This window comes from Gorilla gorilla, chromosome 1, assembly GCF_029281585.2.
Source record: "Gorilla gorilla gorilla isolate KB3781 chromosome 1, NHGRI_mGorGor1-v2.1_pri, whole genome shotgun sequence".
In the NCBI taxonomy this organism is placed as follows: Eukaryota; Metazoa; Chordata; class Mammalia; order Primates; family Hominidae; genus Gorilla; species Gorilla gorilla.
In genome coordinates this window covers 217,241,272-217,296,668 of record NC_073224.2, presented here as the reverse complement: position 1 = coordinate 217,296,668, position 55,397 = coordinate 217,241,272, and the positions used below count along the sequence as shown (strand labels likewise).

The window sequence follows — 55,397 nt, the reverse complement described above, 5'->3', positions numbered from 1 at the left end:
CCAGGGCCTGGAGAAGAGAGACACCACGCAGCATGGCTGTGCCGCTGTGATGAGTTCTGTGATGTGGACATTCAGGAGGCTGAGGCAGCTCTAAGGACACACCTGACCCAGATAGCAGAAGCAGGGAAGGCTGTGGAGACCTGAAGTTGGGGTCGTTTGAAGTGGAGTTCACAGGCAAAGGTCCAGGGCAAGCAGGAGAGGAGTGCGCCAGCTGGGGAAGCAGCTGAGGGGACCAGAGAGTCCTTGGTGGACAGGAGTGGGAAGTTCAGAGTGGTTCTTCCCTGGAGCTGGGGAGGTAGGAGTGGTGAGACCCTCAGCTGGAGAGAGAAGCAAGAACTGGGCCACTGTACTATCTTGGTGGGGAATGGCCCAGAAGGGATTCCTGAATGTTTCCTGAAGATTCACTCTAACGGGATTTGGTGGCTAAGTTCAGGCCTAAGAAACCTTCCCTGAGTCTCTACCATATGCCTCGAGCCTAGCGCTGTCTGAGCAAAAACGATTGCCCACAGAGGAAGCACCCTGTCCCCACAGGGCCTCCTCAGCCCTGAGTGCACCCCGGGCTCTGCGGTCCCACAGCTGCCAGGCCACCATCTCTGCCCAGGCTGCAGGGACCATAGGCTGCCCACACCCACCACTCGGCTCCAGCCAGCCATCCACAGGATGCTTCTATGACCAGGGCAGGACAAGTACTTTTCAGATAAGGAAACCGAGGCCCAAAGACAGGGAGGCCTTGGTCATACAGAAGTTAGCAGCAAGGCCAGGACCCAGAGCCCGGGCTTCCCATCCAGGGCTTTCAACACGACCATGTGGAACTCAGCTGAAGCCTGTGGGTCTGGTTTAGGGATTTTCACTGATGGCCAAGGCAACAGGATGTACCAGGGCAGCACGCCATGGCCCCGTGCCTGCTGTGTGCCAGGTGTGTGCTGCATCCTCGGGGGCTATGCCGAGGAACAAGAGGGAAGCAGATACTGAATAGCATCCGACCGACATCAAAACCTTTTTGTAAGGATGCAGGGAATGAGCAAGTGCTATGAAACTATAAAGTGTAACGTGGAAGTGGGGAGGCCACAAGGGACAGACTATGGAAGGAGGTCTGTCCATCCCTAAGCCAAGGGGCTGTGGCACCACCTCCTGGGCTTTCCCATCCTACCCTCTGTGCCGCTCGCTGAGCCTGTGTAGGCACGCGCACATGTGCACGGCCCGCATGTGCACATGTGATGAGCAGGAGCCGCTGACAAGCGCCCCAGGTGTATTTTGGGGGCCGTTAAAGCTCCGTGTTTAATGGCTGGAGCCACAGTGGTCACGGCTGTCACCGGGGATTTCACGGGCTCCTTTACATCTTTAGCTTCCTTCTTCCCAGACGACTTTATCATCCCCAGCGCCCCCAGCTCCTAGGCAGTGAAGGGGAGAGGAGGTGGGCCCAGAGCACTGAGCTCCCGCGTTTGAGTTCACAAGCTCTGGTAGGGGGTCAGGCCCACAGAACAAGCCCAGGTGCAGACTGAGGGCAGGGTGGGGCCTTGGGTAGGGTCCAAGGTCAGAAACCCTTCTCTGAAACCACTCCATAGAGCCAGCGAGGCCTCCATAGAGGCTGGGTGGGCCAAGAGGCTGCTTCCAAAGTGTGGATGGCGATCCAGGACCAGCAGGAGGTGACATCTGAAAGCCAGGAGGTCATGACTGGGGAAGGCCAGTAACTTCAGGGGCCAGCAGAGGGACTGGGAAGTGGAGCGGGGAGAACCAGAGAGGAGAGGGCTGTGAATCCTGGCTGCATTCCCTGGGAAGTGGCTCAGATCTGGGGCCTGGAGGAGCTGCTGGGAGAGCTGGTCTCAAGCTAAAATCTGAACAGAGCTGGCATCCCCAGAACCTGGAAACAGTCCCCAGGAAGCCAAGATATCCAGGGTGGGATGTGAGGGTGGGGTGCTGGCTAAGTCGGCATCCTTGAACTCAGCCACAGCAGCCACTTGCCTGCCTTTGAGTGCATCCCTCCCCAACTCCCTCCTTCATTAAGGGGTGATCATCAGGCACTCCCACTTTGGTGGGTGAGATGAACAGTCGCATTTTCCACACTGCAGTCAGTGCCAGGATGGAATTAGGCAGTGTGGGCAAAACGCCTGGCACAGCCCACTCCCCCTGAGAGTCTGATCGCAGTGAGCCGTTATGATGATGGGATGACCAAGGGGTGAGGGCCAGGGGGCCTGGGGGGGGCACCCATCCAGACTTCAGAGGTTCAGTTCAGGGAAGGCTTCAAGGAGGAGGTGATATCCAAGCTGAGATCTGCAGGAGATGTACAAGTTAGGCCCTGTTGGAAGTGGCGGGGTGAGGGGAGGGTGCCAGGCAGAAGGAGTAGCCCACACCAAGCCCAGAGCAGAGAAGAAAGGACAGGAGTCCAAGATGTTGCGAGGAACAAAGCAGAGGCCACTAAGGGCTTCGTTTCTCAGGCCACGTAGCCGGGGCTTCCTCCTAAGGCAGTGGGATCGCTGCAGGTGATGCCAAGGGAAGTATCTTGCTTTGGAAAGATGGCCCTGGCTGTGGTTGGAGGCGAAATTGGAGGTGGGGCACCTGGAGGCAGGAAGACCCCCCTCGCCCCCGCCACCCAGAGGCAGTGGCCAGGAGAGAGGGAGGTGATGGAGTTAACGAGGGGCCGGATTCAATAGATGGGCTGGAGCTAGAACAAGGCTGGTCCCTGGGCGATTTCTGGGGTTTATTGGGAGGAGGCATCAGAGAGGCTGGGCCCCTGCCCGTGAGGCCACAGAGGAGGCAGGCCGAGCCCAGGCGTGGGGCCAGACTGTCTCCACCTCAGCAGCAGTCCCTCCACAGCCTGAGGCGGGGGCCTGTCACCAGCAGCCTAGGAAACATCCCCATGGAGATACATCTGATGGACCTGCCACCACAGTGCCATCCCACCCGGCCAGCCCCCTTACCAGGTAATCTGCTTTCACCAGAAACGTCCTTCAGCCTCGCCCCAGCTCCCAGCTCAGCCAGGGAGGGCGGGACACGCTGGACTGAGAAGCTGCCTTTCTTCCCGGAAAAAATGACCTTGGGCCAGGACTGGCAATAGCTCGGCTGGGATCCAGACAGCCTGGGTCCCCAGCGGCCCTGGGTGCTGCAGTCGGGGTGGAAATGGGCTCTCACCCCCTCTTGCACTCGCATCCGAGGGAGTAACCCTGCATTTGGGACAAATCCAAATTAAACTAGACTCCCGAGAACTGCTCCTAGGTGATCCCTGAACCACACTGGTCTCCAGTGTCCAAGTGATCCTCTATCTCCCTCCCAACAAACCTGCCCCAGGGAGTTCTCTGGCCAAGGGGACATACGCGGGCTGGAGGGTCCACATCTTAGTTCGGTTGCTTCCTGGCTGGGTGACCTTGGACAGGTTGCTCCCCTGCTCTGAGACTCTGGGCAGCCTAATGATGTGATGCCCCAGCAGCCTTGGTGAGAGGTGAGTGGAGGAGGGGAATTGCAAAGCACCCAGCTCATGTTGGGCACCGCATAGATGACAGCCCCTTCCGGCTGCTGCTTTCCACCTGCCCTGCTGGGGATCAGCACACAGACTCCCCTATCCCTCCTTCCCCCGAGGCTGACAAGTGAACAGACCCACAGCCTGGCTCCTTCTCCATGATCTGCTTGCTCCATGGTGAGATGGCCCAAGGTAGCAGCCAGAGCCCTGGATGAAGAGCCAGGAGATTGGGTTCTGGTCCCAGATTTGCTGCTGGCTGTGCAACCTGGGAGAAGTCACCTTCCCTCTCTGGGCCCTGCAATCGCTCCCTTCGTCCTTCCATACACACCACGCCCACACCACTGTTCAGCTCTCCCTCCTTTGGAGCCTACAGTAGCTTGTTCATTGCCAGGAAATGGTCTACGTAAGTCTGTCTGAACCATCAGATTAGGAGTGTCCACAGGGCGGGTTATGTCACCAGTATGTAGCACCCAGCACAGGTCCTCCACACTGTCAGGCCTCAGAAAATGTGGGTGGATGGAATGGGATGGAGGTGGGACAGGGGTCTTCTTTGCCCATGTGACAGATGAGCACATGGGCCCAGGAGGCAGGGGAGGGGACTTCCAAATGCAGAACACTGGGCAGGCATTCCCTCCGTTCGTTTGCAGCACTGGGGACTGAGGCCCGGATGTCCAGCAACCAACATGGCCTAACACAGGGGCCAGAGCATCCCTTGTGTGGCACTGGCTGTGGTGACAACAATGGTGGCAGTGGCTGGGAAGGCGGCCGCCGTGGTGTGGGTGGGGGTGGCTCCAGTGCTGGCCATGACCCTGGCTCTGGCTCCTGAGATCAGACCTGCCCTGCAGTGGTGGAGCCATTGCCCCTCCCATCACGCCCTCTGCCTCGGCAGCTTGAATGAGAATCAGACACAGATCTTTAGTGCTGCTTAGCATCTCAATACATTCGGTATTGGGTATTACCAAGTCACTCTCCTTAAACCATTCCCCTGCTCGAGAGAGGTGCCCTCACCACCACCCACCCACTCACACCCACGCAATCCCCGCCCCCACACACAAGTCACTGTCACCCAGGCACTGGCTTGCTCTTTCTCTCTCTCATCTCTCTCATACACACACACACACACACACACACACACACGCTCTCTCCCCCTCCTTCTCGTTCTGTCTGTCTCTCTAGAAAACACTGGCGTGCACAGAGTTCCTCCCATATGTGAGAATGCCGATGCATTGTCACCCCAACAAGGCAGAGTGGTGATACAGTTGTTTTTGAATATCAGGGACATTAACGCTCCTCTCTCTCATACCCAGCCGAGGCTTTCTCCCTCCTGCTCCTTGGGGGCAGCTTTGGGGCTGGGCAGGGAGAGGCGGGCAAAGGTCCTGTGAAGCCCGAAGACCTACTCTGTGCCAGGCATCCTTTTAATCTTCACAACTCTAAAGGACAGGGGGTGGTGGCCCCATTTTACAGATCCGGACTGAGGCTCAGAGAGGTAGAGTGAGCTCCCAAAGCCACACAGCACACAGGAAGGGTCAGGCCTGGGGTTTTTATTAAACCAAGTCTGACTCCAGAGCTCCTTGCTGCCTCCCAACAGTCTAGAGACTTTCCTCAGCCGCTTCCTGGGAGCCCTGTCACCCTGGCTGTCCCCAGGGAGGGCCCCTGCACCGCCTCGTGTTCACACTTAGAAGTCAAGCCAGCTTTGACCCGTGGACTTGGCAGAACCTCCCTGCTCCACCCACTGAGATTTCGGCCTCTCCTCGGGGCCATGAGCTCTTTGACCTTCCCCATAGAAGTCTGAGGGGCCAGGGAAGGGTCAGCCAACCCACCTGGTAACCCCCAAATCAATAACCCAGCACCCACGTGGCGCCTGCTCGGTCCTCACTGCCGACCTGGCCCCTCGCCCAGGTCTTCTCCACGCTCGGAGTCCTCCCCCTGCCGCCTGGCCCCAGCTGTCTCATGACTATGTGCTTGGGCTTTGGGACCAAACAGATCTGAGTGTGAATCCTGACTTGGCCACTTAATAGCTGTGGCATCTTGGACACGTCACGTTCCCCCCTCCTGCCTGATCCCCATTTACATAGAGACAATGTTGATAATAATAGAACTCGCTTCAAAGGATTGTTATTAAGATTAATAAGAATAGTGACTATTCTGTCATTTTATCCTAGATGCAGAGAGCCCTTGGAGGCCCTCCCCCATGCGGAGCAGCACCCCAGAGAGGTAACGTGATTTGCCTTAAGTCACACAGGCAGGCAGTGGCAAAGACAATCCAGCCTCAGTTCCAGGGCTGGGCCAGGCCTCAAGGAGGAGCCAGGGCCTCCCTTGTGGAGGGCAACCTGCCGGCCGGGCACTGACGAGCTGGTGTCCAGAGAGAGCAGAAGGGGCCCCTGCTCCCCAGGAGGGTGGTGAGAATCAAGGAGCCAGCTGAGGAATCCAGGTAGGATTCCAGCCCCAGCCAAGAGTGCCGCTGAGACAGATGAGGCTCTGGGACAGAGCTGACTTGGGCCAGGGGGCAGGGCAGGGGGCAGGTGGCTTCCCTGAGGACCGGCTGCCTGAGCCAAGCTGAAAGAGAAATGAGGGGTGGTGGGGAGGAGAGGCTGAAGGAGGGAGCAGCAGAGACAAAGGCCGTGTGCAAGGAGGGGCACAGTACCTTCCAGAAAGCTTGGGGAGGGAGAGGCAGGGACTGGAGAGGTGGTAGGGGCCAGACCCCGCCCCTCTCTCCCTGCACTTGCAGGTGTGATAAAGATTTGGGTCTTTATCCAGAGAGAGCGATGCAAAGCTCTGGAAAAGCTCCAATCAGGTCAGAGGAGGGGAGGGCAGGGGCAGGGCTGTCCATGACCTTGTGCACTGAATGGCTTCCTGGCTGCAGTGTGGCTAGCGGCTGGAAGAGGCCAGAGGGTGTGCACAGAGGCCAGGGATGTGGCCACTGTAGCTGTCCCCGTGAGAGGTGAGGGAGGCTTAGAGCAGGCTGATGGCAGTGGAGATGGAGATCAGGCTGGAAGCATGGACACACTCCAGACATGTTCAGGTGGTATCAGCAACATGACTTGGGCTGTCCTGGCCACGTGGCTGGTGGAGAAGGAGGCACAGAGACAAAGCACAGTTTCCTGACTTGTGCAACTGGGCGGCCCACGGTGCTGGGAGAGGCCCAGGGCGTCATCTGGGGCAGGGGCAGGTGGTGTTTGAAGGGCTGTGGAGGTGACAATGGGCTGTGCAGGGACTGTGATGGAGGTGATCTAGGGCTGTGCAGGGACTGGGAGATGAGCAGAGTGGAGGGGAGACCGGGAGAGAAGGAAATGGGGAGGCCGTGAGAACAGCAGTTTGCTGGAAGGGGAGGAGAGAGGGAGAAGGCAGGCGAGTGAGGGAGGCTTTTGTTCTGGTTTGTTAGGACAGGACAGACTTGAATGTGAAGGATGGAGCAGCCCAGACCTCTGAGGCCCCTCCCCATCCAGTCATCTTTCCACGCCGCTCTGCTGCTTGCTTAGTGGTTCCAAACTGTGGATGTGATTGATTATGTGTAAACAGCAGGAAGCAATTAGTCTGTGCATGCCTGGCCATTAATAAGCCTCTTATGTATTTAGAACAACACCTCCCTTACCCTTCAACCCGAGAACAAATGTCTGGAGAACCACCAGGAACAAGCAGAAGAGACCTCTGGGCAGCCACACCATCGGCCCTAACCTCACGCTCTACTCATAAGGCAGTTGCTCGCTTATAGCCCATTGACTCTTACTCTACAAAAAATTCTAACAAGCATTCCTTTTTATTTTCAAAGTCCACAAGAGATAGAAACCACAATGCAGGAGGCAGTTAGAAACTGTCAGAGGCAGGAGACCTGCAGCAGACAGAAAAGGCAGCTGACAGCCTGAGGGAGAAGGAAGAGATAGAAACTCATTCAAGCCTGGGCGTTTCATGCCAGGGCAAATAAGTCCACCCAGCCCCGTGGCCCTGAAGGCACCTCTGTCTCATACTCCACAAGCAGGGGCTTGGACGAACTCTAGGTCTTTTTCCACATCAAGATTCAGTGATTCTTGGTTCATAGTCATGACTCTCAACCGCTAAGAATAGGCTAAATCACATTCAGTACTTGACGCTTAAAAAGGACTTTTTTGGGCTGGGCGTGGTGGCTCATGCCTGTAATCCCAGCACTTTGGGAGGCCAAGGCAGGTGGATCACTTGAAGTCAGGAGTTCGAGACCAGCCTGGCCAACATGGTGAAGCCCCATCTCTGCCAAAAATATAAAAAAGTAGCTGGGTATGGTGGCACGCACCTGTAATCCCAACTACTCAGCAGGCTGAGGCAGGAGAATTGTTTAAACCCGGGGGGGTGGAGGTTGCAGTGAGCCCAGATCGTGCCACTGCACTTCAGCCTGGGTGACAAGAGCAAAACTCTGTCTCAAAAAAAAAAAAAAAAAGGACTTTTTTGGAGATAACATTTTAAATTGTACGTTTTAAGTTTTGGTGCCTTACAGTTTCTGAAGCATTCCCTTATGTGGAAGGGGGTTTTGTAATTGCCTATTTAATTATCCTGTTAGACGGAAACGCTGTGAGAACAAGACCTGTGTCTGTGTGGCTCGCTGTCCTCTTCCAGCACCTGGCATGGTGCTACAGGGGGTGCCCGGTGCACATTTGTTGAATGAGTGAATTTAGTAATAAATTAATATTACATACCAGGCACCACTCAATCAACAACTGTATTCTTACATCTAATTTCACCTATTTCTTTCTTTCTTTCTTTCTTTCTTTTTTTTTTTTTTGAGATGGAGTCTCACTGTTATAACCCAGGCTGGAGTGCAATGGCACGATCTTGGCTCACTGCAACCTCTGTCTCCTGGGTTCAAGTGATTTTCCTGCCTCAGCCTCCCGAGTAGCTGGGATTACAGATGCCCATTCCCATGCCCGGCTAATTTTTGTATTTTTAGTAGAGATGGGGTTTCACCACGTTGGCCAGGCTGGTCTTGAACTCCTGACCCCAGGTGATCCTCCTGCCTCGGCCTCCCAAAGTGCTGGGATTACAGGTGTGAACCACCGTGCCCAGCCTTCTTTTTACTTTTTAATGTGATGCTAAACACATTTTAAATTACATATGTGGCACACACCACTGTCTTTCTATCAGACGGGACAGTCTTAGACCCTTCTGCTCTGACTCTAGACGCAAAGTACAAAGTTTAAACACATTCCCTGTGGTCTGCGTGGAACTCTCCCATGCAACATAAGCTACTTCCTCACTTGTTTCTGGCTGGGACACTTCAAGGGCAAAGTCAGATCTTATTACCAGGGAACCCCAGCAGCAGCCCGGTGGAGTGCCAGCGCCAAGCTCCATTCCACTTGCAACTCCGGAAAACAGCTGGAGAAGGAACCTTATAGGTGGAAAAGCAGAGGCCCTAAGCGGGAAAGCAACATGGGCCTCGTGTTAGGAGTAGGTCTCTTCCAAGATCTCCAATGACTCCACCTTCCAGCCAGAGGAGAGGGAGAGATTTAGATGCCAGTGTCCGGGAAGCCCTGGCCCCTTTGAGACCCCTCACAGAGTGAACCAAGCCTGCTCTGGGATGTGGGGTGGGAGTTTCGAGACAGCTTGGGTGGGCAACAGGAGATCCAGGCCGAGGGCAGGGTGGCTCAAGGATGGGTGAAGATTTAACCACTCACCACTGCTCCAACTTGACCCCTCACACTCCTACACATCTGTCTTCTGCCAGAACATCTTTTCTACCTGGGCCTAAAATGGCACCCGGCCTAGTTCGCCCGCAGAGCGCAGAGCCGCTGGGCTTCAGTCCCCTCCTCTAGCACGTAACCATGCCTTCCAATCTTAGATCTCGTTATAGGTTTCCAAACACGTTTGCATCTGTGAACTCACTTACACTTCACAGCAACCCTGTGAGTTGTTGGCATTATCCTCATTTTATAACTGGAGAAACTGAGGCTCAGAAAGGTGAAGTGAGGAGAGATACATCTGGGAGGGTCCGCATATAGGCGAGGCTTGTCTGATGTTCTTTGCAATTACTCTTCCCCCTTCCAGAAGGAAAAGACATGGGTCAGGGAGGAGTTGAAAGTGGGGAAGGACTGACTCAGAGGCTACCCTGCTCTGCCAAGCCCAGCTCTGCCCACTGCTGCCCCCACCTTGCCTGTTTTGTAGAACAAGGTCCCGATGTACTGATGGGAGAGGGAAAGCACTGTTCAGATTCACCTCTAGGGTTCAGGCCAAACCCACTTGGCAGGTACAGCTAGCACACCTGAACAGCTATCCAACTGTCCTGTAACTCTAGCCATGCTCACCTGGCATACTTGGCCTGCGGAGTGTGGCCCTTTTAGATAGCTTCTCATTCAGTCATTCAGCAAACGTTCCTGCAGCGTCTACAGTGCACCAGGAGGACCCAGCAGGACCCAGCCAGGACCCTGCCATGGACTCTGCTCTCAAGCAGTTCAGAATCCAGTTGGGGAGAGGAGACAAAAGAAGCCACAAGCATCAGGGATTCCGCCCATGCACCTCACAGGGCTCCCTGTCCGTCAGTCCTCTCAAATCTCATTGCGCTTCTCTTTAAAATGGGTGAAATCTATGCATTGCGGGGATTCAATGAGAAAAGGCATTCCGAGTCCGGCCTGGATGGTGTTCGCAGTGCTGTGGTGGAGCTGGGGAAGATTCGCCTCAGCGGGGAGCCTGCCCCAGTCCCCCTCTGAAGCTCTCCCCACAGCCCTGTACTGCTTGACCCTTCAGGGAGGATGGAAGGTCAAGTCAACAGATGCAAGGTCAACTGTCTTCCTATGGAACTGTCATGTCCCCAAGAGCCCAGTGAGATCACCTGCCCCTCTAAGAGTTTCTTCCTTCCCATCAGCAGATGGGCAAGTTGCCCCTTTGAAACCCAGAACAGCAGAGGGGAGGGGTGGGCGGGAGAGACCCCGGGGAGAGGGCACACCTCGGCTGGGGCATCCTGGGAGTTTCACAGAGGGCAGGGAGACAGCTGAAAGCATGCTGCTCTTAGCATTCTGCGAACATTGGCAAAATGAATTCCTTATTTTGCTAAAGAGCTTTGGAATGTAGAGCAGACTCCTGACTCAGAACCATCCCTCATACCCACCAAGTCCCTCAAGGACTCCCCAGGTCCAGAAAACTTGGCTTTCTTCAGTTTCCTCACCTACAAAATGGGCAAAACCCAGATTTGGTTGGCTTCACATACATGTGGGGATGCAGATCCCCAACCCCCAGCAAAGCCTCTCTCCACCAACAAATCTTTCTGCGAGCCTGGGATGGAGTAGGGGATGTCCAGGAGTGCTTGTGACTGTGTTCTGCATACTGTCTGCATTTTTTTCTTTTTCTTTTCTTTTTTGAGATAGGGTCTTGCTCTGGCTCCCTGGCGGGAATACAATGGCACAATCACGGCTTGCTAATGGCTCGCTGCAGCCTCAGCCTCCCAAGCAATCCTTCTGCTTCAGCCTCCTGAGTAGCTGGGGCCACAGGTGTGCACCACCACGCCCAGCTAATTTTTAAACAGTTTTTTGTTGAGATGAGGTCTTGCCATGTTGCTCAGATTGGTCTCAGATTCCTAGGCTCAAGCGATCCTCCTGCCTCTGCCTCCCAAAGTGCTGGGATTACAGGCATGAGCCACCATGCCTCGCCTTATCTGCGTTTTTCTGCCTCTCATCTGCCCACTTCTCTGACACCCCAGGAGTGAGTTCCCAGCCATGGATTCTTCCATCTGATGAGCCTTGAAGCACAGCCCGGAGGCCTGTGGGCTACGGCCACTCTACTCACAGGTCTGCCTACACTATGGTGTTATTAAAATGTTTACATTAGCTGCCAACCTTAAAAATCAAGACGCATCACAAATAAGTTCCAGATAGACAACTTTTTCTTGAAAATGCAGAAAACTGGACACACATCTCCACCAGCAATGTTGGCTGGATCTGGGTACACTCTCCTAGCAGGCTCTGTAAGGGTGCCTGCCTATCTCATGTAGGCATTTGAGTTTGCCACTCTGGGTCTAGTCCAATCTGCTTTGTACTCACCTGCCCTCTTACAGCATCTCTGAACAATTTCTAGCTAGTATCTGCTTAAATGCCTCTGGTCACAGGAGGCTCACTACATCAGTGAGGCAGTCCACCTGAGCTGCGAGGAAGGGGCTCCTACGGAACTGTCTTCCCCCTTTCTGTAGCAAAAAAAAAAGACATAGAGGAAAGAAACGGGCGTTGGAGCCAAGCAGCTGTGGATCTGAGTACCTCTCTAGCATTCAACCAGCTGTGTGATCTAAGGCAAATGATGGCCTTTCTGAGCTTCTGTTTCCTTAGGTGTGCCAGCCCTGCAGGGCTGTGTGAGGCTTAAACTGGAGCGAGTTTATAAAGCCCCTAGAGCAGGGTCTGACTCAGGGCACATGTTCCCCAAATGGCCTTTCTCATCCTATGTAACTTCCAGCCATGGCTCCAATTCTCCCCACCCCCCAGTGACCATGAGAGCTGGGAGCGAAGGAAGAGGGGACTGGACGATGGTCTGTGCCAGACGGCAGTGGGAAGCGATCAGGCACTTGCTCCCGTGGGCATCCACCCTCTCAGGAGGCTGCAGGTCTCTTGCCTGCTTCTCGGACTGCTTGGCCCACCAGGTGTGTGAGGGACTTGAGGGTGGCAGAGCAGGCCCCAGGATGCAGCCCTATATCCCTGTCCTCCCCTCACAGCCCAAAGCCATCCCTGGATGAGACCCCTAGTCCTGGGGGATGGAACTAGAGACAGGGAAGGTCAGGGGAGGGAAAAGCAGGGAATGATAGTCCCCCTCACTGGAGAACAGCTCCCACGACCGGCCACCTGGCTGTGTGCCCGGCCGTCTGCCAGGAGTTCCACCTGGGCCCTTTCACGCCACCCTAGGATATCGATACTGGTATTCTTGTTTTACAGACATGAAGTTTTAGACTCAGAGAGCTTAAGAAACTTGCCTAAGGCCACACAGCAGGACACTTGTCTTCCTGGTCCCTGAGCCTGCCCTCCTGACCACTGCAATCTAAGGCCTCCCTAAAATCCCGTGGTCCCTAAATGCCAAGTTGTTGGGGTGGGGAAAGGGAGAGAGTTTTGGTTTTGGTGTTTTTTTGGTTTTGCACCTAAAAGTGCCTCTGAGTTTGCCGCTGAGCCCATCTCTGAGCCTCTGCCCATGAACTAGTGTGTATCCATCGGAGTGTGTCACCACGCGAAGCACTCGGTGTTGGGGTCATGCGTGCAGGAGCGAGCGTGCGGTGGATGTGCCGCCCGCGCGTGTGTCCACAGAGGGAATCCCTGGGTGGGTCTGGTCCTGGTGTCGCCCGGACGTCCCGATGGTGGCTTTGGGCACTGGGGCCCTGAGTCCAAGTGCGCAGCGCGGGGCGCGCCCCCGAAGGTGCCCGCCGGGGGAGTGTGGGCGTGCGCACGTGCGGCGGCGGTGGCCGCGGGCCGGGTGGCCGCGGTGCGGGCTCCGTGTCGCCCACCCCCCCGCCTCGGTGCTGATTGGCTTGGCGCCGTGACGGGCCGGCCCCCGCCCGGGGCGGCGGCGGCGGCGGGCGCGGGTGCCCGCGTGTGCGCCGGGAGCCGCGTGTGCGCCGGGGTGTGCGCCCGGCCGGGTGTGCGGAGAGCGAGGGAGCGCGCTCCTTCCCGACGCGCGGGCCGCCGCGGCCGAGCCCGAGGGTGCGTGGCGCCCCCGCCCGCCCGGCCCGGCCATGGCCCCCGCCCGGGGCCGCCTGCCCCCTGCGCTCTGGGTCGTCACGGCCGCGGCGGCGGCGGCCACCTGCGTGTCCGCGGCGCGCGGCGAAGGTGAGCGGCGGCGGCGGCGGGGCGGGGCGGGGCGGGGCGGGGCGGGGGCGGCCGAGGGGCGCGGGGCGCGGCGCGCGCTGCCTGCGGCTCAACTTCCTTTGCATGGACCCTGAGCTCCAAGGCGGCCGGGATCCCTCGGCCCGGGGGGCGGGGTGGCACCGCGGAAGAGACCCGGGATTAAGGGACAGAGCGGTGGAGATGGGAACCTGCGAGCTTGAGGAAGACGGACAGGTACCGGGGACTGGGGGACAGTGGGAAAGGACAGGAGACAGGACTGAGGGATGTGCAGCTGGGGACAGAATACTGAGGGTCGGACGCCGGGGACAAGGGGACAGGACTGGACAGAAGACAAGAGAAGAGGTAAGGAGGAGAGGGTACAGTGAGGTAGGGCAAGGAACAGGGTTGGGGACAGAGGACAGGGGGGTAGGCACTGGGGTTGGAGGGACAGGAGAATGGGGGAGGAGGTTCAGAGGGCAGAAGGAAAAGGGGGTGGGGACGGCATTGAGAGATAGGAGCCAGACGCTGAGAAACGGGACCCCGGAGAGCGGGACTGGCTTTGAGGGGAGGCAGGAAGGAGGGGTGCGGAATGAGAGTCTGGGAGAGGGGTCAGGGCCCGAGGGCCACAGTCTGGCGACGGGCTGGGGAGAAGAAGGGAGGGCAGGGGAGTTCCAGCTGGAGGAGAGGCAGCTTCGTGGGCAGCGGGAGCGGCTTGGGGAGGAGAGGGCTGGGGGATGGGGAGGCCACAGAGAGATTGAGGCAGGCAGGCCCCGGAGAGCAAAGTCTTGTCAGAGAAGGCTGGGATGGCAGGGACGCTCTGGGGCCCTGTGTGGGAGGAAGGAGTGGGGTGGGGAGGTGCACTGAGTCGTTGGGACCAAAAAGGTCTGGGAAATGACCTCTGGTGGTGGGGGCACAAGAAGAGCTGAGAGGGAGCACCTAAGCCTGCCATCCACACACCCATTAGCTCCCTGGAGACCCCAGCTCCATCCAGCTCAGGAGGTTTCCCTGGGTCCCACTCCCCACACCCCAACCCCTGCCCTGACCCTCCTCTGTTCCCACAGCTCTGCCCCAAGGAAGCCAGAGCGTCTCTGTGCAGGATCCCAGGGCTGATGTCCAGGGACCAGAGCTGGGTCCTCACCCTGCCAAGATGAACTTCCAGGTGTAAGCGAACTCTGGAGCTGGTGCTGCTCTTCCACGCCCAGACAGACCACACATCTGCCCTTCACACACAGCTCACCGAGGTCCCACCCTACACACAAGCACACACACAGGCTACTTGGGATTCACACTTGTGACCCAGGCCTGTAGAGACTGACGTGTGGTCAGTCTCCCCACCCCACATAACATCCACAGCCACACACACAGAAATGAAGCCAGTATGCATGAGCACAAACACACACGTACATGCACGTACAGATGCATGCACATGAAAATACGCAACTCTGTGTCTACATATATACATCACACCACATATATAAGGAGCCCGTCGTTTGCATCCGTGCCCACCCACGGAAATGCATGTGCACCAACAAACACACACAGACACAGATAAAATCATAGTCTCCCATGAGCCCAGGGCCCAGCATGGAGGAGGGGCACGGCAGGGTGGCCGAGAAGTGAGATGCCAGCAGAGCAGGGCCGGGTGGGTGTAACGAGGCACAGGTTCCCGGGGCACCAGGAGTGGTCTGGGGTTGGGGAGTAGGAAAGGGGGTAAGATTGGAATCTAAGAGGCCTTGGGGCCCTGGGAGCTGCACCTGAGAAGACGGCTTTCCGAGGGTGGGTGGAGGGAAGGGGACAGTTCGTTTGCCCAGCAGGCTCTGAGGACCCCTCCATCGAGGCGCTGGGAGTCAGGTGGTGCACCCCCAACCCCCTGCCTCAACTCTCTTCTCTGGGAAGGAGCCAGCACCCTCTGGAATCACAGGCTGGTAGTCCCAGAGCCCCTCGAAGAGGGGGCTTGGACCAGGCTCATGTGCTGAGGACAAACCATGGGTCTGGGGAGGGGACCTGTGCAGTGGGTGGGGGCCAGCAGCTGAGGAAGAGGCAGGGTCTAGAGAGAGAGGCAGGTGGGGAAGTCTGTGTCCAGGGTGAAAGGAGGCATAGCCCAAGGGCGAGAGTCCACGCCCTCTCCGATCAATGCAGCAGGGTACCCACAGCCAGGCACAGGTTACCCACGCGAGTCAGACAGCCATGGGGTGGAGACCTGGGACCTGAGTTCCATGTGGCGCATCTGGGAGTCTTCTCCAGCACTGTCCCTGGGCTGGTCTAGAGCAACCAGAGCCAGCCGAGGGGACTGTTGGAACTCAGGGAGAGGCCTGTGCTCCCAGCTGGGTCTAGCAAAGGTAACAGGACCTTAGCCTGGCCAAACACCCCTACAACAGGCCACTCTCAGAGCTTTTGCTGGGGCACCTGTGGGCCCAGGAAGGGCCCTGCACCTGCAGAGACGCCCCCCGGACCCCTGCCAGGCCCAAGGCTACTTATTGCTCTCTGGTGTGGCTTATCCTCCACTTTGAGGTGATCTCCAAGGCATTCAGAATCCTGGCTGACGTCCCCTGGCCACCCCGAATTCTCCAGCCTCACCATCATGCGCTGTGTCCTCAGGGAATGTAAATCAATTTAAGTATTAGTCTCAGCGAAATGGAATGGGGGAAGGCGACGTTGCTGGAGAAAAAAAGAAATCGCATAATGCCTTCCACAGTCGAACAGGAACGGCTTAGGAGTTATCTGTGCTTCCCAGAGCAGGAGAGGGACCCATTCGATCCCCCCAGAACAGCCCAGGCAGATAGGCCTAGGAGGGATGCCTATGGACATCTTTCAGATAAGGAAACTGAGGCAGAGGGGTTAAGTGCTTCGCTTCACTGAAGGGCCCTAGGAGACCATGGAATCCAATCCCCGTGTTTGGTAAGCGGGGAGATGGGCCCACAGGGGAGAATTGGCTTCACAGTCCGGCAGCGCAAGAGGCAAGAGAGAGGCCAGCTGCGGTGACCAGAGGGTCTGAATTCCCAAGGGGACCCAGGCCCAGGCTGGGTGGGCCTAATGCTGGCGTTCTCTTCAGCACTCATCAAACCTCCTATGGACTTGGGGCTTCCTTCAAGGGACACTCTGCGTTCTCACCCATTCAAGGGGACATGGATGGGGAAGGTGGTGATGGGGACAGAGGAAGAGGAGGGAGGGGAGGGACACAGAAGGGTCTCGAATGAATTGGAACAAACAGCCCTGGAATCCCATAGCCCTTCCTGAGTCCGATAGAATTGACTTTTGACTTATCTTTGGATTATCTGATCCCCCTGGCTGGTTGATCAAGAATCAGCTGCAGATACGGTGGAGCTTCCCCCAGGAGGGCAGGGCCTGGAGAGCGGTGTCTGCAGGCCCTGAAGCCTGCACGCTCCAGGGGGAGAATCCTAAGCAGTGGACATCCACTTGAGTGGCTCCGGGATAGGGACAGGTCTGGGCTGCATCCAGGCCAGGTCACAGAAGGGGCCCAGTCACCCCGAGACCTGTGTCCGGGATGCAGGGTGGGGCGGGGGGACCCATACGTGTGTGTCCTTCCCTCACCATCTCCCCAAACTCGGCTTTGCTGGTCTGGGGGAAACTGCAGTGCGGCCCCCTCCCCCTCCCACCAGCCAGCAGGAGGAGAGAGCTTGCCTGACCCAGTTTTCTCTACATTGCCTGAGAGGGAGGGAGGGAGGCGGGAAGCCTTCTCTCTGCCTCTGCCCCTGGCGTGGGGCCAGCTTGGGGAGGGGGAGGTCCCTCTGCAGACATTCGCTGTGTCCCCTGATCCCAAGTGGCCCCCGGGGACCCAGGGAGGAATGCAGGGAGGAGCGCGGAGACCCCCTCCCTAGTTCTGCCAGCCCCAATCCAGCCGGCCTCCTTCAGGGTCCCTGACGGTGGGTTGGGGAGGGTGAGAGGCAGGAGAAAATCAGCAAATAAGAGCATCCTCACTCCAGCATTTCCTGAGGACACTTGTCTCTGTCTTTGAGGGGCAGGCTTAGAGCTATGCAAATCTCAGGCAGAAGGACACCCAGCCTCCCCACGGGAAAGTTCCAGGAGAGCTCCACCTTTAACCCCCGTCACCTGCCCAAGCCCGCTGATTGGGGTGGTTAAAAGCCCATGGCTGTTGGCTGGGAGAGGAGGTTCATGGAAGGCAGAGTGAAAGGGAAAGCTGTGGGACTCTGGAGCCAAAAGCCCTCTCATACAGCAATCACCAGCTAGATCAAAAGGAAGCAAAGAGGTGAAGGGACTTAACCAAGGACACACAGCAGTTAGAGACGGCTGAAGCCGGAGCCCTGATTTCTAAACAGCATAATGCATCTGTATCACCTTAAGTGAGGGTGTGACCACAAGGGACATGGAGAGAGGCAGGGGACGGGGGACTTAGAGAAGGGGAACTAGTGTTGGTAAGGACCAGCCCTGGCTCCAGGCTTCACATACTTTCCTGACCCTTATACCACCCTTAGGTACTATGAACCCATTTTACAGATGAGAAAATTGAGGGTCACTTGCTAATAAGTAGCTGCCTTGAGACATGGGCCCAGGAATGTCTGACCCCCAAGATGGGCTCTTTTCCCTACCGTGTTGAGCCTGCAGGGTCCCCTTTGCAGAAGGCCTGACTTAGAGTGACTTTGCCCTTTGGACCAGTGCTCCTTCCCTGCCGTGGAGACTACCCAGAGAGGTTCTGTTTCTCGGGCCCGAGCATCCAGGGATGGTGGATGGCCTGCAGTTGCTACAGCAAGTGCTCTGAATGGCAGCTCCGCCAGCTACACCTGTGGGGCTCTTGGCACATTCCCGGACCTCCCTGAGGCTCGGTTCTTTTATCTGTAAAATGGAGGTAATACTGGCCGCCTCTCAGGTTGTTGTGCGGGGTGCAGATGAGGCATCTCAAGCTCCCCTTGCAGATATTGGCACATAGTGGGTGCTCACTAAGAGGCAGCTCTTACCCCGCTAAGCCCCTCCACACCAGATGTGCACGGAGGACGTGCTAAATGCCAGGCACCGTGCTGGGGGAACAGGGTAATTATGAAGCTGGAGCCAGTCCTCAGATGGGAGGTATGACTTTGCAGCATGGACCTTGAATGCCACCATGGCTCTTACAGGAGACAAGGGTCAGGTCATCGTCACAAAAGCCCTGTGGGACCAGAATCGTTATCACCCCATTTTACAGAGGAGGAAGCTGAGACTCAGGGAGGTGAGGGGGCTTGCCCAGGGACGCACAGCTCCTAAGTGGCACAACTGGGGTTCAGAGGCCTGCCAGCTTCGAGCCCACCTCAACTATCCCACTGTGCCACCAACCAAGGATGTCTGGCACTTGGAACAGCTTGTGTTCTGGGAGTTCAGAATATTCCTTTTTGGCCAAGAGGGTGAGAGGAAGGCTTCAGGGAAGAGAAAGAACTTAAACTGGGCCTTCAAGGAGAGGGGAAGAGAGAAAGGGCATTCAGGCAGAGGGACCCGTGTGAGCTGTGTGCTGGGGGCTGAGTGTGGACCAGTGTAGCTGGGTCAGGCTGCTCTTGAGGAGCTGGGGAGAAGTCACAGGGGCCTGATGCCCTCTTGTCTCCTGTTTTACAGTGAATTTGCTGGACACATCGACCATCCACGGGGACTGGGGCTGGCTCACGTATCCGGCTCATGGGGTGAGTGATGGGCACTGGGGACAACGTCATCCCTCTGTGAGCAGAGAGAGACTGCCACTCACAGAGTCTGCATGAGACAGATCAAAAGGAAGCAGAGGCCCAGAGAGGTCAAGGGACTTACCCAAGGGCACACAGCAGTTAGTGCTGCTGATCTCTTAACAGTTTAGTGCATACAGACCCTTGAGATTACAGAACCAACCCTGGCACCAGATCCCTGATTCTTCAAGTCTGAGGCCCTAGGTCCGGGGATCCCCATGGCTGCATCCTACAGATTCATGAGATGCCAGACCAGGACTAAAGAAGGCCAGCCAGGCCTTCCTGCCTTCTGGGTTGCTCCCTCCCTCCCAGCTGCGCTGGCCTCACCAGTCCTCCGACCTCTGGAGTCTCTGCTTGTCTGTCTCCCCAATGTGGCCAAGCTCCCGGTCCTGGCCACAGACTCTGGACTCAGCCTTCAGGTCGCTGTGGGTCATGTGCTCACAGGCCGTGCCCCCATCCTCCTGGGGAAGGGCTGCAGTGAGCAGGCTGCACTGCCCCGTCCCTCTGCTTCTCTTCTCTGAATCCTGCGGGGGCAGGGCAGTAGAGTAGGAGTGAGCCCGCGAGCCTGGTGAGATCCCAGCTCTGCCCTTGACAAGCAGGTGGCCTTGGGTCACCATTTCACCTCTCTGAGTCTCAGTTTCCCCATCTATAGAAAGGGACAAGTCTGTGATGACCTCCCAGGTCTGTGCCAGGGTGAGAGCAGATGACACAGTCTTGGCACCGAGTCTGGCACAGGGTGAGCCCTCGATGAGCATAGGCTTTTATAATGATAATTAACATTGTTACTCGTGTGTGTTATCTCACACAGTTACTGTCACATGAACTTCCTCTCACCAGCGTGCTCAGAAACACAAACATGCACACACACGCACGCATGCACACACACATGCACGCACATACACACATGCACATGTGTGTGCGTACACACGTGCACATGCACACATGCACACACGCACGTACACACATGCACACACGTGTGTGCATACACACACATGCACGCACACACACGCACGCACATATGCACATATGCACACATCTCTGCCACAGGCACGAGCACATTGTGCATACTTGAGTTCTTTCATGTCCACGTTCAGCTTCTATGGCTCTGAGGACAGAGGGATAATAATATTAATAATGATGATGATAACGACACCAACAGTTAACATTTATGAAAGGCCTTTCTTGACTTTGGGTAGAGTTTTCATCTGGGCCTTTTATGGGGGGCCTGTGGTTGGAAGTCTAGACACGACCCCGCTTCTCTCTCTCTGGGGGTCTGGTCACCAGGCAGCGGTGAGCTGAGCCTGTTATCAGCCCTCATGCACCGGGCTCCCGGGAGCTGGGGGCAGGCCACATGGCCCTGGCTCTAGAGGTCCCTGAGCCTGGAGGAAGCTCTCGTCACCTGACCCAGCACCACTGCCTGAGGACGGACGCCAGGTTCTTGAGGTGTCCCTTTATCTCCCAGCCCATCAGTTCCCCACTCTGTAAAACACTCCTTGGTGTGGCTGTCTTCCCCGCGTGAGCGTGGTGTGGAAGGGCTTTGGTGCAGTGAGCTGGTCCCCCCGTGGCAGGGTTCCACCCATGAGGAGGTGGGTCCTGGTCCCTCCCTCACTGCATGGCGGTTGGCTGAGATGGCATTCCCCTGAGTCCCAGCAGCTAGGAGGGCACGCCTGGGCCCTGGCTGGCTCCGGGGTGTCTTTATCCCACTCAGAGCATCGGACTTGGTGTTTAGGGTAGTGAGGAATTGTCAGGGTTTTCAGCAGGTGGGGAGCATGGCTGGCCTCATGTTTTGGATGCTCACACTGGCAGTCTCAGGTGGGTTTTCGTGCGGGGCGCTATAAAGCATAGCTCAGCGTTCTGGCATTGCATTTGCGAGTTAGAACAAATCAGGCAACTTAGATTCGCTGAGCTCTGAGCAGGTCACAGGCATGATCTCATCACTCCCCACAACCAATCCTTGAGGTGGGTGCAGCCACCACACTTCACAGGTGAGGAAGGTGAGGCTCAGGGCAGTGAGGAGTAATTTGCCCATCATCAAGCAGGTTCCAGCTGATGGCAAGCTGGGACTCAAACTTGGGTCTCTCTGGGCCCAGAGCCTGTGGTGAGTCCCTTACGCCACCTTCAAACTGCAGGCAGTGAGGCCCGCTCTGTGACCATTTCATGAGATGGGAAGGCAAGCCTGCACTCTCTGCTGAGGCAGGGACCACCTGCCATCTTCAGGGGGCCTGGAGACTGGGGTTTCTTGGAGAGGAGGGAAGGCTGGAATGAGATGCCTGATTTCCAAACTCTAGACCTTGAACCTGTGCCAGGCTAGCAGGTGAGGCATGCAGAGTCCCACATCCAGGAGGTCTGCAGAGGGGCCTGGGAATCTTCTGTTTAATTAGCTTTCCAGGGAGCCAGGCATGGTGGCTCACACCTGTAATCGTAGCATTTTAGGAGGCTTGCTTGCGACCAGGAGTTCGAGACCAGCCTGGGCAACATAGTGAGACCCTTTCTCTACAAAAAAAATTAAAATTAGCTGGGCGTGGTGGTGCACGCTTGTGGTCCCAGCTACTCAGGAGGCTGAGGTAGGAGGATCGCTTGAGCCTGGGAGGTCAAGGCTGCAGTGAGCCACTGTACTCCAGCCTGGGTGATGGAGAGAGATCTTGTCTCAAAAAATAAAAATAAAAAATAATAAGCTTTCCAGGTGATTCTCCTGCCCAGCTGAGAGGGGGAACCTCTGGAGATGGTCCTTGAGGTTCTATCCACCCCTCTGACTCTGGAGTCCATTCAGTAGCTTGAGGACAAGGGTCACCCAGGGCAGTCTCCAGCCTCAGAAATGTTACCCGATTATCAGACAAGTGCAGAGCCTGAAGGGCCAGGGCACTGGGTCCTGATGAACGGGGGCTCCGCCTCCTGTAGTCAGTGTGATTCGGGCAGATTACTTACTTCGCCTCCACCTCCTCATTTATAACGTGGGGACAATCTTAGAACTGCTCCGTGCAGTGCCATCATTGGGCTGATAGATGAAAAGGCCATTTTACCAACGAGAAACTGAAAACTCTCAGAGGCAAAGCAATTCTACGAAGACTGGGGGAGGTCTGGCCCAGACCCCCTGCTCTTCATCAGGCTGCGTCCTTCCCTCTGCTCCCGGGAACTTCCGCACGCTGGGACGTGCTCCGCCTGCTCTGGCTAATTAACATGGACTAACGAATGCTGCTTTAGGTAAGTGGGCAGGTTAATTTCCGTTGTCTCACTGGATTCTCACCACGCCCTGGAGTAGATGGAAGGAGCAGGCATTCGCTACCCCATTTTACAGAAGAGAAGCCCAAGCCCCAGAGAAGGGATATGCCTCACCAAGCGCTGCACAGCTGGTTCGCTGCATTCTGATATGGGAGGAGGACAGAGTTGGGGGAGCAGCGTGCCAGAGTCAGTTTTTGGGCTTGAGAAGCAGCGGAGATGAGAGTGGCACCCATCACGGGGTGGGGGTGCCCCAGGCAGAGAACAGGGCTGATTCTGCCCTTGCACCAGACCTCCAGGAGTCTGTGCCACTCTGGGCATCAGCAGCTCCCGGGGCTGGCAGGGCTAGGCCAGACCATTGGCCCGGTGGGACAGCTGGAGTAGACTCAGATGGAGCTGATTAATTTATCCGGGTCCCTGGCAGGAAACAGACAGGGAGCAGCTGGCTGGCTCTTTGGTGCGCCATTAATTGTGACAATGACTTTAACCCCAGATGTGATGCTGCGCTGCTTGGAGCCTCTGACAGCAAAGCGGGGTGTGGAGCAGGGGTCCTTCCTGGGTCGGGGAGACTCGGAAGCCTAAACTCTTTCAGGTGAGGCTGGCGCTCCCTGGGGCCCCTTTGGAAGCTGGAAATCCTCCCGCATGGTCCCTGGAGGCAGGCGCGGTGGGCTGTGAAGATGCTGCCAGTTCAGTATCATATTAGGGCCATTCGTCAAGGGCCTTCCCGTGCCAGGCCTGAGCTAAGCACTTTGCAGAAATTTTCCCACTGCATCCTCTCAAACCTCGCTCAAGTGGGGCCTGTTTGAGTCCCATTTTACAGATGTGGGCACTGAGGATCAAGACGAGATTAGATGGAGGGGCTTGGGATGGGCAGAAAAAGACTTGAGATGCCCATGCCCTTCTCTCTAGTGCTTGTGGAATAAGCCCAGAACTCCACAGGTTCTCAGAGCATCTGGTCATGAAGCCCCCCTCCCCCTTTAAGCAATAGGATCTCTAGTTCAAGGACAATTGAAAAAGGTCAAGGTGTTGCAAGTGTGGAGGAACCAGGACAGGGGCCCAGAGACCAACCCCTCCCTCTGCCCTCATCCTCCAGCTCCTCCTCAGAGCCCTCATGAGTCCCTGAAGTCAGCTCAACAAGGGACTGCTCCTGGCCAGCCGGTGCTCAGCAGCCAAGGAAGCTAGGACTGTCCCCTCCCCTGTCTTCTGCAGACCTCCACCCTTGCAGGAAGGTCCTGCTTCATTGCAGTGCCAGGTTGACAGGTAAACTACAGATGCCCACACCCAGGAGGGCTGGGAAGGGGCCTGGGAGTCTTGCCCACCTGGATTCCCTCAGCTCATCACCCTGCACTGCCTAGTCTGGTGGACCCGGGGCACTTGAGGACAGGGAGTGTTCTTGGCATCTTTCTTTTTTTGAGACGGAGTCTCACTGTGTCGCCCAGGTTGGAGTGCAGTGGCACAATCTCAGCTCACTGCAAACTCCGTCTCCCAGGTTCATGCCATTCTCCTGCCTCAGCCTCCTGAGTAGCTGGGACTACAGGCGCCCGCCACCACGCCCGGCTAACTTTTTTGTATTTTTAGTAGAGACGGGGTTTCACTGTGTTAGCCAGGATGGTGTCGATCTCCTGACCTCGTGATCCACCCGCCTCAGCTTCCCAAAGTGCTGGGATTACAGGCGTGAGCCACCGCGCCCGGCCAGGCATCTTTCTTTCTTTCTTGTTTATTCTGGTGAAATACACATAATGTAAAGTTTACCGTCTTAACCCTTTTTAAGTGCACACCTCGGTGACATGTAGTGCATTCACATTGCTGTGTGGCCATAACCACCACCACTGCCAGAACTCCGTTCATCCTGCAAAACGGAAACTCCACACCCTTAAACAGTAACTGCCCCCTCCCTGCCAGCCCCTGGCAGCCAGCATTCTACTTTCTGTCTCTCTAAATCTGACTATCTAGGTACTGCGTATACATGGAATCCTAACTATCTGTTTTTTGTTTCTAGCTTATTTCATTTGGCATGTCTTTAAGGTGTATCAGAATTTCCTCCCCTTTTAAGGCTAATACTCCGTTGTAGGTATATGCCACATTTTGCTTATCTACTGGTTCATTGACGTACACTTGGGTTCCTTCTACGTTGTGGCTATTGTGAATAATGCTGCTATGAATGGGGGTGTACAAATATCTTTTTGAGACCCTGCTTTCAATTTTTTGGGATATATACCCAGAAATGGGATTGCTAGATCATATGGTAATTCTATTTTAAACACTTTGAGAAGCTGCCATACTGTTTTCCACAGCAGCTGCACTATTTTACAATCCCACCCGTAATGCACAGGGTTCTAATTTCTCCACATCCTTGCCAACACTTATTATTATCATTATTATTTTTTTTTAAGAGGGAGTCTCGCTCTGTTGCTCAGGCTGGAGAACAGTAGTGCGATCTTGGCTCACTGCAATCCCTGCCTCCCAAGTTCAAGTGATTCTCCTGCTGCAGCCTCCCGAGTAGCTGGGATTATAGGCACCCGCCACTGCACCTGGCTAATTTTTCTATTTTTAGTAGAGACAGGATTTCGCCATGTTGGCCAGGCTGGTCTTGAACTCCTGACCTCAGGTGATCCACCTGCTTCGGCCTCCCAAAGTGCTGGGATTACAGGCGTGAGCCACCGCACCTGGCCTTATTATTATTGTTTTTTATAACAGCCATCCTAATCGGTATGAAGTGGTATCTCATTGTGGTTTTGATTTGTATTTCCCTAATGATTAGTGATGTTGAGCATCTTTTCATGCACCATTTGGCCATCTGAATATTTTCTTTAGAGAAATGTCTGTTCAAGTCCTTTGCCCATTTTCTAATTGGACTGTTTCTTTTCTGTTGTTGTCGAGTTGTGGGAATTCTTTATGTATTCTGGATATTAATCCCTTATCAGCTACATGATTTGCACATAGCTTCCCCCATTTCCTGGGTTACCTTTTCACTCTGCTGAGAGTGTCTGGTTTATTTCGGAATCACTGATGCCCAGCCAGCAGGCAGCACAGAAGCAATTAACACTCAACTTTCTCACATCCTGGGATTCCCTTGAGTGGGACCCAGGCCAGCCCAGGGGAACAGCAAGAAGAGCAGGGTGGAGGGAGTCTGTGGATCAGGCAATCACTCAACAAGCAGCAGTGCAGGAGAGGCTGCTGAAGGATTTGAAGTGGGGGCAAGGCATAGTCTGGTTCATATATTAGAAAGATTCCTCTGGCAGCTGATATGGAAACTGGACTTGCTGACTTCCCCAGGCAAGTCCTCCCACTCTAAGAAAGATAGGAGGAGCCATAGAGAAATGAGGGCAGAGCTTTGGTATCAGACAGGCCCGATTCCCGTCCAGCCATTGCTCGATAATGACATGACCTCAGATGTGTGGCTCACAGGTCAGAGCCTCTACTTCCTCATCTCAAGAGTTAGTAAATAACACTTTCCCTGAAGATCGTGGCCCTCTTCGAGATCATGTCTGCAGGGGGCCTGGCATCTAGTAGCCACCAGGAGGCCAGCTCCTTTGTCTTTTTTTTTTGCCAGCGTCCCCAGCACAGAACACAGGGTCATTGGCAAAAGAGGGTGAGGTGCTGGCTCTGCTGTAGTGGCTGTGTTCTCTCTGCCCGCAGTGGGACTCCATCAACGAGGTGGACGAGTCCTTCCAGCCCATCCACACGTACCAGGTTTGCAACGTTATGAGCCCCAACCAGAACAACTGGCTGCGCACGAGCTGGGTCCCCCGAGACGGCGCCCGGCGCGTCTATGCTGAGATCAAGTTTACCCTGCGCGACTGCAACAGCATGCCCGGTGTGCTGGGCACCTGCAAGGAGACCTTCAACCTCTACTACCTGGAGTCGGACCGCGACCTGGGGGCCAGGACACAAGAAAGCCAGTTCCTCAAAATCGACACCATTGCGGCCGACGAGAGCTTCACAGGTGCCGACCTTGGTGTGCGGCGTCTCAAGCTCAACACGGAGGTGCGCGGTGTGGGTCCCCTCAGCAAGCGCGGCTTCTACCTGGCCTTCCAGGACATAGGTGCCTGCCTGGCCATCCTCTCTCTCCGCATCTACTATAAGAAGTGCCCTGCCATGGTGCGCAATCTGGCTGCCTTCTCAGAGGCAGTGACGGGGGCCGACTCGTCCTCACTGGTGGAGGTGAGGGGCCAGTGCGTGCGGCACTCAGAGGAGCGGGACACACCCAAGATGTACTGCAGCGCGGAGGGCGAGTGGCTCGTGCCCATCGGCAAATGCGTGTGCAGTGCCGGCTACGAGGAGCGGCGGGATGCCTGTGTGGGTGAGCGCGCCATGGCCTGGGCATGGGTCAGCCGGCAGCGGTGCTTGGTCTTGGCAGGGCTGCCAGGGTGTAAGGGGGGACGTCAGAGCCCACAGGCACCTGGGTGACCCACACAGCCCCTGGGAAGATGGATAAACCTCCAGTGTTCCTACATCAGGAAATACGCAAGGCCACCTGTGTCCGTGTGTTGGGAAGGACGTGGGAGCAAGATGGGGGAGGGGAGAGGGAGGGAAACAGACTCCAGCCAGGTGGTGCCTTCTGTGGGAGGTACAGCTAAAGGCACCTGTGCAATTGGGTATGCTATGGGATTCCTACCCGGATTAGGGAGTGATACCATGGGCTAACTCAGGTCAGACATAGTTCTAAGCACTTTGCGAGTATTAACTCATTGAATCCTGGCCACTACACTATGACATAGGAACTACTGTTATCCTGGTTTTATAGATGAGGAGAGACGGTGAGGCAAAGCAACTTGCCCAAGGTCATGCAGCTGGGGATGGCAGAGCTGGGATTTCAACTCAGAAGTCTGGCTCCAGAGTTGGTGCTCGAAACCGCTGAACTTCTAACCTGTAGGGTGGAGGGAAGTGGGACTGGGGCCGTGGGTGAATGAGCACACTGAGGGGTATGAAGCCAGGGGCACCCAGGAAGTACAGTCTGGGTTGGGCCTGTCCCTGGGGCCCTGAACAGGCTGCTTCTGTTCAGGGGGATCTTATCAGGGACCTGTGCGAGAAGACAGGCAAGGGCCTTGTGGAGGAGGACAGTGAGAAGAGAGCCCCTGGGCCATGACTTAGGGTGGCAGCTGTACCCATAGGTGTGCTGCTGGGTTCCTGTGTCGGAGCAGGAGCAGGGCATGCACACGAGGGAGCCTAGTCCCAGGTGGTGTGCATGAGTGTGTGTGTGCATGTGTGCGTGTGTGTGTGCATGTGTGCATGTGTGTGCATAAGTGTATGTATGCATGTGTGCGTGAGTGTATGTGTGCATGTGTATGTATGCATTGTGTGTGCCTGTGTTCATGAGTGTATGTGTGCATGTGTGTGTGTATGTGTGTGAGTATATGTGTGCATGTGTGTATGTGTGCGTGAGTGTATATCCATGTGTGTGCATGTGTGCATGTGTGTGTATGTAGGTGCATGTGTGCATGAGTGTATGTGTGCGTGCGTGTGCATATGTGCGTGAGTGTGTGCAAGTGTGCGTGAGTGTATGCATGTGTGTGCATGTGCGTGAGTGTATGTGTGCGTGTGTGCGTGTGTGCATGTGTGCGTGTGTATGTGCGTGTATGTATGCATGTGTGCATGTGCGCATATGTATGCGTGTGTGTATGTATGTGTGCACATGTGTGCATGAGTGTATGTATGCATGTGTGTGCATGTGCGTGTTCATGTGTGTATGTGCGTGAGTGTATGGGCATGTGTGTGCATGTATGTGTATGTATGCATGTGTGTGCCTGTGTGCGTGAGTGTACGCATATGTGCGCGTGTGTGTGAATGTGTGCATGTGTGCATTTTTGTATGCATGTTTGTGCATGTGTGCGTTGAGTATTGTGCATGTGTGCATGAGTGTATGTGTGCATATTTGTGAATGTGTATGTGTGCATGTGTGCGTGAGTGCATGTGTGTGCATGTGCGTGAGTGTAGTGTGCTTGTGTGTGTATGTGTGCGTGGGTGTATGCATGTGCATGTGCATGAGTGTGTGTGCATGTGTGTGTGCATGTGTGCATGAGTGTACCAATGTGTGTGCATCTGTGCATGAGTGTATGTGTGCATGTGTATGTGTGCGTGAGTGCATGAGTGTATTTATGCGTGTGTGCACGTGTGTGCATCTGCGTATGTGCATGTGTGCATGAGGTATGTACGCATGTGTGTGTATGTATACGTGTGTGCATGTGTATGTGTGTATGTGTGTGTGCGTGTGTATGTGTGCATATGTGCGTGTGTGTGCATGTGTGCATGAGTGTATGCATGCATGTGTGTGCCTGTGTGCATGTATGTATGTGTGTGCATGTGCGTGAGTGTATGTGTGCATGTGTGTGCATGTGCGTGAGTGTATGTGTGCGTGCATGTGAGTGTATGTGTGCATGTGGGTGCATGTGCGTGAGTGTATGTGTGTGTGCATGTGTGAGTATGTGTGCGTGTGTATACATGTGTGCATGAGTGTATGTATGCATGTGTGTATGTGTGCGCATGTGTGCATGAGTATGTATGCATGTGTATGTATGTGTGCATGTGTGCGTGAGTGTGTTGTGTGCATGTGTGCGTGAGTGTATGTATGCATGTGTGCATGTGCATGCATGTGCATGTGTGCGTGAGTATACGCATATGTGTGCGTGTGTGTGAATGTGCATGTGTGTGCATGTGTGCATTTTTGTATGCATGCGTGCATTGTGCGTTTATTGTGCATGTGTGTGCATGTGTGCATGAGTGTATGTGTGCATGTTTGTGTGCATGTGTATGTGTGCATGTGTGCGTGAGTATGCATGTGTGTGCATGTGTGCGTGAGTATGCATGTGTGTGCATGTGCGTGAGTGTAGTGCTTGTGTGCATGTGTGCATGGGTGCATGTGCATGTGCATGAGTGTGCATGTGTGCATGTGTGTATGTGTGAGTGCGTGTATGTATGCGTGTGTGCATGTGTGCGTGTGCATCTGCATGTGTGTGTGTGTGTGCATGTGTGTGTATGTATGCATGTGTGCATGAATGTATGTACACCTGTGTGTGCATGTGTATGTGTATGCATGTGTGTGCATGTGTATATGTATGCATGTGTGTGCATGTGGCATCAATGCATGTGCGTGAGTATGCGTGTGTGCATGTGTGCATGTGTGCATCAGTGTATGTGTGCATGTGTGCATGTGTGCGTGTGCATGAGTGTGTGCATGTGTGCGTGTGCATGAGTGTGTGCATGTGTGCGTGAGTGTATGTATACGTGTGTGCATGAGTGCATGTGTACGTGTGCATGAGTCTATGCCTGTGTGCATATGTATGCATGTGTATGCATGTGTGCATGCTTGAGTATATGTATGCATGTGTGCATGAGTATGCATGTGTGCATGTGTACGTGTGTGTGCATGTGTGTGCATGTGCATATGTGTATGTGTACGTGTGTGCATGTGTGCATGTGTATGCATGTGTGCGTGTGCATTAGTGTATGTATGCATGTGCATGTGTGCATGTGTGCATGTGTATGCATGTGTGCGTGTGCATTAGTGTATGTATGCATGTGCATGTGTGCACGTGTGCGTGAGTGCACATTTGTTTGTGCATGTGTGTTAGTGTGTATGCATGTGTGCATGTGTGCGTGAGTGTATGTATGTGTGTGCATGTGTGAGTGTATGTGTGTGCATGTGTGTATGTATGCATTTGTGCATGAGTATGCATGTGTGTGTGCATGTGCGTGAGTGTATGTGTGTGTATATATGCATGTGTGCATAAGTGCAAGTGTATGTACGCATATGTGTGCATGTGTGCGTGAATGTGTGTACGTGTGTGCATGTGTGAGTGTATGTATGCATGTGTGCATGTATGTGTACATGTGCGTGCATGTGTGTATATATGCATGTGCGCATGCATGTGTGTATATATGCATGTGTGTGCCTGTGTACATGCCTGTGCATGAGTGTATGTGTGCATGTGTATATGCATGTGTGTGCATATGTGCAAGAGTATGTATGCATGTATGCATGTGTGTGCATTTGTGCATGTGTGTATGTATGCATGTGTGTGCATGTGTACGTGCGTGTGTGCATGTGCATGTGTATATGCGTGTGTGTGCATATGTGCAAGTGTATGCATGCATGTGTGTGCATGTGTGCGTGAATGTATGTGTACGTGTGTGCATGTGTGTACATATGCATGTGTGTGCATGTGAGCATGTGTACATGTGCGTGCATGTGTCTGAGTATATATATGCATGTGTGCATGCATGTGTGCATGAGTGTATATATGCATGTGTCCATGTGTGCATGAGTGTATGTATGCGTGTGTGTGCATGTGTGCATGAGTGTATGTGTGCACGTGTGTGCATGTGTGCATGAGTGTATGCATGTGTGCATGAGTGTATGTGTGCATGTGTTTGCATGTGTGCATGAGTGTATGTGTGCATGTGTGCATGCATGTATACGTGAGTGTATGTATGCATGGTGTGCACGTGTGTGTGCATGTGGGGGAGTCTGTGCAGCCAGGCACCCCAAGAGTGGGGAACACTAAGCAAGCTTGTGTGGACAAACAGCAGGTGTCCAGCTGTTCCTGGTCTTGGCCAGGCTTCTCTCCGTCGTTTTCTTTGGTCTCATGAGTGGCTGGGCACATGGTGGCTCAGCCCCCCGGGCACAGTGAAGCCTGGCTGTTGAGATCATTGGATCCCCTGGACAGAGGAGGTGAAAGGGAGGAGGATGTTTCTGTGCAGGGATCAGAGAGACAAGAGCGTGTCCCCAGATACCCTTAGTGAAAACTGGAACGGGGCCCTTGTCAGCTGCTGGGAATATGCTTCTAGCCTTTTGCTGCTACTATACAGGCCCTGGGGCCACGGTGAGAGGGACCTTTAGTCCTCATCACCCATCCCTCTACCCCCAGCAGGCAGGCAGGAAAGGCCCCTGAGCGCTAATAGGACTGGGCATGACATAGGCTGACAGCCTCAGGTGATAACAGGTGGGGATGGAGTCCAGCTGGCTCCACTTAGGAGCCGTCTTGCCCAGAGATCTCTGGGGCCAGGATCTTCCCTGCAGCCACTAGGCCCTTTGAAGCCCTTCCCAGAGGCTCTCTGGTTTTCTTTCTTTCTCTCTTTTTTTTTTTTTTTTGGAGACGGAGTTTTCACTTTTGTTGCCCAGGCTGGAGTGCAATGGGGTGATCTCAGCTCTCTGCAACCTCCACCTCCCGGTTCAAGCGGTTCTCCTGCCTCAGCCTCCCGAGTAGCTAGGATTACAGGTGCATGCCACCACGCCCAGCTAATTTTTGTATTTTTAGTAGAGACGAGATTTCACCATGTTGGCCAGGCTGGTCTCAAACTCCTGACCTCAAGTGATCCGCCTGCCTCGGCCTCCCAAAGTGCTGAGATTACAGTCTTGAGCTACCACGTCCGACTTGGTCTCTGGTTTTCTTAAGAAATCTCGTTTCATATCCCCAATTTCTATGAGTCTTCTCCTGTCCCGAGCTCTAAACCCCAAAGCACCTTCTGTGGCATTTGCCCATTTCTGGATTTGTTCTGCCCTCTGCAGCCTGGTTTGCCAGGCTCCCCAGGCCACAAGCTCTCATGGTTACTATCACAGACAGCCCTGTGTGTCTCAGCTTTGCACTGGGGAAGAAAAACAACCAACACCCCTATTGCCTTCACAGCTCATAGCGGGGCGCATCACATACCAGCTCATTTGCTCATTGCAGCAAGGCAGGTATCACAATTCCATTTTACAGATGGGGAAGCTGAGGTGTAAGAGGTAGTGTTACCTGCTTAGGCCTTACAGCTAGTGAGAGCTGGAGCCTGAAGACAGGTCTGTATTGCTCTGAGCCAGGTACAGGCTTTTAGCGTCTCCCTAACCTGCCCCGGGCTGCTTTGTCCACCAGAGCTGCGCCAAACCTCCCTTCATTCAGGTGGGGCTAATGAAGGACCTTAGTGATGATTTTTCGTCTTTGATGTAATAGTTATCCATTCTGCTGAACATCTACTGTGTCCTGGCATTGGGGATACAGGTACAGGGAGTCCCTGCCTCTGGGGACTTAGCAGTTTCTTATCCTTACAACAGTCCTTTAAGATAAGTATTATAGTCCCATTTTACTGATAAGAAAAACTGAGGTCCCTCAACTTAAGTAGCAGAGTAGTGATCTGATCCCAGGTTGCCTGACTCCAGCACCTTCAATTGCTTCCTCTGTGCACAAAGCCCTCTGCAAAGCCCCACTTCCCTCCTCCCTGGGGTAGCATTCGGACGGATGGTTAGCAACTGGTACAGCATAAGTCATAACAATCTGGCTGGTTGGCCGGTGCATACGCACTCAGGGTCGGCCACCGTCCCCAAGTCTGGATTTAGCCAGCGAGTACAAATACGCCAATTATTTGTCCCAGGTGAACTGAGCCACATTTGTCTGTAGGAAGAAGACCTGCCCTCCTGTCTTTGGGGTCAAGACCTCGCTTGGAGGTCTCAGGTAACGCTGCAGTCTCCCTGTGTGGCAGAAGAGGGAAGCGGAGCCCAGACAGGGGATGTGTCTTGCCCAATTTTCTCGGCACATCAGGGGCGGGGCTCTGAGTGGAAACTCCAGGGCCTGAGTGGCAGGACCTCACGGGGGCTGGGAGAGGCCAAGGCCACTCCTATTTCCTGGCACTGCTGCCACATTAATAACAAATAAAAAGAAATGCCAAAGTGGGGTTAGGGAATTGCAGCATATTTTGAATTTTACATTTAAATAATAATACAACATAATTATGCCAGTTGCAAGATAATTACAGGTTTTATAAAAAATATTAATTCATAGTGCCCTGCAGGCAGTGAGATTTGGGAACGGAAAGCCCGTTTTAAGTCGCACAAGGAAAGACATTTCTCAGCCCCGTTGGTGGCTTCTGTGGCTGCGTAACCTCATTTGGGAAGGTCAGCATGGGTCCCAAACTAAGGCCTTTCACAAATGGGAACCAGGTCCAAGAGCCCTGCCTGGTCCCCCTTTCTACCCCTGGAGAAGCCCTTGACCTCTTTGGAGCTGCCCGGCTCCTTGGTGGATGGCCTGGGGCAAAGGAAGGGCTGGGAACAGAGTGGGGTACCTTTCCTGGGATACTTGAGATGTCTTCTGCAATCTGGGTCTGCCCCTGCCCAGCCTGAGGGAGTCTTCAGGAGACCTGCTGAGGTCCATGGGGCCCCTGCCTGGTTTGAGGACATCCTGATCCCTTTTGGGCAATTCTCTCAGCAAACGGTTGAGGAGAGGAAGGGCGTGGAGTCAGGGGGTCTCAGCCCGCCCAGTCCTGAGCCCTTGTCCTTCTAGTGACAGGAGCAGGGGTTGAGAGCCTGAGACCCACAGCAGGGGCCAGGCGCCCTTCAACAGCTGCCCTCCCTGCCTCGGGTTTTGCCCTTAGAGGTACCCTCAGAAGGTGGCCAGGCAGTACTTGATTTTGCAGAAGACAGTATAGCCTGGGATAAGGGACCCGCCAGGTCACATGGCTCTTTAGAGGCCTTGCTTAGATTGCACTCAGACCTCAGAGACCCATGGAAAAATGTCAGAGCCATGTGGGGCTCGTCCAGTTTACCACTGGGGAATTGGAGGCCCAGAGAAGTGAAGTGACTAGCCCAAGGGCACACAGCGAGGGGTGGTTGATAGAATCTCACATCTCCCAACTCCTTGCCCAGAGGAAGCTCCCCACACTCCACAACTCTGGATCCAGTGACTTCCCCACACCAGGCTGCACTTCCCAGCACCCCCCGCACCCTGGTTCACCCCAGAAAGAGGAAGGGCCTCTCAGCGCATCACCCAGCGGAGCAGCAGCTCAGAGCCTGAAGTCCTGGTTGCTGTCCTTCCTGTCACCTGGACGCAGAATATAAATCACCCTTCGCAGCCCTAATCATCTTTCTATAAATATCAGAGAGTCTCATTTCGGAGGGGGAGCAGGAACAGTGAGCTCTTTTGCCTTCCTGATTGTGTTTAAAATCTGATTTAGAATTAATTTCCTTTGGTTGTCCACCAGCGGACACCTTATTTGTCAAATCTCCGGCTCTTTGCAGGGGAGAGCAGAGAGGTGGCCAGGGCCACAGGCAGCTGCTGGCCTGACAGGCGGCCTGGGCAAGGTGCCCTCAGCAGGGTCAGGAGCCCCTCCTGGCTCGCGGCCCAACACCCCGGCACGTGCAGGCTCCGGAAGCACCCTGGGTCGACAAGCAGGGCCGGGCCCCAGCCCAGAGCCGCTCCATCTGTCTCAGCCATTAATTCCCGGCCCAGCCTCCAGGTCTCTGGGCTCCCTGAGGCCTGGTGATTAGTATTCTTATTAAAGATTATTTTATTTTCATTGCGTGGATTAATCTGGCCTTGACACATTATAGCCATATGGGTATTAGCCGAGTGTGTGAGAACTGCCGACTGGTGAGCCACAGCGGCGCAGCCATCTCTCAGCTCTGGGACGGTGCTGGGAGGACGGGGGGAAAGGCCATAGCTCCAGAGGCTCCCCCGCCTGACTGCACATTCTGGCTCTGCTGGGAACCTGGGGCAAGGCATTCAGGCTCCCTGAGCCTCTGTTTCCTCTTCTGTCGAACAATTGTAAGAATTCCAACTACATCAAATTGTTATAACAACAAGTGCCAGGCACTGCCCTGGCATGAATTTATGTGTCTTCACTCATGTCATGCTTGCCATCTCCCTCTAAGGCGGGTAGAATTATGATCTCCACCTTAAAGACGAGGAAACTGACTTCCAACAACTTGCCTAATGTCACTGAGCTCAGATAAAGGGGGTTAGACGAGGACAGGAACCCAGGTGCTACACCCGAGCTTCTGCTCAGGCCTGACAAGGACCAGGTGGGCCCCGGAAAGGGTCAGAGACTTGCAGGGCCAGCCGTGGTGCTGGCTTCCCTCAGGCCCCGCATCACGCCATGAGGCTTTGCCTGTCCGTCTGCCAATGCCGTGGAAGCTCCCTAAGAGCAGGCCCAGCTCTTACTTCTCTTGGGTCCATAGTAGAAGCTCAGTAAATGTTGGGGAAAGGAATAAATGAGGGAGGGAAGAAGCAAACGGTCTCTGAGATGCTAATCGTTGTGGATTGGATCATTACAGTGAGGATTACTGTCATTCAGCTCAATAACAGGTTCAACAAATATTTGCTGACAAAATGCAAAGCCCTTTTCTGATGATGCCACCCCCAGCGGCCCCCGGGGCTCAGAAGGAGCCTGTGCCCAAGGCTGTGCCCCAGGACTGAGCCTCCCGGGGGGCTTCTGGGAAGAGGAGGCGAGATCACAGTGTGTCAGTCAAGACTCCTTACGACTCCGAGCTCCTAGACCTGAGCTCAGCCCCCAGGCAGACCAGAGCCCTCTTGGGATCCTCTGGAGGGGAGGGAAAGATGTTGCAACAATGGGGCGTATTTTCCCCCACTCTGCAACTTACAAGCTCTTTCTGGCTCTGCAGCCTTCTAGAGTATGAAGCAACTTCAGGGCGTTACCATTTCTCCTGACTCCAGGTTTTCTCTCAAGTTTGTAGAATTTTACAAATAAACCTGGTTTTAGCTTTTGTAATAAAGAGATACAATCAACATCCAGAGAAGAAATGCTCTGCAGTGGCCTGATGTCTTTGTAATTGAAGGTTCTCTCAGGCACTGAGTTTTCCAGAACAGGATTTAGTGGAGAGAGAACCACAGTGAGCTTCCCGGTGGTCCCTGTTGCAAAGGACTTCAGTTCCATGGACGGAGCCGGGAGCTGCCTGGCTGGGTGGCATTTGGCCCACCTGAACCTCTGGGGTCTCTGCCCAGAGCAGATAATGGTGGGATCCATTCAATTTGAAAACTCCTGCCTGGAGTTTAACAGCATCTGCCCAGGGCTAGCACTGGACCAGGTTCTGGGACATTGAGATGAATAAGGGAGTCGTACTCTGTTTGCGAGGATCTGCCCACGGGGGCCTCCCAGTCTAGAAGGAGAGTCAGCACTGACAAGCGAGTACAGCCATAGTGTTGCAGGTGGTGAGGCCAAGCAGGGGCCGCAGGACCAGGGCGGGGAATGGTCGTTTCTCTGTGTGTGTGTGTGTGTGTGCGCGCGCGTGTGTCTAGAGTTCCAGACGGGACAGTCAAAATTAATCTTAAAAGAGGAGCTCAGTAGGTGGACAGAGGAGAAAAGGCATCCCAGGAAGCGGGCACAGCGTGCGCAAAGGCCCCGAGGCAGGAATCAGACTGCTGGGTGTGGGGATCGGCCAGTGCTTTAGTTTGGCCTAAGGATGGGGGTGAGGGGCAGCACTAAAGGAGGCTCCAAGTGGGTTTTGGCTGGGCAGGGAGGGATTTGAACACCAGGTTTCATTGTCTAAGCCCTGGGGAGCCTGTGAGGCGTGAAACAGGCAGTGACTGAGTGAGATGTGCATTTTGGAGACTCCCTCAACCTAGGGTATCCCCCTCCCTGCACAGTGGACTCCTTATTCTTCAGGCCACAACTCAAATATCATCTCCTCCTCTGGGAAGTAGCTCCTCCCACCATTTACCCTTCCATCACCTTAGCCCCCTTGTTCTCTCCCTCCCTCCTAGCAGTGATCCCAGCTGAGAGCCAGTGGCTCTGGTTCACAGCCCTCCAAGGCCCAAACAGGCCTGGTCCAGAGTTGTGCTCATGAACAGTGGTTGACTGAATGCATGATCACGCAGGCAGCTGGGTGGGGGGAGGCAGGGCTGGAAGCCAAGTCTGCAGGCTGCTGTGGGTGAGAGATGAGGTAGGGTGCAGCAGTGGCTGGAGAGAGGGTCAGTCCCAGCCACAGTGACAGTGACAGTGACAGTGACAGTGTGGGCCTGGGAGGGGAGAAGCCTGCGCTTCTTGGATAGTCACCCTCCCACGGAGGCTTGTAAAACAGACCCCAGGTACCGGCCCTGGCTCTTCTAACTCAGCTGTCTGTGGTGGGGCCAGGAATCTGTATTTTTATGGAGGTGGCTCCGTGTCTGCCTGTGTTTGGGAGCGATGGGTCTTACCAGGTGTCCCCCCCCTTTCTAGTCGCATTCCCAGCACCCCCATCCCTGGCCTGCTTCCTCATCCCACCCAAGTCAGTTCCGGGGCATTTGATCCTCAGCCCCATGGCCCTGGCCCCTAGGCTGGCGTCCCACGTAAGGACCAGTGTCCCATAAAAGAGAGAAGGACAGCATCTCCACCCCTAAAGCTGGAGACAGGGCCTGGGGGAGGGGTCAATTAGAGGAGGGCTGGGGAATTTGGAGATGCTCAGGGCTGGGGCTCACTTTGAGGCTGGGACTCCCATGTCAGGGTCTGAACCTCAGCTCTGCCCTGACTGGCTGTGGAACCCTGTGGAAGACACAGGCCCCCTCTGCACTTCAGTTCTGCCCCCTGCAAATGAGGGCAGCACTGGGCAGTGTGAAAGTCTGCACCTCCGTCCCTCTGGGGCACCCCCCAGGAAGCTGTGGGCCACAGTGTGAGCGGTCCCCAAGGCCAGCCAGGGTGGCCCTGCTGGCTCATGTGCAGCCGCCTTCTCCTCCACAGCCTGTGAGCTGGGCTTCTACAAGTCAGCCCCTGGGGACCAGCTGTGCGCCCGCTGCCCTCCTCACAGCCACTCCGCAGCTCCAGCCGCCCAAGCCTGCCACTGTGACCTCAGCTACTACCGCGCAGCCCTGGACCCGCCATCCTCAGCCTGCACCCGTGAGTACCACTCCGAGATGCCAGCACCCTTGAGCCCAAGACTGGGCCGGGCCCCTGTGTTTGGTCCTCCAGGCCTCAGAGAGCCAGTTCTCTGCTGGTGGGGCAGGGGCGGGTGGCTCTCTTGAGCCAGAGGCCAGTCTGGGGTGGGGGGGTGACTCTGATCCCTCCACGGTGGCCTAGACCTCTCTGGGCTCCCAGCCTCTGTCCTGTGTCACCTACACTGGAGGGCAGAATGGAGCTGGCCTCACTTCTTTCCCCACACTGGGCAGTTTTTGTCATCTTCTGATCTAGCAGCGATGCCGATGTCCTGGGGGCCAGGTGGGCAAGCCAGGGTGCTCGCCTGTGCGGAGAGGGTGAGGGTTAGGGCAGCAACCCTTCCATCACCATCATCTTTGATGAACTTGTTGGAACTGCTGAATGCTGAGAGCTGCCTTACGTGTGTATGGTGTGTGTGCATATGTGTGTGTACCCATGGAGTTCGAATGTCTGATTCTGTGTATGCCCTGGGACCCCTGCAGTGATTGTGTGTTTGCATGTGTCTGTGTGGGCAGCTGCTCTTACAGACGACGCCTGTATCGTGTTTGGATGCCTGCATGTAAATGTGCGACATGTAGTTGAGCTCACATATATAAAGGATTCATCACATATATTAAGGATTCTTAGGAGGAGGTGTGTGTGTACATCTGGGTACCTGAAGGGGACTCAGAAGTCCTTGTAAAGCTTGAATGAGGGTGTCTTGTGAGCTCAGCACGTGTGTGTGTGCGTGTGCACACCTGGCCCTGCAAGGGTGCATGTGCCTGGAGAGGGTGTGGCTGCATGTGCACGTGCCCTGCGGACCTGAAGGTTGGGGGGATTCTGCTCCCATGCCTGCAGGGCCGCGTGACTGTCCTACCTTCTGCTGATGCAGCGCCTGGATTCTCTCCTCTCATGTGTCCTGACGGGCCACTCATACTCCCATTCCAGGCCTGGGGAGGAACCACAGCCTGCCCAGCCCGGCCCAGTTGCCAACCCTGGGCTCTTGTGGTAGGGCAAGAGGCACTTCAGACTGTTCTGATTTTGCTCTGAATCTGCCCAAGCATCAGCCCCCATCTCCCGCTCCCATACATCCATCACCACCCAGCCCCAGCCTCCCTGCACATGGCAGGCGAGGGCCCAGGTGCATTCATGCCCACATGCTTGTGCACATACACACAGACACACACACCCACCCTCCCCCCACTGCCCTGCCCAGATCTGTGCATTTTCCACATGTGGGACCTGTTGGGGCAGAAAAGGTGGCCAGGTGACAGCGTGGGCACCTCAGGCAAGTCGAGTCTGGCCCCAGGTCATGGACACTTGCGTGAAGCTGGCTGGACTCTGGTTTCTTTCCAAACCCACAGTTCAGTGCCTTTAGGTTCTGGAAAGCTTAAGACCGTAAAGGCTGAGCTTTTAGTATTCTATACCCTGCAGATGTTAAAAATTCTCTTCTCTTCAAATTGTAAGATTCTGATTCCAAGATCTTACAATTCTATTTTCTGAAGATCTAAGATTCTCTTCCTGGAATTCTGAGAACTGGAATTCTGAGGCCAGGGGTCCCCAGAGACCCCCATGCCCTCTTGGCTCAAACCCCCACCCCAGCCCCTCAGGCCCCCAGCCCCATGTCCTGGTCTCCTCAACCAAGGGGTCACCCCTCTCTCTCCAAAGTCTTTGTGCTGCCCAGACAGAGGCTCCCATGCCTGGGGTTGGGGAGCGGCTGCTTGGTGCACACAGCCATGGGGATACACGGTGGGCTTCTGGGGGCCTCCACTTAATTCCACAGTGCGTGCTCAGTGGCATTTTGTATCGGATTCGGCACAGAAGGGTCAAGGAATAGATGTGGCTGCAAATACCTGGGTCACTTACACACGGGGTGGCTGCTGTGGGCGCCCCCGGGACTGTGCGGTCTCTCTCCCACTCTGGGTGAGCAGTGGGATGCCCAGACCCTTGGATCATGGTGGTCCTGATGGGCGGGGGGGATGGGGTCCCAGGGTTCTGTGCCCAGACTCTGACGTTGTGGTCCCGGTCTGATGGCAGAGACACAAACTCTGCCCTTAGGGAGGCTCCAGAAGATGGAGTAGATGTGGACCTTATCCTTAAGGAGCCCTAAATATGATGGGGAGCCCTTCCCTTGGGGAGCCCCAGGTCTGATGATAGGAAGACAGGACAGCCCAAATAAATAACCACTGCCCCATCTGTCATCCTCTGCCCTCAGGGCCACCCTCGGCACCAGTGAACCTGATCTCCAGTGTGAATGGGACATCAGTGACTCTGGAGTGGGCCCCTCCCCTGGACCCAGGTGGCCGCAGTGACATCACCTACAACGCCGTGTGCCGCCGCTGCCCCTGGGCACTGAGCCGCTGCGAGGCATGTGGGAGCAGCACCCGCTTTGTGCCCCAGCAGACAAGCCTGGTGCAGGCCAGCCTGCTGGTGGCCAACCTGCTGGCCCACATGAACTACTCCTTCTGGATCGAGGCCGTCAATGGCGTGTCCGACCTGAGCCCCGAGCCCCGCCGGGCCGCTGTGGTCAACATCACCACGAACCAGGCAGGTAGGCGGAGAAACTCCGTCCCGCAGCGTCCTGGTCCCCCAGCTTCCCCTGCCCCAGACCCATCCAGGGATCAGAGCTCTGCCGGGGACGTGCTGTGGGCCTTTAGGCAAGTGCCTCTCTGGCCCTGCGCTCCTCACCAGGACCCAGAGCTGGAGGCTCTTCATTGCCTTTAGAAAAGTGGAACACGGTCTATAAGTAAGAGAAATCCCAAAAGCTCAGAGGCAGTCTAGTGTGGCCGTCGAAAGCCTAGGTTCCAGAACTTTCCCTCTCTGTGCCTCTGTTTCCTCCCTGGTGCAATGGGAATAATAGTACCTGCCTGAGGTCCTCTCAGGAGGCTTAAATGAGAGGAATGAAATTGCTTAGCCCAGCACGTGGCCCGTGGTAAATGCTCAATAAATGTCATTAAAAAATAAAATCACTCGGATGATCATTTTCCAGAACAGCTGCTACAGCTGCCCTTGGGATAGACTTGGCTGCACTGGCTTGGACCACAGTAGTTTATCTATCAGTTTCTGGCCAGTTGGTGGGCTGAATTCACCTCCGGAACCTCTTTCTTCCCAAACTCTGGAGGATCCTGCCCGTCAAGTGACAGCGTGACCCAAGAGCCCTCCTAGGGCAGCTTCCTATTAACAGCCACCCTCACCTGTGCCCAAGACCCTCAGGCCCCCACCCACCATCTCCTCCCAAAACCACACAGCCCTGGCCCCGCAGACACTATGCCCACCGTGTCACAGAGGAAGAAACTGAGGCCTGGAGAGCACCCAGGGCCACCTGACATAGGAAGTGGCAGAGGCAGGGCTCAAACCCAGGTCTGTGTCACTCCCAAGTGAAGCAGGTCCCCCCAACTCTGAATCCAGGGCATGCTGCTCCCTGATGCCAGGGCCTCAGCCCTTCAGAAGATTCCCTCATTTGACAGCCCTCGTGGAACACCCACTAAATGCCAAGTGTGGTGCCAGGTGCTGGCAACACAGAGAGAGAGTGAGCTATGTGCCCTGTGGTAGAGCCCAGCCCTGGCCCACCTGTCTCTAGGCACCTGAGGCCCCTGGCAGGCTGGTCCCAAGTGGAGGGGAGAGCAAGAGAAGTTCACAGCATTCAGGCAGCATCCGGGATGCCCCAACATTAAAGAGGAAACTAGACCCTGCCTTGAACCTGCCTTCCCCTCCAGCCACCAGACCATTTCTCTTCCCATACGACCCTCTCTGTCCGTGCCTGGCGTTATCTACTTCTTCCTCTCCTCTGCGGGCCTTCTCCATGTCTTTCCTCACCTCTCCACAGAAATCAGCAGCCCTGTGTGGCCACATCCATGGATGCCTCTTCCCCCTTTCATTTCCTCCTCCTGGAAACACTTTTCTCTTGCTCCTGTGTCCCAGCCCACGCCCATTTTCCATTGACCTGTGTGGCCTGTCCCTCTCTGTCTTTGTAGCCCCACCTCCTTTAAATGGCCTCTAAAGGCCATGGGTCCCTGGGAATGTCCTGGGCCCTCCTCTCTTTCCTGTGTGCCCAGATCCATCTTTTCTGGGTGGCTGTTTCAGGGCCCATGACTTTGAATTCCACCTTTGTGCTAACAACCCCCAACTCGCGGTCACCAGCACAGACCTCTCCCCTAGGACCCAGCTGCCCACTCCTGTCTCCATTCGGTTATGTGAAAAACAAACAACCCTGCCACACCTGCACCTGCCCCGCCCTAGGACATGGCACCTCCAGACCCAAGCTGTCATCCTTGACTCTCATGCATGTCACATCCATCCCCCCTAAAGCCCCAGGGACCTCCCTTCAAAATGACCAACTGACTTCCACCCCCCACGAGTCCATGCCTGGACCACCACAGGAGACCCCTCTTGCCTCACCCCCACAAGACATTCTCCACACCAGTCCTGAGTGAGCTTTAAAAATAGAAGTGAGGGCTGGGTGTGGTGGCTCACGCCTGTAATCCCAGCATTTTGGGAGGCCAAGGCAGGAGGATCACTTGAGGCCAGGAGTTTGAGATCAGCCTGGGCAACAAGGCAAGACCCCATCTCTACAAAAAAATTTTTTTTTGAGACAATGTCTCTATCTGTCGCCCATGCTGGAGTGTGGTGGCACAATCACGGCTCACTGCAGTCTTGATCTCCGGAGCCCAAGTGATCCTCCCACCTCAGCCTCCCAAGTAGCTGACCAAGGGCACACACCACCATGCCCAGTGATTTTTTTTTTTTTGTAGAGATGGGGTCTCCCTATATTTCCCAGGCTGATCTGAAACTCCTGGGCTCAAGTGATCCTCCTGCCTCAGCCTCCCACAGTGCTGGGATTACAGGCATGAGCCACCATGCCCAGCATCACCCCCCCTAGGGTTTTTAGATGAAAATACATGAGAACAAGCTGTCCTCAAAGCCCTTCACAGCCTAGGCTGAGCGCACATGCAATTCAGACATTCTCATGGCCTGTGGACCCACACAGCTTCACCCCTGCCTGCCTCTCCAGAGCACCTCTTTCCCTGGCTCACTCTCTTCTGGCCATGGTGGTCTCCGGTGCCCGCTCCTTGAACACACTGGGTCTTTCCCTGCTGCTAGGCCATGGCCTGGCTTCTCCTTCGGAATGACTCGCTCTTCCCCTGACATTCCCATGCCTGGCTCCTCTGCCCTGGAGGCTCCCCCGACCACCTCAGCTGAAATGTCCCAGTGCCCTTCCGGGCCCTGCAGAGGTCTTCTCCATCACAGCACCCCTTCCTACCTTTCCCAGCACCAAAAGAACCCCCATTCTCCTGTTTATTGGACGCCCTGTCTCCTTTCCTGGGACAGAAGCTCCTTGAGGGATGTCTTGGGCACTGCAGAGTTCCCGGCTCCTAGCCCCGTGCCCAGCATGTGACAGGCACTCAGGAGTCCTAGAGGATCAAGCGACAGCTCTAAGCAAATGTGGAGGACTGTGCTCAAAGACCACCTGCCCCTCCTGCCTCACCATCGCCACTTCTCTACAACCAACTCCTCCCTGGAGCCCTCTTGGATGCGAACCCCATTCCCCTCCCGCTCTGGGCTCTGGTCTCACTCTGTCCGCCCCCATCCCACAGCACCTCCTGCCTTGGTTTTTAAGAGACACACCCTGTGTGTCCCTTGCAAACAGTGGCCTCATCGAATCTTCCCCTCCCCCTGGCAAGTGGTGCTCACTAGCTTCACTTTATAGAAGGGGACCTGGTGTCCGCAGACAGCAAGTGACTCACCCAGGGTCCCAGCTAGCAAGAGAGGGAGCCGAGTCCCGAACCCACGCCTGGCTCCCAGACTGGTGGGCTTTCTCCTGGACCACACCCTTCCAGTGCAACTCTGGAGCCGCTTCTTAATTTCTCATGCCAGAATCCTCAGCAGCATTTATTGGGCACCTACTGTGTGCAGTCCCTGCCCCCAGGGAGCTCCCGGTTGTGCTGGGGATGCGCAGACATGAGGGAAGACTTAGTCACGTAGGGCAGAGAGTCAGAACTCGGGGTGAGCAGAGGGGAGGAGGAGGCCTGAGGGCTGGAGGGGCAGGGAGGACAGGGCAGTTCCCTCTGTTTGGCTGTGTCTGTGGCTGTGTCTGACACCTCCTAGCAGCCTCCCCACAGGGCTGACCGCACCTGAGCCAGGAGGGAGAGATGCATGAAGAAAGACATGGGTGACTCCGTCAAGGAGGGAGGGGTGGGCGGGCAACCAAGTGTGACTGGGAGAATACTTGGGGCTCAGCTCACCCCCTTCCCTCAGCATCCAGAACTGTCCCAGGTACGCCCTCCAAACCCAGGCAGTGAGGGGCCAGTTCCTGCATTCTTTCTACACTTCTTTCTCCTGACCTTTCCTCCTTCCTCAAGCACTCCCAAGCAGCTGGTCCATGCCGGGCCCTGGGCTGGGGAGGGAGGCTCAGGCGTCTTCTTGTCCAAGCCAACCCCAACATCCCAGACCATGCCAGGCCACGCCAACCCCAGGGGACTGACCCCAAGTGGCCACCAGCGATTTGTTGGGAGAACTGGAGGGTGCTGGCTGTCCTGGGGCTGGGGCAGGACCATCAGGAAGCTGAGCAGGGCTGGAACCAGGATCCCCGGGTGGAGCCTGGGAAGGGTTGGGAGAGAGGCCACGCCTTGTCTCCCCTCCGCCCATCTGACGGGATTGGCCGCCCCAGCCCCGTCCCAGGTGGTGGTGATCCGTCAAGAGCGGGCGGGGCAGACCAGCGTCTCGCTGCTGTGGCAGGAGCCCGAGCAGCCAAACGGCATCATCCTGGAGTATGAGATCAAGTACTACGAGAAGGTACCACGGGCAGGACGGAGCGGGAGGGGCTGGGCCAGCAGGGCAGGGCCCACTGACCACCGTCCCGTGGCAGGACAAGGAGATGCAGAGCTACTCCACCCTCAAGGCCGTCACCACCAGAGCCACCATCTCCGGCCTCAAGCCGGGCACGCGCTACGTGTTCCAGGTCCGAGCCCGCACCTCAGCAGGCTGTGGCCGCTTCAGCCAGGCCATGGAGGTGGAGACCGGGAAACCCCGTGAGTGCAGGGAGGGGGCGTGGGCGCGGAGCAGCCCAGGTGCCAGGACCCTGGGGTCGGGGGGTGGCCAAGGAGAGAGCTAGTGCAGGCTGAGCCAGTGCCAATGCAGGATTTCTGCTCTCCTTGCCCTACCAAGTGGGGTTGTCGGAGTTTTTTGTTTAATTGAGACAGAGTTTCACTCTGCCACCCAGGCTGGAGTGCAGTGGTGCGATCTCAGCTCACTGCAACCTCCACCTCCCAGGTTCAAGCAATTCTCCTGCCTCTGCCTCCTGAGTAGCTGGGACTACAGGCACCCGCCACCACACCCGGCTAATTTTTATATTTTTAGTAGAGACGGGGTTTCACCATCTTGGCCAGGCTGGTCTCGAACACCTGACCTTGTGATCCACCCGCCTCAGCCTCCCAAAGTGCTGGGGTTACAGGCATGAGCCACTGCTGCCAGCCTAATTTTTTTGTGTATTTAATAGAAATGGGGTTTCACCATGTTGACCAGGCTGGTCTTGAACTCCTGACCTCAGGTGATCTCCCACCTTGGCCTCCCAAAGTGCTGGGATTACAGGCATGAACCACTGCACCCGGCCTCTGCCAGCATTTGCACAGATGAAAAACCGAGGTTAAGAGAAGGACGGTTGCTCGCCTGAGGCGGCAGAGATGGTGACAGCCCCCCACACACCATGGCTGGTACTGAGATGAGTGTCAGGGTCTGGGACCAGCAGCATCGGTCTCACCTGGGGACTTACCAAAAATGCGAATTCCCAGTCCTCACCCCAGCCCTTCAGAAACTCTGTGGCTGGGCCCAGCCATTTGGGTTTTAAGAAGCCCTCGGTGGTCCCCAGGCACTGTCACATTTGGGACCCTCTGACTTCGAGGCTGTCCCTTTCACTCTTCTCCTGCCCCAATCTCCAGCCTGAGTCAGGGTCTCCTGTATGTGTACCCACTGCATGGTGGAGCTGGGACAGAGCTAGTGACCGCCCACCTGGCGCTCCCTGGGCGTCTGAGTGCCTCCGGTGCTTGTAGGCCTGGCACCCCCTGGAGACCACCCAGATGGGAATCCTGAGCCCTCCATCCCATGTACTGTGTGGCCTCGAGTCAATTCCTCGAGTTCTCTGAGCCTCTTTCCATCTGAAAACTGAAGATAGTGCTGGGGTCTCTCTGGAAGGGACGTGGGGAGGGTTTACTGGGGCTTGAAGGTACAGCTCTCAGCACACTCCGTGTTGTCACTGTCAGGATAACAGGGAGGACAGGCATTTATTGGCTCAGAGGACACGCGACTGTTCTCCAGTCCCACAGCCACAAGAAGCAGCGGCACCAGCATTAGGAAGCCGGGCATCCAGGTCTCAGGAACTTGAAGAGGAAGCTTAGTAGAGGGTGGGGTGGGAACAGAGGAGGAGCTGGCCTGCGCCCTGACTCTGGGCTGGCTCATGGCTCTGGGCTCCCCACTGGCCCCAGGGTCACAGCCAGGCAGGCTCAGAGGTCTGCCAGACCCCTGGGCCCAAGGCCAGGGCTGAGAGCCTGGTCCCCCAACCCTGGCTTTCCCCTGCAGGGCCCCGCTATGACACCAGGACCATTGTCTGGATCTGCCTGACGCTCATCACGGGCCTGGTGGTGCTTCTGCTCCTGCTCATCTGCAAGAAGAGGTGGGTGGTCTGGCCCAGCCACACCCAGCCCCTCCTCTCAAGCGCCGTACCTCCTGCCTGCCCCCAGCCCCACCGAGCCGGTGGTCCCCGTGTGCCTGGGGCTGGCTCACTTACAAACACACCACCTCATTTAACCTAGTGACATGCCAGTGATGTAGAGATTCTGACCTCACTTTGCAGGTGAGTAAATTGGGGATCAGAGAGGTTAGGCTTCTTGCCAGAATCACACAGCTGATAAATGCCAGAGCTAGGACATGAGCCTAGGTCTGTCAAACTCAAGCCCATACTCTCAGTTACTTTGTCCTCTCCCACTCCATTTTGGAGGGAGGTGGAGACAGGATAGTGTGTGGGCTTGGGATCCCAGACAATGAGAACTGTAAGGATCATGAAACTGATGGAGAAATGGAGACCCAGGGAAGAGAAGGGGCTGGCCAAGGTCATCCAGTGTAGTTGGCCACAGAAGCCTCATCTCCCAATGCCCCCACCAAGGGTGGTTTCGTATAACATGGGGCTAACAGCATTGTAGACTTTGCCAAGAGGGTCAGGTGGACTTGAGGACATTTTGAGGATCCCACAGTGCTTGTGACCATCATGGCAGTCACAGTTTAGCTGGGTTGAGAGCCTGGAGTCAGGGACTCTCCCCTGCAGACTTTGTAAGGAGCAGGAGCTGACCTGTCCCCTGACAGGTCATGAAGGGCATGAAGAGAGAAGCCATGACTCGTCCCCTGGTTGGGGTCAGGTCCTGGGCTAGGGATGGCCTGGCCTCAGGCAGGGCGGTGCCCTCCTCTGCAGGCACTGTGGCTACAGCAAGGCCTTCCAGGACTCGGACGAGGAGAAGATGCACTATCAGAATGGACAGGGTGAGTGCAGGGGCCCGGTGGTCTGGGGCAGAGGGAAGGCCACAGGGGGACCCAGTGCTGGACTGGGGGTGGCACAGATGGGAAGGAGGAAGGTGCCCCGTGAAAAAACCAGAGCCCAAGAGGCAGATTCCAGGGTGTCACAGAGACCTGGTGCCCCAGAGGGCAGCGCCGTTCATGCCTCCTGGACTCTCAGACCCCATTCAGGATGCTAGAGATCCTCTCCCCAGGGAAGGGCACACATTTGTATATGATTTCGGGGTGGGAGTGCATATACTCTTGGATAAGAATCCCTACTACGGAGAGATTTTCAGGATCCTGTAGAGATCCCAGACAACAAGGCGAATCTGGAGATGCCTCCCTCCACGCCCCACTCCTGTGCCCGTGGCAGACAGCATCAAGCATGGTGCTGATTCCCACCGGGCCTGGGTGCAGCCTCAGACTCCTCCTTAACTACTTTTTATTTTTATTTTATTTTATTATTTTTTATTTATTATTATTTTTTTTTTCTGAGACAGAGTCTCACTCTGTCGCCAAGGCTGGAGTGCAGTGGCTCAATCTCAGCTCACTGCAACCTCTGCCTCTGGAGTTCAAGCGATTCTCCTGCCTCAGCCTCCCAAGTAGCTCAGATTACAAGCATTCACCATGCACTACTAATTTTTGTATTTTTAGTAGAGACGAGGTTTCACCATGTTGTCCAGGCTGGTCTCGAACTCTTGACCTCAAGTGATCCGCCCGCCTCGGCCTCCTAAAAAGCTGGGATTATAGGCATGAGCCATCACGCCCAGCCAGAAACTATTTTCAATGAATCAAAGTTGACCCTTGTGGCAAAAACTTATTTTTGCTACATCCCTACTCCAGAACAATTTAGAAAGATCTCAAGGACTGTAAAAGTGACCCCAGAAAATGACAGACATGCCCAGAACTCACTGGAGACTCCACAGCCCCATAGAAACCCCAGAGCGACTCCAGAGACCCCACTTTCACTTGGGAAATATTTATGGGGTGTGTGTTGTTTGCTACCACATCCAGAGACTCCCAGAGACACCCCTCACCCCACCCCAGACCCATCCCAGGCCCAGGGAATGTCGGGGAAAAGCAATCTCTCCTGGGCCCCACTGAAGGCCCTCCTCCCGCCCCTCAGCACCCCCACCTGTCTTCCTGCCTCTGCATCACCCCCCGGGAAAGCTCCCAGAGCCCCAGTTCTATGCGGAACCCCACACCTACGAGGAGCCAGGCCGGGCGGGCCGCAGTTTCACTCGGGAGATCGAGGCCTCTAGGATCCACATCGAGAAAATCATCGGCTCTGGTGAGTCTCAGGGGTTGTGAGGGCGGGGCCAGCATGGGGCAAGGTGGGGGCACCCAGGGCAGAGGGAGCGTGTGACCCAGGGGTCTGGCAAGCCCAGGGGTTCCAAGGGCCTGGGAGGCTGGGGGAGTCTGAGGGTCCCACTGCCCTCCCTCCACACCTGCCCCTCTCGGGGCCTGCAGGAGACTCCGGGGAAGTCTGCTACGGGAGGCTGCGGGTGCCAGGGCAGCGGGATGTGCCCGTGGCCATCAAGGCCCTCAAAGCCGGCTACACGGAAAGACAGAGGCAGGACTTCCTGAGCGAGGCATCCATCATGGGGCAATTCGACCATCCCAACATCATCCGCCTCGAGGGTGTCGTCACCCGTGGTAGGTGCCAGGCAAGGACAGCCTCCCCCTGCAGTGCCCCTCCTGCCTGGAGAGGCCTCTGGGTCCATCCCCTCATCCATCCTGCTCTGCCCCACCTGACCCTGTCCTCTTGGTTCAGGTCCCCGAATGACTCGGGGTGCCCAGAGCCTGGGACCCCAGTGGAAACCCAAGGCACCCTGGGGTTTCCAGTGCTGGCACAGGTCCTGAGATGGTGGTATGCTCCTGGGGTCTCTGATCAGCAGCCCTGAGCCCCAAACCAAGAGCCACCCTCTCCCTACTGCCCGCCCAGGCCGCCTGGCAATGATCGTGACTGAGTACATGGAGAACGGCTCTCTGGACGCCTTCCTGAGGGTGCGTGTCCCACCCCTGCCTCTCGCACGGGCTTGGGGAGGGAGGTCCAGTCTGGGTGTTGGGAGATAGTGCAAAGCCCTCTAAGCCCCCTCCCTGGCTTGGACACCACAGGCCGGGGGACAGGAGGCAGGTGTAGGGAGGAGGTCTTCGAGGTCAGCCAGTCGAACTGCCTTTCGGCCCCCATTGCATGAAAGTCCCTCTGCTCCATGGGATCCTGCTGCCCTGTGCACAGGCTGAGGGGGGTGCCTCTGCGGGAATCCAGGCCCCACCCAGCTGGGGGGCATGCTGGCTGTGGTGGAGACGGCTGGATTCCCAGCTCCTGCCCACAGTTTCTTTGCTGGGTGCTCTTAGGCACAGGGCTTAACCTCTCTGGGCCTCCATCTCTCGTTCCACAAAATGGGTAAGCAGTCATTGCTGCCCCACCTACCTCGCAGGGTTGCTATGAGGGTAAATGAGACCAGGAGAATAACCCTTAACTGCAAAGTGCTTCAGAAGTAGTGGCGCACTTGGTAAATTGCAAAGCACCGTCTCAACTCGAGAGCATCCTACAGATGGGAGGTGTTCCTGTTCACGGACCAGGCGCCTCGCTGGGCTTTCCTGAAGCCCAAGCCGTGTCCCCCTGCAGACCCACGACGGGCAGTTCACCATCATGCAGCTGGTGGGCATGCTGAGAGGAGTGGGTGCCGGCATGCGCTACCTCTCAGACCTGGGCTATGTCCACCGAGACCTGGCCGCCCGCAACGTCCTGGTTGACAGCAACCTGGTCTGCAAGGTGTCTGACTTCGGGCTCTCACGGGTGCTGGAGGACGACCCGGATGCTGCCTACACCACCACGGTGCGTCGCCCACACTCCTTCCGGCTAGACTGGGGAGTGGGGAGGTGGCGCCGGTGGCACCCAGGGCCCAACAATTCTGCAAATAGCTGAATGAAGTTGACAGTTTCGGGGTGGCCCTCAACCTGGGGCACATCCTGTTTCTCCTCTTCACGCCAGTGCCTTCCTCTGGGAAATGGGAACAGCTTTGCCTGCCTTTTCTCTGTCACCAGGTGGCCAGGGGAGAGACCCCAGGGCTGGTCCCCACGGTCACTCACTCACCTGGAGACTTCAGGAGGGTTGGAATCTCCCCGAATTGTACCCAGACTCCACATCTGTCTCTAAAGTTTGCCTAAAACCCAGCTGTTTTCAAACACGTTCCATGGGGATTTGGACCTCTCTAGAGGTGCCTTAGGGGCAGCCTTAAAGGCAGGAGCTGAGTGCACGGGGGCCAGTTTTCACCCTGGCCCCAATAGGAGCCCTCCCTTAGCCTCTGTCCCACAGCCTCTGAGTAAGGTTTCGCATGGAGAAAGGATCCTGTGACAACAAAAGAAAGAAGGAAGGAAAGGAAGGAGGGAGTGGAGAGAGGGAGGGAGGGAGGAAGGAGGGAAGGAAGGAAGGGAGGGAGGGAAGGAAGGAAAGGAGGGAGGCGGGAAGGAGGGAAGGAAGGGAGGGAGGGAAGGGAGGAGGGAAAGAAGGGAGAGAGGGAGGGAGGAAGGGGGAGGGAAAAGAAAGGAGGGAAGGAAGGAGAAAAAGAAAGGAAGGGAAGGGGAGGGAAGAGGAGGGGAGGGGAGGGAAGGGAGGAAGGGAAGGAAGGACGGAGGGAAGGAGGGAGGGAAGGAAGGAGGGAGGGAAGGGAGAGAAGGAGGGAGGGAGTAGGGGAGGAAGGGAGGGAGAGGGAGGAAGGAAGGAGGGAAGGAGGAAGAAAGGAGGGAGGGAAGGCGGGAAGGAAAGGGGGGAGGGAGGAAGGAAGAGGGAAATGAGGGAAGGAAGGAAGGTGGAAAGGAAGGAAGGAGGGAAGGGGAGAGAAGGGGGGAGGGGAGGGAAGGGAAGGGAGGAAGGGAGGGAGGGAAGGAGAGAAGGAATGAGGGAGGGAGTGGGGGAGGAAGGAAGGAGAGAAGGAGGAAAGGAGGGATGGAGGGAAGGAAGGAGGGAAGGGAGAGAAGGAGGGAGGGAGTGGGGGAGGAAGGAAGGAAGGGAGGGAAGGAGAGAAGGAACGAGGGAGGGAGTGGGGGAGGAAGGGAGGGAGGGAGGAAGGAAGGACAAGAAGGAAGGAGAGAAGGAGGAAAGGAGGGACGGAGGGAAGGAAGGAGGGAAGGGAGAGAAGGAGGGAGGGAGTGGGGAGGAAGGAAGGGAGGGAGGAGGGATGGAGGGAGGAAGGAAGGGAGGGAGGGAGGAAGGAGAGAAGGAGGAAGGAAGGAGAGAAGGAAGGAAGGAGGAGGGAGGGAGGGAAGGAGGGAGGAAGGGGAGAAGGAGGGAGGCAGGAAGGAAGGAAAGAAGGAGGGAAGGAAAGGAGGGAGGGAGGAAGGTGGGAGGGAAAGAAGAAAGGAGGGAAGGAAGGACAGAAGGAGGAAGGAAGAAGGGAAGGAAGGAAGGGAGGAGGAAAGGAAGGAAGGGAAGAGGAAAAGAAGGGAGGAAGGAAGAAGGGAAGGCAGGACAAAGGAGAAGGAAGTGGGGGAAGAGAAGGAAGAGGAAGAGTTAGAAAACGACTAGGCTGTGGCCCCTGAGCCCCCTTGGCTTGTGACTGGTATTGGCTGAGCACCTGCTTGTACCAGGCGTCTCACTCCTTCCTTCGTCTTCACAGCGGCTCTTGTGAGGCCTCCCTCAGGACAGGTGCTCTGGGAAGGTGGGGGCTGTATTGTCCCTCTGGACTGGAAAACGACCCCAGTGTTTAGCTCTCTGACTCAGACGGCTCGGGGGACACCCTGCCAGGCCTGGGCAAGCCCCTCGACTCTTGTGTGTCCATCGCAGGGCGGGAAGATCCCCATCCGCTGGACGGCCCCAGAGGCCATCGCCTTCCGCACCTTCTCCTCAGCCAGCGACGTGTGGAGCTTCGGCGTGGTCATGTGGGAGGTGCTGGCCTATGGGGAGCGGCCCTACTGGAACATGACCAACCGGGATGTGAGTGCCAGGCCCTGGCAGGGCCGCGGGCGGTGGAGCCTCGGGGTGCAGGGAGGGACGGCTGAGCCCAGCGCTGATCCACTGCAGGTCATCAGCTCCGTGGAGGAGGGGTACCGCCTGCCCGCACCCATGGGCTGCCCCCACGCCCTGCACCAGCTCATGCTCGACTGTTGGCACAAGGACCGGGCGCAGCGGCCTCGCTTCTCCCAGATTGTCAGTGTCCTCGATGCGCTCATCCGCAGCCCTGAGAGTCTCAGGGCCACCGCCACTGTCAGCAGGTGCCTTGTGCCCACCCCAGCTCCTTGAGGCCCAGCTGCCTCCCAGTATTGCCCCAGAATCTGTCCCTGGGACAGTTTGGCCCTGACACTAGGACCAGGCACAGCCTGGGCCCCCGGCCCCTGCCCTGCCTAACCCCTTCCTCAGCCTGCTTCTTCTGGGGGTCCAGCCTCCAGAACCCTCTGGCCACTTACCAAGAGCCCCTGTGCCTCAGGTGCCCACCCCCTGCCTTCGCCCGGAGCTGCTTTGACCTCCGAGGGGGCAGCGGTGGCGGTGGGGGCCTCACCGTGGGGGACTGGCTGGACTCCATCCGCATGGGCCGGTACCGAGACCACTTCGCTGCGGGCGGCTACTCCTCTCTGGGCATGGTGCTACGCATGAACGCCCAGTGAGTGACGGGTGGGGCTGGGGGCCCATGCGTGTGGGGACGGGGGGGGACCCAGAGGCAGGGCCGCCGGGGAGGCTACAGGTCCAGATCCATGGCCCTGGCTGCGTGCGCGGCTCCCAGCCTCCCAGGCCCAGCTGGCCAGCAGCGCCCTTCATTCACAGGGACGTGCGCGCCCTGGGCATCACCCTCATGGGCCACCAGAAGAAGATCCTGGGCAGCATTCAGACCATGCGGGCCCAGCTGACCAGCACCCAGGGGCCCCGCCGGCACCTCTGATGTACAGCCGGCAGGGCCCAGGCAGCCACCAAGCCCACCCCAGGTCATGCCAGCGGCAGAGGACGTGCGGGGCTGGCAGCAGGCAGGGCGGCCCCAGGCCTCTGCCCTCCTCTCGGGCGCTGGAGGGGCTGAAGGCTTCGCCACAGGACCTGGAGTTATCAGGGGTCAGGCGCCTGGGAAGGGGCCTTTGGTGGCCACCCTGGCGAGGACACCTGTCCCCCAGGGCAGGCACCTTCTCTTTTCCAGAGCCTGGGGCCTCCACGCCACAGAGTCCAACAGGGACATCACTTGCCTGCCTCTGTGTGCGTGCATGTGTGTGTGGTGGAGGGTGTTCTCACAAGGTCATGGGATCTCATGTGAACAGTGTGTGATCAAGTGTGTCCACCCCTTTGGGTCTCAGCATGGACGTGTGCATGTTATGCGTGTGCTTATCCGTTAAGGCTGGAGGCACATGTGGGTGATGGTGGATGATGTGTCATGAATGAGGAGGTGTGTGAGCAGGGAACTCAGTGTGACACCGCCAGGTCCAGCACCCACGGGGGCGGGGGAGAGGCTCACCCCTACGTCCCCCCACGCCTGGAGGCTGGAGCCAGGGGCCACTTCTGAACTGCACCAGCACCAGGCCCACCCTCGTCTCTGCCTGGGTGAGCCCACCCTGGCTGTATCTCAGGTCTGGGTCCTCCCTCTAGCCGAGGAGGCCACCCGCAGCCTCCACCCGGCTCTCACCGCTGCTTCAACAGGAAAACAGGGTTCCCGGTCAGTCCGGCTGGCCGCCTTCATGGAGGCATCATGGCAGAGCATATGAGATGCCCTCAGCTGGGCTTGGCTGCCTGGCCAGGGCTGGGGGCTCAGCAGCCTCCTCTAGCCTCTGATGCCTTCCCTCCATGGCCCAGGTCTCCTCACTCAAAGTCCCTTCGCCAACCTTTCAATGCCCAGCCCTGACACCTGCCCTTTGTCCCCCAGGCCTAGGATCAGGGACCAGAGGATCCTATCTTCTCAGCACCCAACCCACCCCTTCCTGTAGCATATGGGGAAACTAAGGCCTGGAGAGAGGGGTGATGCCCCGTCCCAGGTTGCACTGCAACCAAGTGTCAGAGTCGGGGCTCTGGCCTCCTGCCAAGGCTCTTGTCCCCATACACCATCCCACAAGGGCACTGGGGGTGGAAGTGCCCTGGAAGCCCCTCCCCTCTCACACTGACCTCCCCCTTACGGCCCACCAGGGTATGTAAATATCTCTTTTCTACCATGTCAGAATATTTTTTCCTCACTCCTGACAATGCAAAAATGGTCTTCAAAGCACATAAAAAGCACCCAGGGTGAGAAAGCCCCATCCCGGGGGCCGTTGGCAGGCAGGGAAGCAGGAACCCCACCGTGTGCCCCCTGCCAGCCCCAGAGGGAGCGGCAAGCCCAGCTGCCCAGCCCTGCCCCCCCTCCCCATAGCCAGCACAGCTATCCCGCGGGGACACCAGCACTGAGCCCCCTCTCCCTCCTGCAATAATTCGGGGAGTCTCAGCCCCATCCAGGTGCCGCGGCCAGCTCTCTACACCTCTATATATTATATTACTATATAGCCGAGCTGTTCTTCCTTCCTATGGAAGTCGGAAACATGGTCAGAACACGATCTGGGGGAGGGATCCTGTCTTCCTCCCCACCCCACCCCACTCTTACCCGATTTCTGGGCTCTGGATCCTCACAGTCGTGGAGGCACCGTGGGCCTGGCACTTGCAAAAGTGTGGCCCCTCACTCTAGTGTGTGGTCCCTCTCAGGGTCCTGGGGATCTGCCTCTCTGTGGTCTCCATCCTGACTCTTGAACTTACCCACAATAAGAATAAATTCTGCCTCATCTTTGCCTGCGTCCCCCATTTTTTCCCCATCTCTGAAAGCTTGACATCACCTGTTGGGGAAGGGCCAGCCTCATACTGAGCACCTACTGTTTGCATCCCATTCATTTTTCTCCCCTCTGGTTTTCTCATCTGTCTGGGGAGGTAGGATTAGTGCATGGATTGTACATACGGGGAAGCTGAGTCCTGGTTCAGCCAACCTGCCTAAAGCCAAGGACAGACCGGGGGATGAATCAGAACCTAGATTTGTCACACCCCAAATCCCAGGCTCAGCTAGGAAGCACCCCACAGCCCCAAATTCTCTCTTCCAAGAGGTGCACATGGTACTTAACCATAGAGTCCAGTCCCAGCTGGGCACTGCCCTTGAGTTCTCTTGGCGGAGAAAGATGCACCCCTGGAAGAAGAGTACACAGGGAAAGGACATTTCCTGGGAACAACTTCCTCAGGATCAAGGGGGGCCACTGGGA

At 56.3% G+C, this 55,397-nt stretch overlaps 1 protein-coding gene across 1 annotated transcript; it reads left to right on the top strand.

The window, feature by feature from the left end:
* Nucleotides 1-12,970: 12,970 nt before the first annotated feature.
* Nucleotides 12,971-54,938, top strand: EPHA8 (EPH receptor A8). Its single transcript, XM_055387374.2, has 17 exons — nucleotides 12,971-13,206; nucleotides 18,763-18,827; nucleotides 25,719-26,382; nucleotides 37,500-37,655; nucleotides 39,886-40,221; nucleotides 44,338-44,462; nucleotides 44,536-44,698; nucleotides 46,242-46,335; nucleotides 47,128-47,195; nucleotides 48,337-48,501; nucleotides 48,681-48,866; nucleotides 49,156-49,217; nucleotides 49,843-50,052; nucleotides 52,000-52,149; nucleotides 52,237-52,427; nucleotides 52,640-52,813; nucleotides 52,975-54,938. Exons 1-17 carry the CDS (start codon nucleotides 13,113-13,115, stop codon nucleotides 53,087-53,089), a joined length of 3,018 nt encoding a protein of 1,005 aa, XP_055243349.2. The 5' UTR covers nucleotides 12,971-13,112; the 3' UTR covers nucleotides 53,090-54,938.
* The last annotated feature ends 459 nt before the right edge of the window (nucleotides 54,939-55,397 follow it).

What these genes read in the sequence shown, in the direction of transcription:
- EPHA8 (XM_055387374.2), top strand. Translation starts at nt 13,113, where the DNA reads ATGGCCCCCGCCCGGGGCCGCCTGCCCCCTGCGCTCTGGGTCGTCACG. An exon ending in GTCCGCGGCGCGCGGCGAAG is followed by an intron (nt 13,207 to 18,762) that starts GTGAGCGGCGGC and finishes CCTGTTTTACAG; the next exon opens with TGAATTTGCTGGACACATCG. An exon ending in ATGCTGCCTACACCACCACG is followed by an intron (nt 50,053 to 51,999) that starts GTGCGTCGCCCA and finishes TGTCCATCGCAG; the next exon opens with GGCGGGAAGATCCCCATCCG.